We start from the raw sequence: 57500 nt of genomic DNA, 5'->3' as shown, positions 1-57500 counted from the left end.
TCATTTTTAGGAGGAATCAATAGGAATAAACAATGATTATAAAAAGTTAATAGCGTTAAATCTCCACAGTCCTGTGATTTGACATGGATTGCTATGGTGATGATAACAGAAAAACAGTTCATAAATAAAAATATAAAATCTTAAATAATGGTTTGAAGAGTTCATGGGTCACACCCAGGGGACTGGAGGACTGGAGTATATGACTGTCCTGGACATGCTCTTCCTGTTCATCTGCTGTGTCACACCTACACACACTGATGAGATCACCACACACACATCACAGCACACTGAGGCTGAATAATGAGGGACGGCAGTAAGAGTGTGTGTGTGTGTGTGTGTGTGCACAGATGGTCCGGCTCACACACACCTGTCGCTGCAGTTGCTCTGCTGATGCGGGGATGCGCAGACGAGATACACACTGATCCGCTAAGATGATTCTGACAGGTGCGCGCACACACACACACACACACACACACACACCCTACAGTATCAGGACCCTGGAATCATTTTCATTATTTACATTTTTCTCTTAACCCAAAACAAAAGCACTGGTAACACTCTTGAAATGTTTTACCTCATTCGATGTAAATATATATGCCATATTCTGGTTTTAAGCTTATATTCAATTTTCTTGGAAAGAAATTTTCTTTATTTAATTTCCACCCATTACCTGTAGAGAGAGGAGGGGCTGGACTACATCAAGCTCCACCCATTACCTGTAGAGAGAGGAGGGGCTGGACTACATCAAGCTCCACCCATTACCTGTAGAGAGAGGAGGGGCTGGACTACATCAAGCTCCACCCATTACCTGTAGAGAGAGGAGGGGCTGGACTACATCAAGCTCCACCCATTATCTGTAGAGAGAGGAGGGGCTGGACTACATCAAGCTCCACCCATTATCTGTAGAGAGAGGAGGGGCTGGACTACATCAAGCTCCACCCATTATCTGTAGAGAGAGGAGGGGCTGGACTACATCAAGCTCCACCCATTACCTGTAGAGAGAGGAGGGGCTGGACTACATCAAGCTCCACCCATTACCTGTAGAGAGAGGAGGGGCTGGACTACATCAAGCTCCACCTATTACCTGTAGAGAGAGGAGGGGCTGGACTACATCAAGCTCCACCCATTACCTGTAGAGAGAGGAGGGGCTGGACTACATCAAGCTCCACCCATTATCTGTAGAGAGAGGAGGGGCTGGACTACATCAAGCTCCACCCATTACCTGTAGAGAGAGGAGGGGCTGGACTACATCAAGCTCCGCCCATTACCTGTAGAGAGAGGAGGGGCTGGACTACATCAAGCTCCGCCCATTACCTGTAGAGAGAGGAGGTGCTGGACTACATGTAGAGAGAGGAGGGGCTGGACTACATCAAGCTCCGCCCATTACCTGTAGAGAGAGGAGGGGCTGGACTACATCAAGCTCCGCCTATTACCTGTAGAGAGAGGAGGGGCTGGACTACATCAAGCTCCGCCCATTACCTGTAGAGAGAGGAGGGGCTGGACTACATCAAGCTCCGCCCATTACCTGTAGAGAGAGGAGGGGCTGGACTACATCAAGCTCCACCCATTACCTGTAGAGAGAGGAGGGGCTGGACTACATCAAGGTATTTGGCATTTGTTCTGTCACTGCATTTACTCAATTTCTGAAAGATTTAGAAAGTTTTATTAATAGAAAATTGAAGTTTATGATAGAAATATGTGTATTCGATGTCCTCTTTTAAACTCAGAAAGATTCAAGCTGTTCACCTTTTGTAAACGACTTTAAATTATTTCGAAACCTCTTGGAACAAGCAAAAAACAAAAGCGAGATGAAAACATGTAATGCTTTTAAAGCACTGGACTTTATGTCATTTGTGTTTGTGTTTTTGTATTTTATTTTATTTAATTTCCTGTCAGCTAATGTTAATGTGACACTATGAGTATAGCTCTTGTTCTCATGGCATTGAATAATTAAGGCTAATCCTGAGCCAGATGAGATGATATTGATGAACATTACCTGCCCAGGTGTCATGGCAGTGTTCAATCACATCCTCTTTCAGCTCATTGGTAGATTAGCGACAAAAATGAGTCAAAACGATTGACAATAGCATGACTTTAAACTTCTACGGGAGAGGAGGAAATATAATCTCAGACTCTCTCCAGAGCCGATGATAAGTGCAGATAAAGCACTGCATTAGAAGCTTCCTCTAACATCAACACTAATGTTCATGATATACGTGCATTAAGTTTAATGTGTCTACTAGTCTGATTTATTAATAAAGTCTTGTGTGGTTGGGTTATTAGTTTGCATGTAAACTCAGACTGGTTATTTTAAAAAGCTGTTTTTTTTTGAGAGATGGTGAGACTATGCTCAATGCTTAAGGTTCAGATTATGATAATGAGAGCTTGCTTTCTGACCAATCACAGCAGAGACGCTCTCAGAGAGGCGGGGCTTAGAGAGACAGAAGCGTTTGAGGCGCTGAGAGAAGAGCTGAAGCTTGAGCTGAAGCCGCAGTGAGATTAGGGAATAAACTACAGTGTGTTTGAGCTGAAGCCGCAGTGAGATTAGGGAATAAACTACAGTGTGTTTGAGCTGAAGCTGTAGTGAGATTAGGGAATAAACTACAGTGTGTTTGAGCTGAAGCTGTAGTGAGATTAGGGAATAAACTACAGTGTGTTTGAGCTGAAGCCGCAGTGAGATTAGGGAATAAACTACAGTGTGTTTGAGCTGAAGCTGTAGTGAGATTAGGGAATAAACTACAGTGTGTTTGAGCTGAAGCTGCAGTGAGATTAGGGAATAAACTACAGTGTGTTTGAGCTGAAGCCGCAGTGAGATTAGGGAATAAACTACAGTGTGTTTGAGCTGAAGCTGCAGTGAGATTAGGGAATAAACTACAGTGTGTTTGAGCTGAAGCCGCAGTGAGATTAGGGAATAAACTACAGTGTGTTTGAGCTGAAGCTGTAGTGAGATTAGGGAATAAACTACAGTGTGTTTGAGCTGAAGCTGCAGTGAGATTAGGGAATAAACTGCAGTGTGTTTGAGCTGAAGCTGTAGTGAGATTAGGGAATAAACTACAGTGTGTTTGAGCTGAAGCTGCAGTGAGATTAGGGAATAAACTGCAGTGTGTTTGAGCTGAAGCCGCAGTGAGATTAGGGAATAAACTACAGTGTGTTTGAGCTGAAGCCGCAGTGAGATTAGGGAATAAACTACAGTGTGTTTGAGCTGAAGCTGTAGTGAGATTAGGGAATAAACTACAGTGTGTTTGAGCTGAAGCCGCAGTGAGATTAGGGAATAAACTACAGTGTGTTTGAGCTGAAGCTGCAGTGAGATTAGGGAATAAACTACAGTGTGTTTGAGCTGAAGCTGTAGTGAGATTAGGGAATAAACTGCAGTGTGTTTGAGCTGAAGCTGTAGTGAGATTAGGGAATAAACTACAGTGTGTTTGAGCTGAAGCCGCAGTGAGATTAGGGAATAAACTACAGTGTGTTTGAGCTGAAGCCGCAGTGAGAATAGGGAATAAACTACAGTGTGTTTGAGCTGAAGCTGCAGTGAGATTAGGGAATAAACTACAGTGTGTTTGAGCTGAAGCTGCAGTGAGATTAGGGAATAAACTACAGTGTGTTTGAGCTGAAGCTGCAGTGAGATTAGGGAATAAACTACAGTGTGTTTGAGCTGAAGCTGCAGTGAGATTAGGGAATAAACTACAGTGTGTTTGAGCTGAAGCTGCAGTGAGATTAGGGAATAAACTACAGTGTGTTTGAGCTGAAGCCGCAGTGAGAATAGGGAATAAACTGCAGTGTGTTTGAGCTGAAGCTGCAGTGAGATTAGGGAATAAACTGCAGTGTGTTTGAGCTGAAGCCGCAGTGAGATTAGGGAATAAACTGCAGTGTGTTTGAGCTGAAGCTGCAGTGAGATTAGGGAATAAACTGCAGTGTGTTTGAGCTGAAGCCGCAGTGAGAATAGGGAATAAACTACAGTGTGTTTGAGCTGAAGCCGCAGTGAGATTAGGGAATAAACTACAGTGTGTTTGAGCTGAAACTGTAGTGAGATTAGGGAATAAACTGCAGTGTGTTTGAGCTGAAGCTGTAGTGAGATTAGGGAATAAACTACAGTGTGTTTGAGCTGAAGCCGCAGTGAGATTAGGGAATAAACTACAGTGTGTTTGAGCTGAAGCCGCAGTGAGAATAGGGAATAAACTACAGTGTGTTTGAGCTGAAGCTGCAGTGAGATTAGGGAATAAACTACAGTGTGTTTGAGCTGAAGCTGCAGTGAGATTAGGGAATAAACTACAGTGTGTTTGAGATGAAGCCACAGTGAGATTAGGGAATAAACTGCAGTGTGTTTGAGCTGAAGCTGCAGTGAGATTAGGGAATAAACTACAGTGTGTTTGAGCTGAAGCTGCAGTGAGATTAGGGAATAAACTACAGTGTGTTTGAGCTGAAGCTGTAGTGAGATTAGGGAATAAACTACAGTGTGTTTGAGCTGAAGCTGCAGTGAGATTAGGGAATAAACTACAGTGTGTTTGAGCTGAAGCTGCAGTGAGATTAGGGAATAAACTACAGTGTGTTTGAGCTGAAGCCACAGTGAGAATAGGGAATAAACTACAGTGTGTTTGAGCTGAAGCTGTAGTGAGATTAGGGAATAAACTACAGTGTGTTTGAGCTGAAGCCGCAGTGAGATTAGGGAATAAACTACAGTGTGTTTGAGCTGAAGCTGCAGTGAGATTAGGGAATAAACTACAGTGTGTTTGAGCTGAAGCTGCAGTGAGATTAGGGAATAAACTACAGTGTGTTTGAGCTGAAGCTGCAGTGAGATTAGGGAATAAACTACAGTGTGTTTGAGCTGAAGCTGCAGTGAGATTAGGGAATAAACTACAGTGTGTTTGAGCTGAAGCTGCAGTGAGATTAGGGAATAAACTACAGTGTGTTTGAGCTAAAGCCGCAGTGAGAATAGGGAATAAACTACAGTGTGTTTGAGCTGAAGCTGCAGTGAGATTAGGGAATAAACTACAGTGTGTTTGAGCTGAAGCCGCAGTGAGAATAGGGAATAAACTACAGTGTGTTTGAGCTGAAGCCGCAGTGAGAATAGGGAATAAACTGCAGTGTGTTTGAGCTGAAGCTGTAGTGAGATTAGGGAATAAACTACAGTGTGTTTGAGCTGAAGCCGCAGTGAGATTAGGGAATAAACTACAGTGTGTTTGAGCTGAAGCCGCAGTGAGAATAGGGAATAAACTGCAGTGTGTTTGAGCTGAAGCCGCAGTGAGATTAGGGAATAAACTACAGTGTGTTTGAGCTGAAGCTGCAGTGAGATTAGGGAATAAACTGCAGTGTGTTTGAGCTGAAGCCGCAGTGAGATTAGGGAATAAACTACAGTGTGTTTGAGCTGAAGCTGCAGTGAGATTAGGGAATAAACTGCAGTGTGTTTGAGCTGAAGCTGCAGTGAGATTAGGGAATAAACTACAGTGTGTTTGAGCTGAAGCCGCAGTGAGAATAGGGAATAAACTACAGTGTGTTTGAGCTGAAGCCGCAGTGAGAATAGGGAATAAACTGCAGTGTGTTTGAGCTGAAGCTGTAGTGAGATTAGGGAATAAACTACAGTGTGTTTGAGCTGAAGCCGCAGTGAGATTAGGGAATAAACTACAGTGTGTTTGAGCTGAAGCCGCAGTGAGAATAGGGAATAAACTGCAGTGTGTTTGAGCTGAAGCCGCAGTGAGATTAGGGAATAAACTACAGTGTGTTTGAGCTGAAGCTGCAGTGAGATTAGGGAATAAACTGCAGTGTGTTTGAGCTGAAGCTGTAGTGAGATTAGGGAATAAACTGCAGTGTGTTTGAGCTGAAGCTGCAGTGAGATTAGGGAATAAACTGCAGTGTGTTTGAGCTGAAGCTGTAGTGAGATTAGGGAATAAACTACAGTGTGTTTGAGCTGAAGCCGCAGTGAGATTAGGGAATAAACTACAGTGTGTTTGAGCTGAAGCCGCAGTGAGATTAGGGAATAAACTACAGTGTGTTTGAGCTGAAGCCGCAGTGAGATTAGGGAATAAACTACAGTGTGTTTGAGCTGAAGCTGTAGTGAGATTAGGGAATAAACTACAGTGTGTTTGAGCTGAAGCCGCAGTGAGATTAGGGAATAAACTACAGTGTGTTTGAGCTGAAGCCGCAGTGAGATTAGGGAATAAACTACAGTGTGTTTGAGCTGAAGCCGCAGTGAGATTAGGGAATAAACTACAGTGTGTTTGAGCTGAAGCCGCAGTGAGATTAGGGAATAAACTACAGTGTGTTTGAGCTGAAGCCGCAGTGAGATTAGGGAATAAACTACAGTGTGTTTGAGCTGAAGCTGCAGTGAGATTAGGGAATAAACTACAGTGTGTTTGAGCTGAAGCTGCAGTGAGATTAGGGAATAAACTGCAGTGTGTTTGAGCTGAAGCTGCAGTGAGATTAGGGAATAAACTACAGTGTGTTTGAGCTGAAGCTGCAGTGAGATTAGGGAATAAACTGCAGTGTGTTTGAGCTGAAGCTGTAGTGAGATTAGGGAATAAACTACAGTGTGTTTGAGCTGAAGCCGCAGTGAGATTAGGGAATAAACTACAGTGTGTTTGAGCTGAAGCCGCAGTGAGATTAGGGAATAAACTACAGTGTGTTTGAGCTGAAGCCGCAGTGAGATTAGGGAATAAACTACAGTGTGTTTGAGCTGAAGCTGTAGTGAGATTAGGGAATAAACTACAGTGTGTTTGAGCTGAAGCCGCAGTGAGATTAGGGAATAAACTGCAGTGTGTTTGAGCTGAAGCCGCAGTGAGATTAGGGAATAAACTACAGTGTGTTTGAGCTGAAGCCGCAGTGAGATTAGGGAATAAACTACAGTGTGTTTGAGCTGAAGCCGCAGTGAGATTAGGGAATAAACTACAGTGTGTTTGAGCTGAAGCTGTAGTGAGATTAGGGAATAAACTACAGTGTGTTTGAGCTGAAGCTGCAGTGAGATTAGGGAATAAACTACAGTGTGTTTGAGCTGAAGCCGCAGTGAGATTAGGGAATAAACTACAGTGTGTTTGAGCTGAAGCCGCAGTGAATAAACTACAGTGTGTTTGAGCTGAAGCTGCAGTGAGATTAGGGAATAAACTACAGTGTGTTTGAGCTGAAGCCGCAGTGAGATTAGGGAATAAACTACAGTGTGTTTGAGCTGAAGCCGCAGTGAGATTAGGGAATAAACTGCAGTGTGTTTGAGCTGAAGCTGTAGTGAGATTAGGGAATAAACTACAGTGTGTTTGAGCTGAAGCTGCAGTGAGATTAGGGAATAAACTACAGTGTGTTTGAGCTGAAGCCGCAGTGAGATTAGGGAATAAACTGCAGTGTGTTTGAGCTGAAGCTGTAGTGAGATTAGGGAATAAACTACAGTGTGTTTGAGCTGAAGCTGCAGTGAGATTAGGGAATAAACTACAGTGTGTTTGAGCTGAAGCCGCAGTGAGATTAGGGAATAAACTACAGTGTGTTTGAGCTGAAGCCGCAGTGAGATTAGGGAATAAACTGCAGTGTGTTTGAGCTGAAGCTGCAGTGAGATTAGGGAATAAACTACAGTGTGTTTGAGCTGAAGCCGCAGTGAGAATAGGGAATAAACTACAGTGTGTTTGAGCTGAAGCTGCAGTGAGATTAGGGAATAAACTACAGTGTGTTTGAGCTGAAGCTGCAGTGAGATTAGGGAATAAACTACAGTGTGTTTGAGCTGAAGCTGCAGTGAGATTAGGGAATAAACTGCAGTGTGTTTGAGCTGAAGCCGCAGTGAGATTAGGGAATAAACTACAGTGTGTTTGAGCTGAAGCCGCAGTGAGATTAGGGAATAAACTACAGTGTGTTTGAGCTGAAGCCGCAGTGAGATTAGGGAATAAACTACAGTGTGTTTGAGCTGAAGCCGCAGTGAGATTAGGGAATAAACTACAGTGTGTTTGAGCTGAAGCCGCAGTGAGATTAGGGAATAAACTACAGTGTGTTTGAGCTGAAGCCGCAGTGAGATTAGGGAATAAACTACAGTGTGTTTGAGCTGAAGCCGTAGTGAGATTAGGGAATAAACTACAGTGTGTTTGAGCTGAAGCCGCAGTGAGATTAGGGAATAAACTACAGTGTGTTTGAGCTGAAGCCGCAGTGAGATTAGGGAATAAACTACAGTGTGTTTGAGCTGAAGCCGCAGTGAGATTAGGGAATAAACTACAGTGTGTTTGAGCTGAAGCCGCAGTGAGATTAGGGAATAAACTACAGTGTGTTTGAGCTGAAGCTGCAGTGAGATTAGGGAATAAACTACAGTGTGTTTGAGCTGAAGCCGCAGTGAGATTAGGGAATAAACTACAGTGTGTTTGAGCTGAAGCTGCAGTGAGATTAGGGAATAAACTACAGTGTGTTTGAGCTGAAGCTGCAGTGAGATTAGGGAATAAACTACAGTGTGTTTGAGCTGAAGCCGCAGTGAGAATAGGGAATAAACTACAGTGTGTTTGAGCTGAAGCTGCAGTGAGATTAGGGAATAAACTACAGTGTGTTTGAGCTGAAGCTGCAGTGAGATTAGGGAATAAACTACAGTGTGTTTGAGCTGAAGCCGCAGTGAGATTAGGGAATAAACTACAGTGTGTTTGAGCTGAAGCTGCAGTGAGATTAGGGAATAAACTGCAGTGTGTTTGAGCTGAAGCTGCAGTGAGATTAGGGAATAAACTACAGTGTGTTTGAGCTGAAGCCGCAGTGAGAATAGGGAATAAACTGCAGTGTGTTTGAGCTGAAGCTGCAGTGAGAATAGGGAATAAACTACAGTGTGTTTGAGCTGAAGCCGCAGTGAGATTAGGGAATAAACTACAGTGTGTTTGAGCTGAAGCTGCAGTGAGATTAGGGAATAAACTACAGTGTGTTTGAGCTGAAGCTGCAGTGAGATTAGGGAATAAACTACAGTGTGTTTGAGCTGAAGCCGCAGTGAGATTAGGGAATAAACTCCAGTGTGTTTGAGCTGAAGCTGCAGTGAGATTAGGGAATAAACTACAGTGTGTTTGAGCTGAAGCTGCAGTGAGATTAGGGAATAAACTACAGTGTGTTTGAGCTGAAGCTGCAGTGAGATTAGGGAATAAACTACAGTGTGTTTGAGCTGAAGCCGCAGTGAGATTAGGGAATAAACTACAGTGTGTTTGAGCTGAAGCCGCAGTGAGATTAGGGAATAAACTACAGTGTGTTTGAGCTGAAGCCGCAGTGAGATTAGGGAATAAACTACAGTGTGTTTGAGCTGAAGCTGCAGTGAGATTAGGGAATAAACTACAGTGTGTTTGAGCTGAAGCCGCAGTGAGATTAGGGAATAAACTGCAGTGTGTTTGAGCTGAAGCTGCAGTGAGATTAGGGAATAAACTACAGTGTGTTTGAGCTGAAGCTGCAGTGAGATTAGGGAATAAACTACAGTGTGTTTGAGCTGAAGCTGTAGTGAGATTAGGGAATAAACTACAGTGTGTTTGAGCTGAAGCCGCAGTGAGAATAGGGAATAAACTGGAGTGTGTTTGAGCTGAAGCTGCAGTGAGATTAGGGAATAAACTACAGTGTGTTTGAGCTGAAGCTGTAGTGAGATTAGGGAATAAACTACAGTGTGTTTGAGCTGAAGCCGCAGTGAGATTAGGGAATAAACTACAGTGTGTTTGAGCTGAAGCTGCAGTGAGATTAGGGAATAAACTACAGTGTGTTTGAGCTGAAGCCGCAGTGAGAATAGGGAATAAACTACAGTGTGTTTGAGCTGAAGCTGCAGTGAGATTAGGGAATAAACTACAGTGTGTTTGAGCTGAAGCTGCAGTGAGATTAGGGAATAAACTACAGTGTGTTTGAGCTGAAGCTGCAGTGAGATTAGGGAATAAACTACAGTGTGTTTGAGCTGAAGCTGCAGTGAGATTAGGGAATAAACTACAGTGTGTTTGAGCTGAAGCCGCAGTGAGAATAGGGAATAAACTGCAGTGTGTTTGAGCTGAAGCTGCAGTGAGATTAGGGAATAAACTACAGTGTGTTTGAGCTGAAGCTGCAGTGAGATTAGGGAATAAACTACAGTGTGTTTGAGCTGAAGCCGCAGTGAGAATAGGGAATAAACTACAGTGTGTTTGATCTGAAGCTGTAGTGAGATTAGGGAATAAACTACAGTGTGTTTGAGCTGAAGCCGCAGTGAGAATAGGGAATAAACTGCAGTGTGTTTGAGCTGAAGCCGCAGTGAGAATAGGGAATAAACTACAGTGTGTTTGATCTGAAGCTGTAGTGAGATTAGGGAATAAACTACAGTGTGTTTGAGCTGAAGCCGCAGTGAGAATAGGGAATAAACTGCAGTGTGTTTGAGCTGAAGCCGCAGTGAGATTAGGGAATAAACTGCAGTGTGTTTGAGCTGAAGCTGTAGTGAGATTAGGGAATAAACTACAGTGTGTTTGATCTGAAGCTGTAGTGAGATTAGGGAATAAACTACAGTGTGTTTGAGCTGAAGCCGCAGTGAGATTAGGGAATAAACTACAGTGTGTTTGAGCTGAAGCCGCAGTGAGATTAGGGAATAAACTACAGTGTGTTTGAGCTGAAGCCGCAGTGAGATTAGGGAATAAACTACAGTGTGTTTGAGCTGAAGCCGCAGTGAGATTAGGGAATAAACTACAGTGTGTTTGAGCTGAAGCCGCAGTGAGAATAGGGAATAAACTGCAGTGTGTTTGAGCTGAAGCTGCAGTGAGATTAGGGAATAAACTACAGTGTGTTTGAGCTGAAGCTGCAGTGAGATTAGGGAATAAACTACAGTGTGTTTGAGCTGAAGCCGCAGTGAGAATAGGGAATAAACTACAGTGTGTTTGTAATATATATCCTTATTTCATGCAAAACGCTGGCTGGATGCGTTTAAATCTGCCCTGAGTTTGCATTTTTTATCACCTAAGTGTTGGGGAAAGTTACTTTGAAAAGTAATGGGAAAAATATTGTGTTACTCCCTTAATTAAAACGTAACTAATTGCGTTAAAAAAAAGTAATGTGTTACATTATTTTTGTGTTACTTTTTTTTTCCACCTGGGCTGGGCTTGTTTTTTTATATAACAAAAAAGTTATATTTTTGAGCAAATAAAGACTCTTTATCACCAAAAGTAGATAATAATCCTCAGATAATACTTCCCCAATAAAAACCAAATCTAGTCTTTTTTGGTTTAACCGAATCATTAAAGTTCAGCAGCAAGACATCGGTCAATAAAGTGAGATTGAATGCATACAAATATTTGATTTATTGAACATATTTAATTATTGGATGTTTGCACAGCGTTCTGATTTAGCATTTATGTTTATACATGACGACTCCACACTTATGGTTCATCTCCGCATGGGGACAGGAGAGCCGTCAGTCAATAAACACGAAAATAAAGCAACTGGCATTATTTATTTGAAAAAGTAACTCAGATATTTTGTTGTAAATTTTAAAAATAATGCATTACTTTACTAGTTACTTGAAAAAGTAATCTGATTCCATAACTCGAGTTACTTGTAATGCGTTCCTCAATGCTGGCTATCATGAGCTCTTCAGTAAGCCGACAGAAAGCAGGTGAATGCGTTTACATGCCGCGCAAAATCAGGAGAAGACCCTGAGTCGAGCGGTTTATGAGCTTACTCTGGTAAAAGAAAACGGGTTACCGCGGTTACATGACCATGATCAATGTCGGATTATTAGGCATAATCGGCTTAAGAACGAGAATGTAAACACACACACCCTGCGTCGCAATTCACACACCATACTAAATAGTATTCGACAATAGAATTAGTATGTCCCAAATCATAGTATGATGTAAAGACATAACGCGGATGATGGTTTACTATTTCCGGTCAGAATGCGAAGTGCGGATCGACACACACTCTGATATTACCCACAAACCATTGCGAGTTGGACGAGGATTTGATTAGAACTACAAACGCGGATAAAGTGTTAAAAAACTACAAACATGGCGGATGTCAGACGGTTAAGTAGAGAGGTTTAGATAAAGGGGTTTGAGTGACCATCTATCAATATTTAACCTGACGAATATATTTATTCAGTGTTGTCCACATTATATTTCATCTGCAGCAGCATTGAGCACTTTTGTAATGACACGTTTGGCCATTAACTTTTAAATGCATCAATATATGCAAACACATGAGGAGAGTCTCTAAAGACCCACACAGGGCAGATCAACGAGTGAGTGTGTGTGTGTGTGTGTGTGTGTGAGAGAGGCTACATTTCTCTCCGATACGGTAGGAGATTAAACTGAGAGTGGAGGATTTGAGCTGCGCGATGATTGACAGGGCAGTTTAAACGGTTATGGGATGCTCGTAACTAAGCAACAGAGTCCGTTAGAGATGGTGAAGTAGTCCCGAAGCTGGCACACTCTTCTGCCACACACTCAGAAGATCTACTTCTTCTTCACAAAGAGTTCATACTTTTAGGACGTAGTATAAGTAGACGATAGGGATGCAGTGTGTGTGAGGTGTGCATTTGATGGACATTTATCCCATGAGGCCGCTGGAGAATACAGATGAGTGTGTGTGTGTGTGTGTGTGTGTGTGTACACAGACCAGCGGTTTCCCACTCAAACACAACACACAGTAAACAACAACACTGTTTAATTGCAGGACCAAATTTAATCTGAAAATTGTAAAAAATATCAAATTTATACAAATGCTCTTTAACGGAGATGGTGCTAGTTAGGAAATTGTACAAAAATGAGGGGAAACAAAAACAGCTAATATTGACGGTGGTCGTGAAAGTCTTTGAGTATGGTCTGCCAGAGCTGATCTGAGATCAGTCACACACACACACACACACACACACACACACACACACACACACACACACACTCGTACTGCAGTTTAATGTCTTAAAAACCAACGGCTCAAATCCTGAATCACAGACATCCGATTATAAAGGTTAATAACGGCCTCAGCCGCGGTAGGCTGGCCTCCGCTCAATCATTAAAAACACAAACGTCCAGAAGAATTCATTAGAAAAGGCTCCGCAGCGGCTGAACCCTAGCGGCGGCTAATACAGCGGCTCCTCAGGCCCAGAGTTCAGCCAGTCCAGCGTTCATTAGCGCGGCTAGTCCTGCTAGCCTTCCCATCAGCCCCTGCTGTGGCTGCGGCTGCTGTGATTGGCTGCTGCTCCTGTGGTTGGGCTGGAGATGGAGGCCTGCGGAGCTGCTTTATGAGCCCAGCCGAGGCCTCTTGCGTGGGCAGTGCTCCTCCTCTTCCTCCTCCTCTTCCTCCTCCTCATCTTCATCATCTGGGTAATCCACCAGCCCAGTCTGAGGAACACAAGAGAAGCAAACTACTAAACTTCACTCTTCTCTATTGGAAGGAGTAACACTTTACACGGGAGCAAATGCTCTTCTTACTCAGTATTTGTGTCTTGTTTCGAGTTCAAACATCTAAAAATACTTGCATTAAGAAACATTTACTAGACAAGAAAAAATTATTGCCTTGTTTTGGGAAAAAATTACTCAAAACAGAGTTTTTGCTTAAAATATGAAAAATCTTGTTTTCTGTTTGAATTAAGATTATTTTTCTCACCCCATTGGCAGATTATTTATCTTATTTTAAGCAAAAACTCTCTTCATTTTGAGTTATTTTCCCCAAAACAAGACAATTACTTTTGCTTGTCTAGTAAATACTTCTTGTTTTAAGAATGTTTAGATGTTTGAACTCGAAACAAGACAAAAATACTGAGTAAGAAGAGCATTTTTGCAGTGTGACGTTTTTGTGTTGTGAACCTCTTGAATTCAAAGAGAATAAAAGACTGACAACAGTAAGAAAAGAACAAAAGTGCATCTTGTCATGGCATTAGAGTGTACGGTTCTGTTGTGTCTATGAGCAGACCTGTTCCCGGATAATCACTTCACCTCTCCATCAGGGGCGGAGCGGGGGGGGGGCTAATTGGGCTTAAGCCCCGAATGTTTTAGTAAAAAAATAAAAATAAAAATAAAATAAAAAAAGTTTAATTTTGCTTCATTTCCTCTCAGTGTTTCAGACTGGAGCGGCAAAAAATGAAACAAAAGCTCCTTTACCGTGTGTGTGTGGCGGTCGGCAATGCGTCGCTCATCACTCAGCTTGTTTGCCAATGCCAACAGCCAATAAAAACTAACGAAGAAGAATATACATCTTCTTCGTCGTTGTCCTCAGGGATTGGCGGGCTTTTGTATTTCACCGGCGTCGTAGTGAACTCTAGTTAACATGGACACTACACATTTTCTAAAAGGAACAGTGAGCCTCACCGGCCAGAGAGAGATTCTGCGTCAGACGAAAGTGTTGCAGGTTTGTGAATCCGCTGTAGTAACTCTTGAGTTTCATGACTGTATTAGTGGCTAGCTAGAGTTAACGTTAGGTTTTACTTATTAAGGCGAGACACGACAGGTGAAAACATAACGTTAGTCTATTTTGAGATTTTGGGCCAGTTTACTCCCTTAACATGTAAGCTTTCATGTCAAAATAAAAAAGGCAACATTACACATTTAAGGGTGTTATTTCATTATATTTTGTCACCGTGCGCCTTTAGATTTCTACCTGAAATCATCCAAAGTTACTCTAACGCGAGCTTCCGTGCCGTCTCCATTCACAGAAACATGTCATGCCTGGTGTCATTATAAAGCTCTCAGTCTCACACACAGCGCTGTCTAATACAAATATGGCCATTTCCTTTGTAGAACTAATCAACCGCGAAAGTTTGCAGCCGAAAACCACATCTGATTGGTCATGGATTCTGATGTAGCAAATTTGTCAGCTAAGCACAAAGTAAACCAAACTGAACTCTAAAGATTAATAATGATGTTTACACCAAATCCCAATCCCACCTATGCAGGCTAACTTAAACATAGTCAGATAATGGTTGCCTTTTTATTTGCCACGGGTGAAAATGAGTCATCCTTAACATGTTTGGTGTTTTGGCTTCACTACAGCTGGAGAACAGTTCAATACCAGACAGGCTGTGGGCTCTACTGGGAAGTTTTTTTTACTGAGTAACTTATCATTTTCCCAGAGAGTATATAGATTTTTAGGCAGTCTATTCTCTCAAACAGCCTGAAAAACAGTGCATTTAGCTGATGTAAATGGGACACAATCTCCCCGGGGGAGTATGCCCCCAGACCCACTCTAGCCCTGAATGTCTACATCGTCTGGCTCCGCCGCTGCTCTCCATCCTATCGCCGTCTACCGCATGTGAAATGCTCTGAGTAGCCCAAACATCTGGTCATTTAAGAATGTTAAGTTCCACTCCTCTAGTTATTGTGGTGAAAGTAACTATTACTTCAAATGATTACTATTACTTTTAAACTATAACAGGAGTAATGTAACGCATTATAATTCTGAGACAGTAATATTGTAATGTAAAGAATTACTTTAAATTAACAGCAACAAGTAGCCTATAATAGAGTTTGGAAGCAGCTTGCACAGCACTGATCATAACTGAACTCTGACAGGGTATCTGCAGGTATCACCACGTCTAATGTAAGACTTTTAAGACCTTTATAGATTAAACTTAAGCCCGTGGGCGTGGCGCATTAGCGGATGATGAAGAGACTGGAGAAACACCGACATATCTCTCTCTGTTCTAACACATACGGTTTCTGCAGACATGCCTCATGCATGTGTGACAAGTATTCAGCCAGTTCCAGTTCATTATCTGAACACCTTCTGAAGGAACATCTTTGACAGAGAGGCTGCACATCATGTTCCTTTTCTTTATTTTGCACAACATTTCGTTTTTATTATGAGTGTCCACAAACAAAAATAGAAACGTAACAGATTATAATGTATAACACTTGTCTGAATGTTAAAAATCAACAGTTATTTGAGTCTCTTTTTTACCCGCTTGTACCACAGAGGCATAAACCAGATTTATTCCTCAGCTAACAGGTCTTCCAGTTCCGCCATCGTGAAACCGAAGGAGATTCTCTCTCACCATCTCGCATAATGACCCAATTAAAGTATGATAGCGCTAAAGAGTTAATGAAAGGGATGTAAAGCACACACTCCAGTGTCAGACTGCGTGTTTGCTGCTCACACGAGTGTACCGTATGTCTATTACTAGGCTCACTTCTCCTGAACGATCAAATACACACATTATTATGCATATGGCCATATCAGAACTGGAGTAATAAAGTTTGGGATGCGTGTTAGTAAGTATTGGATCTAATATAGCTGCTAGTGTCTGTGTGTTAATGTTAAACACACGACAGCCCAAACAGGGGAAACGCCACTGCTTGCTTCTGCATCTTTATGTTGTATTCATTTCTCCTATTGTCATTTGTTTATATAGATCTTTGAGAGTCAAATACTGACGCGATCCGTGCGAGAGCACAGTCAACGCCCACATCAGGTTAAGAGCATGTACTTCACTTATTCTGTTCATTTCGGTGAATATTAAACGCAAAAAGATTGTTCTTTGGCCTGTTTTGGACAGATTATGAAGCGTTTATTGTAAAATAGCCTAGTGCATCATAAATAAAGCTTTTGTTCGCAAATGTCTGCTCAGATGCTATAAACACAGTACCAGTAAAAGTATTTTGTTTCATCTTGATGTTAAAATATTATATCCTAATGCTATGTTTTACTGTAATATATGTTGATTGTGAGAAGTGAACAGCACGAGTAATAAAGGACACATGATTTGATGTGCAATATATTTTGACCACTTTATTACGTTTTCTAGAAAGCCTTTGTTTAAAGTGAATTTCGTTTTGTATAAATCTTAATTTTAATCTATAGTGAGTATTGTGTAACTCAAAAGTAATCTAAAGTTACAGCGTTCAGAGCAATGGCACCTCTTAACGCCCCTAATGGGCATTTTAAAACTGTCCCTCCATGAGGAATATCTCGTGATCATGTTCATCTCCTGTAAATGATGCTGCGCCGTATTCTACGGCAATGTTCCCTCTAAGCTGCGCGCGTGCGCGGCCGCGCAGGCCAGTCAAAGTAGTCGCGCAATAGATTTTTCAGACCGCGCACATTTTTCAGACCGCACAAAAAAAAAAAATCTTTTTTTTTTTTTTTTTTTTTTTTTTTCAGGGGTTAAACATCTGAGCATCAAAGGCGATGCAGGCTTGGTAATAAACATTTAAAATACTGAGATGTGACAACCAAGCCGGATGTACGTTAGAATGTTTACATACAAGTATCCTAGGTTACTCTTGGCGTGCCCCAGCACTGCAGTTATACAGTAGGCTACCATGGCGAAGAGAAAGGCAGAGCAGGTGCCCCAGAAAAAAGTCTGCCTAACGTTTAAACATGAGTGGCTAGATGAAATAGTCCAAACTGACACAAAAGATGGTCCAGGTAGGATAAAACTGTCAGACATATTTACATATGAAGAAAGGAGTGGCGTGATCTGCAAATTCTGCTCGGAGGCAAAGGTGAAAGGAGAGTTCGCACGGGGGAAACATTGGTCCGAGTGGAAGCTTGATTACCTAAAGCGTCATCTGACACAGAAAGTCCATGTAGACGCATTGAAAACATTAAGACTTAGACATGGGAACTCTATCGATAAAATTCTCACCGAAACTAATGAATCCCGAGAGAGACGAATTCAGAGAGCACGATCCGACCCTGAACAAATAAAAATATTGATCGACAATGTGATGCTAGCAATTAACACCAACATGTCCATGTTATCAGTTCAGGATATACACGATCATATGGCAAAATACGTCGACCTACCTCAGAGTTGGAGAAGCAAAAATTATGCTTTTGAATTTGTGGAATGCATCAACTCAGTTGTGCAGACTGAGATGATAAGCAGCATAAGAAATGCTCGTGTTCACACACTAATTGTGGATGAAAGTACAGATATCTCAGTGCATAAGATGCTTGTGCTTTACATTAAGTTTCGGGAGCAAACTGATTTCAGTTACAAGACAGTTTTTGCTGGAATCATTCAGCTTTCAGGATGCACTGCAGAAAACATCCTTGATGCCATTACCAAGTTCTACTTAGACCATGCGCTAGACATGAACAAAATGGTCATGTTTACTTCAGATGGTGCTTCTGTCATGTTAGGCAGACATAAAGGAGTGGCTGCTTTACTGAAGCGTCAGGTACCGCACCTGACTGAGCAACACTGCGTGGCCCATAGGGAGGACTTAGGAATCGATGACGCATGGAAAGATGTCCCTATAATGAAAGAGGTAGAAACGCTACTCCGGACAGTATACTCCATGTTTTGCAGATCATCTGTAAAGAAAGCCAAATTCACAGAGCTGGCAGAGGTTTTAGAAGTGGATTCGTTGTCTTTTAGACCTTTGAATGAAGTGCGTTGGCTGTCACGCTACCAAGCTGTGCACGCTTTTTTGCGAAATTTCAGCGCGTTGACCGAATACTGTGCAAAAGATGCTGACTCTGACCCCATTGCGAAATACTGTCATAGAAAACTAACCGACACCAAATACAAATTTGCAATCACTGTGCTAGCAGAAGTGCTTGAGGAACTCGCTCAGCTGTGCACCTGCTTACAGCGCAGTAATCTTACGGTCATGGATGGGCACTGCATTGCCAGAGCGAAAATACAGAAACTCCGAGCGCAATATTTAGGAGAGCGAGTTCACTGGGGCAAACGAGCGCTCACAGTTTTGGAAAGTGAGAGTGCAGTGAACACACGGGACATTCTTCTGTTTGTCCATAAAGTTTGTGAGCACTTGGATGCCCGCTTCCCTGAAAATGAGCTCAAAGAGTGGGCTGCGTTTGAGCCGGACACGTTGGATCATGCAGTTGGTGAATTTGATCATGGGCTGAATGACGTGACCAGTCTGGCGAAGAAGTTTGAAGCGCTTATGGATGAAGCAGACGATTCGGTCCCGGGGCGCATTTGTCAACAATACAACGAATTCAAGTTCATGGTTAATGAAAAAAGGAAAATCGGACTGCTCAGATCATTTTCTGAGATTGTAACCTGGTCGCTGAAAAGTGAGCATTTTCCAGATCTGGCAAAACTTCTTGACATTTGTGGCACATTCCAAGCATCCAGCGCCGACTGTGAACGCGGTTTCAGTCTAATGAATGCCATTAAGACAAAATCGCGCAACCGCCTTGAAGTTTTCCACTTGGACCAACTGATGAGAATTAAATCAAGGCAAAAAGAGGGTCCTATAGACCTTGACAAGGTCTACAACCACTGGAAAGGGGACAAAGACAGACGAGAGAAGATTTGAGGTAGAAATTTATTTCCAATATTTTAAATTATAGACCTATTAGGCCTAATATAGATCAAAGTGATCTTGATTACTGCAACAACATTTTGACATAATTATGTTTAGTCATTGAATCATGTAGGTTAATTCTGTTTTAGTATATTTGCAGTTGTTTAATGTAATAATGATTTTGTGTTTTGAAGAGAAATTATGTTTCTCTTTTGGTTAACCTGTTTTTCAGATTTTCTTTGGAGAGATGTGTCTTCCATAGGCCTGCAGACAAGATGAGCCACATAGCCAGATAGGCCTATCATCCTCAATGAAATTCAAATAACATGTTTTGTAACCTAGTTTGTTGCACTAGTTTGTTGCAGTTATTAAATTGTTTATATAGGCTACCTTTAGGAAAATTTACACCATGTCAATTTAATAGGCCTATTATTGTTAAGCACTGCATTAGCATTTTTCTTTCAATGAAGTTCCACTTAAATGTTGTACCTGCTGAGAAATGACTAAACATCTTGGATACTTTTAGTTTTTATATATCATTATCAGTCATAATAACCAGTGAACCAGTCATAATAACCAGTGAACCAGTCATAATAACCTCTCTAAACCTTATTGAAACCTTATCAACCAAAGATCCTTTAAGTTCAACTAAACTGACTGGTAAAACACCATCATTAAAATCTTCCCAAAGTCCAACCATTATAAAGGATATTGAATAAATATCAACCTTGTAAATATATTGATGCATTTGCTGTCATCTCTTTGAATCCCTATGGCTAACGCAGGCTCGTAGTCATTTTCAGAAGGTCGTGTGGTTACGAATTGCTCACAGTACTGAAATGTGCGCTCAGAAAAAAAAGAATTTGCTCAGTGCTGAAAAAAATTAGAGGGAACATTGTTCTACGGTCTGTGCAATTTATGAGCAAGAACACCACGTGATATCTGTATTAGTGCCAGTGTGGATATAGAGCAATCTGTGCACTCATCAGAGGGAGAAAGAGCACAGCAGGAGTGCTGGAGGTGCGATCTGATCTGAACGGGTAACATCTATGCTTCTGGATGCATTAAGAATTAATGTGCTACTCATTTGGTTTCAGTTTCTATTGGTGTCACATCTGACCGCTCTCAAACTGAGGCATGCGAATGTGAGCGCGGGTGGTTAAGAGTGTTCAGATGCAGATGATGTGTAGCAGTGTGTGTGTGTGTGTGTGTGTGTGTGTGTGTGTGTGTGTGTACGCACCCGTGCCGTCTGGCCAGGAGGCGGCGCTGCAGGCTTGGAGCCGCTAGAGGAGGATGAAGGCGGTTTGGAGCCGTTGCTCGCGTTGGCCGCAGAATGAGAGAATGTGAACTTAAAGCTGCCGCTCGTCGAGCGCTTGGGCTGGTTCTCTTTGTCTTGGCTTTCTTTCGCTGAAATGAGGACACACACACACACACACACACACACACACACACACACACACTTAAACTCAATGCAGGGCACACATTAAGCCTGTTCATGTGCTTCTCCTTCAGACAGTAAATCAGTCATTCACTTGCCCGAGTAAAACATTTGCTCGTCCGGAAAAAGTCTAACTTTTGTTTTGTTGTTGTAAATATGCTTTATTCTGAAGCAGTATTCTCACCAGTGTTCAATCAGCTTTGGCATTTTTAAATCTGCATATTTGTGATATTTTACCTTTTAATAATTCCCCCTTATCTTATTAAATATAGGCTATGCTTCATGTTTCATTTTATATTCTTAAATTTGATCTGTATATTAAACTAGAGACACTATAAGGGCTGTAACCAGTCAAATTAAATAAATTTACATTGAAAAATTACAGCTGCATTAAATAATGTTATGAGATTTGTATTTTTGAATAAACAAATAAGAAATGTTGGAAAGTATGTTTAAAGATGACACTAATCCACCAGTAGGTGGCAGCCGGTGAGTCTGAGCGAGTCATTGAGTCGATTCATTCAGACTGAGGCAGTCGTTCTGAACAGGTCAATGAATGTTTGATTCAACCGATTCCTTTAAACACTGAATGATTCAGTAACACACACACACACACACACACACTTGCTGTGAGACGCGTTACGGTTCTGCCGTTATCTATATTCGCTGCTGAAACAGAACAAAAACAGTCAATATTGCATCTCAAATGTAAGTGACTTGATGTTACACTGCAAAAAATGCTCTTCTTACTAAGTATATATTTTCTTATCTTAGTATAATTCTTAGATTAAGAAACATTTATTAGACAAGCAAAAGTTGTGTCTTGTTTTGGGGGAAAATAAGGCAAAATTAAAAGTTTTTGTTTAAAATAAGCTAAATAATCTGCCAATGAAAAATAATCTTGTTTTCTGTTTGAATTCTCTTTAATATTTTAGTTATTTTCCACCAAAACAAGACAAACTTTTGCTTGTCTAGTAAATGTTTCTTAATGTAAGAATTTTTTTAGATATTTGAACTTAAAACAAAACAGAAATACTAAGTAAGAAAAGCATTTTTTGTAGTGTAATCAATAGTTTATGGAGCCGTCATATGAACTCAGTGTCCTTTCAGTCGTGATGGTGTTCAGGAAAACACACTCTTGGTTGTGTGATGTTGTTTAACTGGATCATATGTTATAAATATAAACACGTCACATGTTGAATGTTCAGTGCAGTTCCTCATGTGTTGTGATTCCTCCTGGAGAGGCTGCACGAGCGTCAGTTCATTACTTTTATCCACTATTCATCGCCACTTACACTAAAGCAGTGCATAATCATTTATGGATTAGGTGATTCGCTAGTTATTATTGTTATTACTGGCGCTTTAATCCGCTTGTCCGGTCGGGTTAGTAAAATTCTCTTTCGCTTCCCCTTGGAGAAGCGTTAATGTGGAGCCCTGATTAGTTTCTCCGTGGTAAAGCACTCATACCCTTCTCGCTCTCCATGAACTTCCCGTAGTCGCTGCTCTTGGCCGTGTCGGAGACGTCCTCTTCCTCCTCCTCCTCCTCCTCCTCCTCATTCAGCCACATGTCCTCGTCCTCCTCGAAGGACCGCGCGTCCCTGCGGTACCTGTGGAGGAGCAGCCGCTGTTAGCTCAACTACCCATGGCCATTTCACACAATACTGGATTCCAATATTTGGGCTCATAAAAATCTAATATTCCATTAATTAAATTAGGTATTTTGAGAAAATGAGACGTTTTTAATCAACATGTCACCATTTCTGAACAAGCTTATGATTATTAGTCAATGTACACAACATATCTTAAGATTTTAAATCATGAAACAGTGCGAGCGGGAAAAAACACTAATAAATCAGAGCACGCTGGTTATTGTGCAGACCGTACACACACACACACACACACACACACACACACACACACACACACACAGGTTGGTATATGGTGGTCATGTTTGTATTGTTTCACATTTTCATGTTGAGAGAAACGATATTATTATTCTCGGGTGAGAACACTTGCCCCGCTGACAGACGTTGCGGACACAAAGATAGCGGTGTTGAATAAAGTCTGAGTGAAGCACTTTGTGTTTTCTGTTCTTAACCCCTCGACGAAACTTAAAGCAAGCATTTGTCTCGACATCATTTTGCTATCATAAGTTACGTCTCTCTCACTCGGGGTACAGAAGGGCTTACACACACTTGCTGCAAAAAATGCTCTTAAAAAAAATCTTAAAGCAAGAAGTATTTACTAGACAAGCAAAAGTAATTGTCTTGTTTTGGGAAAAATAACTCAAAATGAAGAGAGTTTTTGCTTAAAATAAGAAAAATAATCTTAATTCAAACAGAAAACAAGATTATTTTTCTCACCCCATTGGCAGATTATTTATCTTATTTTAAGCAAAAACTCTCTTCATTTAGAGTTATTTTCCCCCAAAACAAGACAATTACTTTTGCTTGTCTAGTAAATACTTCTTGTTTTAAGAATGTTTTGATGTTTGGACTAGAAACAAGACAAAAATACTGAGTGAGAAGAGCATTTGTTGCAGAGCTCCTTCCACTGGTGTTTGGATGCGATGCCGTTGTGCTGCTGATATTATGATAACTCAACTTTCATTAATTGATTTTATCAAAAGTGACTTCATTTTGTAAGAACATTTTAAATTTTCATCAAAGTAAATCCAAACATCGCAGGCATTATGAGATTGTTTATTGTTTTATTAGGATCCCCATTAGCTCAAATACACTCAACGCATTACCCCGCTCCACAGCGCCGCCCAGTGGATTGAGTTATAGCTGCGAGATTTATCACACATTCACTGCATTTACAACCAGCAAATCAACACAGTAAAATTCAAATAGTATATTTTGTTTTCGAATATTAAAGGGTTAGTTCAGCCAAAACAGAGATGTTTGTCATTAACTCCTCTCCCTAATGTCGCTCCACACCCGTAAGACCTCCGTTCATCTTCACACACAGTTTAAGATATTTTATATTTAGTCTGAGAGCGTATGCAAGTGTATGCACACTATACTGTCCATGTCCAGAAAGGGAATAAAAACATCATCACAGTAGTCCATATGAGACATCAGTGGGTTAATTAGAGTCTCTTGAAGCATCCAAAATACATTTGGGTCCAAAAATAACAAAAACTACGACTTTATTCAGCATTGGCTTCTCTTCCGCGTTTGTGTTCAATCCTCAAATAAAGATTCAAACGGTTATGAGTCAGTGCAGTAGTCGTAGTTTTTGTTATTTTTGGACCCAAATGTATTTTGGATGCTTCAAGAGACTCTAATTAACCCACTGATGTCTCATATGGACTACTGTGATGATGTTTTTATTCCCTTTCTGGACATGGACAGTATAGTGTGCATACACTTGCATACGCTCTCGGACTAAATATAAAATATCTTAAACTGTGTGTGAAGATGAGCGGAGGTCTTACGGGTGTGGAGCGACATTAGGGAGAGGAGTTAATGACTGACATTTCACTTCTGGCTGAACTAACCCTTTAAAGTGCCAGATGTAATATAGTGTAGGAGTGTGTGTACCTGCTGAGGCCTCGGCTCTGCCGCTCCTTCTCCTGCTCGTATCGGCCCTTCAGGCCCTTGAAGGTCTGCACATACTCGATGGACTCCAGCGCGGTGGAGAAGTTATCCACGATGTGTGCGATGAGGGACCGGATGTCCTCCTGAAGACCAAAGCACAGCGGTCAGGACAGCTGGACCATACGCACAAAACTTGATCTCCATAAAAAATGCTCATATCAGTCGATAATCAATAAATGTCAAATATTCCTTTCAAATTTAAAGGGATAGTTCCCCAGTAATGAGCCTGTCCAATTCTAGGAGAGCAAAACAAACAAACATGCTTAGACAACACACACACACACCCTGCTGCTCATGACCACACACTGATATCTGAAGACACAACGCCATCAGTTTGTGTGAGGAATCGAGCCGTATTCATGTCATTTTTTACCTCGAATACAACGCTATATCCAACACCCCACACGCGCTTCACTTCTGGCGTTGGTGTAAACTAATGAAAATGACATGAATACGGCTCGATTCCTCACACAAACTGATGGCGTTGTGTCTTCAGATATCAGTGTGTGGTCATGAGCAGCAGAGTGTGTGTGTGTGTGTGTGTGTGTGTTGTCTAAGCATGTTTGTTTTGCTCTCCTAGAATTGTTCCCCATTCACATCATTATATGACCGACACACAGCAGCAGTTGAGTTAAATCTTCATTAGTGTTCTCCTGAAGAAACACACACACCTACATGTGGATGCCCTGGGGGTCAGCAGATCAACATCAGGCTCATTTATGGGGGAACTATCCCTTTAAGGGCAGGATTTTGCTCCCAAGTGAAAGTTGTAGAAACCAGGCTACGGGAAACTACCCTTTATTCAGAATATAACACTGTTAATTTAACAAATAATTTGTTTGTTAAAATTGGTATCGGCCCCAAAAAATCATATCGGTGCATCCCTGGTATTAATAATATCACGCTTTGTCTCATAAATGCACATTTGACAGTGAGTTGACAGTAGCTTGAGTTAGGAGGATGCAGATGTAAATGTATGTTTGTTAAAGGAACTGTATGTCAGAAATGTATTTAACACTCTACGGATCTTAGGGACAAAACTGTCCAAAAGCATTTTTTTATTTATTTTTAAAAATACTTCCCTTAATCTGAGTGGTACAAGATTTGGCTACTTTTTCTAAGTTTGTCACCTGAACATAAAAAAAAATACATTGACTTGATTTTACAATGTTAAGTGGTTGAAAAAAAAAAACTCCTTAATTGGGCCTTCGTGGACAAAAATGTCCACCCATAGGAATTAATGGGAATTTAATAGATTTCAGAGCTTTTTCATTTTTATTTGTCCAAAAAAAAAAAAAAAATCCAACACAATGATGATCATACATACACAGAAATGAAGGTGTGAGTCTGTACAACATTCTGAATGTGGCAAACACTCACACATGCATGCACACACACACACACACACACACACGATCTCCTACTTTGTCATTTTCTTATTGCATGGTTAGATTTTTCTAAGCATGTTTTGGCATATTTTTATAGTCTAAAACAACAAAAAAAAAATTTTTTTTTTTAATTTACAATTTTAACTTGTGATAAAATGTAAAATTTAAGAGGTTAAATTCATTAAAACATTGGTTTATAGAGTTCAGCCTTCATGCAGCTATGCATATTGCAGCCATTGGGTACTATTATTGCCATCTAGTGGCTACTGAAAATTATTAATTTTATACCAACATAGGTCACCAGATGTCACCAAAGTCATCACATTTTTAGGGTTTGGCTCTCTGAACATACTGGAATTGTTTGTTTCACTAAAATTAAGTTACTAATAAATATATAAAAATAAATATATAAAATAGATATGTTTTACATAAAAATGGTACTTTTAGTGGTAAATAAATTAAAAAATAAAAAAAAATAAAAAAAACTGCATCAATGGATAGTTTTTATATTATTGAAGATATTGATATATCAATTACTTAAAAACATTTTTTGAGGTCACACCTCAGACCCCCGTGGACAAAAGTGTCCACTAAGGACCAATTAAGGGCAGTTAAGTGAAGGTCTTTTGGCCCTGATACGTCTCTAGATATTAATAAATCATGTTAATTTTAAACTCTTCTATCTCTGCCAGCAGTAGTCCGGCAGGATATTGTCATTATAAAGTTGTTGTTGCAGCTCAGCTGATGTTGATGATGTCATGTTGTGTTTTGGCCTAAAGCTCCGCCCTCCATCTATCAACCAATCAGGAGCCAGTAGTGTTTGGGGTTGCCAGATCTGCAGATCTACAAACGTTCTGCTGATCCTGCAGACAATCTGACAACCTCGAGTCAGGGGGAGGGGGATACACCTGCAGTACCAGTTTTGGCCACAATCTTACACACACTTCCTTTAACAACACACATGGCCATCTGTGAGGCTGTAAGCACGTGTGTGTCTGCTGTCTTACCACTCTGATGAACTCGAAGAGCTCGATGATGGCTGAGTTCAGCAGGTTGTATCTGGTGCCGTTGTCCAGCAGGGCGTTGATGACCGGCTCGAACAGGTTCCCCTTCATGATGTAGCGGTTGTAGTACTCGTCCTTCAGCCCGATGATCCTCCGCATGAAGCGCAGAGCACCTGTCAATCACAGCCCTCATCAGCAACCAGCACCAGCATATAATAATCCAAACGCAGAATAAAGGCCTGTTGAGTTGGTTAGTCGCACTGCAGAAAATGCTCTTCTTACTCACTAAATGTCTTGTTTCTAGTCTAAATATCTAAATATTCTTAAATCAAGATGCATTTTACTTGTTTTCTTAAAAATCGAATCAAAATGAGTTTTGCTTAAAACAGGCAAAATGATCTTCCTGCTTCTGATTGAAATCTTGTTTCTTGTTTCCGTCCCAATCAGAAATAATATTATTTTTTTCTCACCCCATTGGTAGATCATTTTGCCGGTTTTAAGCAAAAATTCACTTCATTTAGATTTTATTCACACAACAAAACAAGAAAAAACATCTTATGTTGTTTAGTTTTCTAGTAAATGCATTTTGATTTAAGAATATTTAGATATTTGGACTGGAAACACAAATAATACTAAATAAGAAGAGCATATTTTGCAGTGTGCCGGTTATGGTGAAGGGGCGGGGCATTTCCCAAACACCAATCACAACACACCGCTCCAGCCGACCAATCAGAGCACAGTGTGTTTTAGAAGGAGGAGCTTCACAGAGACAGGAACTAAACAGAGTTACTGACAGACTGGGAAGAGAGGAGCCGCAACAATGGAGAATATGAGGAATAATCAACATTCAAGCAGGAAACCTGCTCTAGTAGAGCCAGAAAACACAAAATCATGACACGGGCCCTCTCTGGCACACACACACGTTGGTCTATGTGGTTTACAGGGACTCTCCATAGGCGTAATGGTTTTCTATCCTCTTATACTTCCCCTGCCCCTAAACCTACCCATCACACACACACACACACACACACGGGACTCACAGAGGGCCAGGAAGGTGTGTCTGGAGTTCATGAGCGTCAGCACTCTCCTCAGCAGGTCTTTGGTCATGATGTAGTTCTTGATGTGGTACGTGTGGTGCTCAACGCAGAACGTCAGCAGCTCCAGAATCAGGGCCAGAAGCTGCGCCGTCTGGAAGTTATCTGAGACACACACACACACCGTCAGCACAGCACACGCGTGAGGTGTCGTGTGTGAGCTCAGGCTAGGGCTGGGCGGTATATCGTGGATGTACAATATAATATATTTTTTAGAGCCGATACGGAATGAGGCAATGCCGTTTATATCGATATACAGCAGAACGATACGAGCGCATCTGAAGAACAGCGGAGGATGAGCTGATGCTGGGGCAGTGCATGATGCAGCTCATCCTCAACATGACACGCTTTATATTAAGGGCTTCACATTAACCGGATAGGGTAGATATAGCTAACCTGAAGTTTAAAGCAGCTTGCCCTGTCAGACGCTCTGAGATTAGGCTACTTCTGCTGACTGTCGGATTCATATTTGCACTGTTTAATGCATTTGAGATGGGATGCTCCATCTGAAAACATTAGGGAGTCCATGAACATGTCTATTGTACTGTCCGGAGAGGACGAGCCTTCTAGAAGGGAATCTCCGCTAAACTTCAGGCTTCCGTCAACGAGCCAAACAGACGGAGCGAGGCAGAGGAGGGACGCACGTTTCTATAATATATGTTGTTGGACAATAAATGTGCCATATGTGGAATTTTAAACCTATAAGTATATTTTCTGAAAGTAACCATTATAATGGGGTAATTTATATAAATATAGACTAATATTGGACCGACTCTTTCCAACTGCTTTAATTGTCCTAGTTTTTATTTAAATTCTTACACATGGTATTCTTATTTCTTATGCACATGTTATCACTGTTTTAATTAGCTTCTTGGTTAAGCACTTTGACTTGCCATTGTGTACAACATGTGCTATACAGATAAACTTGCCTAATATGCTTTTGTTTTATTTTCATTTTTAGTTTAGTGAATTTAAAAACAAAATCATTCATTTTGTTTTTAGATTATAAACCCCAGTTTGCACATATTGCATAGCCTCCATTACATTCCCTGTATTTGTTTATAGTCTTCAATATCAGCATTGTTTTTAGGACATCACTGGGCAGGATGGGAAATACAATTATAAAATATATATTTTTTTTATACAGATTTTTTCTCTTCTTCATCCAAAAAGAAAAACGTAGAGAATACCAGGATGTATACTGCGCATCGCCATTCAACCCAAAAATACCAAGTTATGATTTTTTGGCCATATGGCCCAGCCCTAGCTGTGGCCGGAGCTGGCATGTACCTGGACACACGGGGTTTCCTCGAGCCGCTCCCTCGCTCGAATCTGTGGAAAACAGACCACATGTGGATATCAGAGGAAGGCCATGCGGTGCGAGTCCTGTAGCTCTGCGGATAATAGCTCAGTGTCTCACCTTGGTCCTCCTCGGCTGTATTGGCCAGCAGCGGAGCGGTCAGCACATGCATGCAGTACTTGTAGAAGAAACTCAGAAACTCGCTCTTCTCCGCTTTCTGCGCACACACACACACACACCAGTGAAGATGTTGGTCTGCTCGTCCGAACACATGAAGAGTGTGAACAAACTCGAGTCACCTTCACTGGTTTCTGGAGTCCCAGAAGCAAAATTGACGACAGTCTTGATTTTACATGCTTAAAACATAAAACAAGTGTTGAAGTGACTCATATTTCTGATACGATGTGATGTAATAACTGGCCTGAGAGCTGCACTCGTTCACACATGATGCTGTGATGATATGAGTTTATCAGGGCTCCGGACTGAGACCAAACGGTGGCATTTTAAGACCTTTTATCCTGCTTTTGTGAGCAAAAACTATTAAAAAAAATTAACAACTTTATGCAACAATTTTATACTGTAGAACCACCACATGGCATTGAGGGAGAAATAGTCGGATATTCACCTCAGGTTTAAACCTTTTAAGAGTGAAACTCAAGCACTTTTATTCTGAAGACACACTATAACCAGTGGATGGCAGCAGAGGAGCGCTTATGGGCTTATGAGCTATTCCCACTCCTTGAACGTGATGACGACTGATTTCTGTTAGATAGAGCCAACGCACTTCACTGCTGTTTATACTTGCTAAATGTCACAGGACACTAATTAAAGAAACGGCGTGTAATGGTGTCCCATTTCTTAGGGGGATATTTTCAGGGGTATAAAATAGAATTGGGATTGGGCCAAAGTCTCATGAAAAACAGAATGTTTTCTTCAGATTGTGGCAGAATGAGCCAGAAAGCGAGAGCAGAGCTGCTGTAATAATCACTGGAGCTGTCATCAGTTCAGTCTGAGACTACAGAAGAACAACGGCACATTAAAAAGAGCAGAAGATTCACATTTTCCATATTAAATTATGTTTTTGCACATTACTGGTGATAATAAAAGAAATTGTTATCTGCATATCAACTCAATCTCAGAGCTTCACTTTTATAAAGGTGTGTCCAATAGCCAGTAAAATGATTAATAACTGCACTTGTCAACAAAACAATCTTTAAATTAGGTTAAGGTCATGATGAATGTTCGCCCGGCACCGCTGCTGTCTAATGTTAAGGCCTTTCACACTGGACGCGACTTCGACACGTGAATAGTTTGCGCGATGGTTTTATGTTTTGATCAGCTGTTTGTGTAATGAGCACTTCCACACCGAACACGAATGTGCTGCGGCGGAAAAAGGACATGTATTTTTTTCGTTCCGATGTCAATTTTTTTTACTCTAGTGGCGACAAAAACAGCTTCAACCAATCACACACAAGGACACAAAGGTGAGGAAATGTCCAGTGATGTCAGAGCTATTCACTGAACATTAGCCTTTGCCAGGTGTGGCGTTTCTCAGGAGATTACAGCTGTAGGTCGAGTTAAAGCTGCAGTGTGTTTACAGACAGCAATAACTTAACCTTTTATAAATCGTTGATTTTTTTCTCTAAATCTTGTGTCCGCTATTAAGGAAAGTGAACGTGTTGCCATCAGTTCATCTGTGGGACTTAAATGTTTACAATGTGACTGAACTGGAAACAGCTACTGTGGATTGATTGGATCCTGAAGTGTGTGTTAGTCTCATCGGCTGCGCTGCCGTCTCTGGAGCAGCTCCTCAAATTGTCCCAGACTTTTGAAAGTAAGTGCAGCAGTGCCATTTTAGCCCAAAACCACCTTTTCAGTCTTTTAAATAAAATGTAAAGCTCTACTTTACTGGATGACGAAGTGTTTTGGAACGTTGGATCTCTGAAACGTCGCAAATTCGTGTCGCGGCTGATGTGAATTCGCTTCGCACGCGTCCGGTGTAAAAAGGCCCTAAGTCTGGAGCCCTGTTTATACATTATGAACATTATTTGGAAATGTTATGCACTCTTTTTAGCAGACAGTCATGATAAACATGAAGTGACGAAGGCTCAGCCAATCAGAATGCATGTTTCGGAGTGTGTGTGTAAGACTTACGCTGGCCGGGGCGAGCATGTTTTCGGGGTCGATGAGGGTCCGCAGAAGCCCCATCAGCTGCACCGCACCACCCAGCTCAGGGTCCGAGTCGCAGATCATCTGCTTAATCACCACGTTAATCAGCAGCACGTCCTGGAGACACACACACACACACACACACACACACACACAGGTCACCACACCTCCATATGGAACCCCTCACCCCCAGTGCCATTCTCTAATGTAAGAGAGTACCGTATATTCCTGAATATAAGACAACCCTCCCCATTTAATGCCTTAATTTTTGGGGAATAAATCTGGTTTTCAACAGAAAATAATTTAAGTAGAATTCTACTGATAATTCATTGTAAAAACATTCTAACACCATGCATTAAATATTTGGATTAATTTGTCACATAATAAAGTGCACTCTTTCAGTTCAGAGATGAATGAATTAGGCCATTTTCACACCTGAAAGTCCGCACCAAGGCAGACGCAAGGGTTCTCCCGACGATCGAGCAAGAAAATGTAATCGAATGCCCATCCCTAATTACTATATCTGCAGCAGCAACTATACTCGAGGCTAGTTCAAATTCACCAAATGAACGTCCTTTGTGCAAACATTTTATCGGCGCCGACAGGAAAGTAGAAGACTATTAGAATACTTTAGCCATTAAACAATGTATTATCTTTTATAGTTATGTTTAAATATTATAATGTTATTATTAAATTTCATATTGGCTTTACTGATTATGAAACGCGCACAGATGTGCAATACATGTCAAAGACATCGGGTCAGAATGATTTTGACCACTTCATTAAGTTTTGTTTTGTAGAAAGCGTTGCAAATTGTATCTTAATTTTAATAAATGTTTCATAATTTGACTAGATTTAATAAATAATATAGCAGACAAACCGTGACGGAGTGATCATTTGCGTTGCACATGACCTGGAGCGGTCTCATTAATAAAGCGAAATATACTCGTCTCACAGACATGAGAGGGATATATAAGCCTGAGACAAGTATATTTGGCTTTATTAATGAGACCGCTCCAGGTCATGTGCAACGCAAATGATCGCTCCGTCCAAACAAGGTAGGTGTGAAAACAACCTTAGTGACAAAAAGGAATGACCTTTTCACAAAAATACAATAATTCTGTAGGCCTATGTATGTATGTAATTGTGGTACTATGAAGATAGACAATAAGCATGTGCTTTTTATCAAACACATCTGACATTAAAGTCTTGAAACAAACCGAACTGTGGAGGAGCAATAAGAACAGTAGTGCAAATGGGCCTTTATGCTGCACACAAACTAATTCCTAGCACTGTCAGTAATTACGCAGGCTGTGGTGTTGGCGCCCTCTCCTGTTTCCTCTGCTTTCTCTCTGGGATATCACAAATATAAGACCACCCCCCATTTTTCAGCCTATTTTTAGCACACAAACCTCATCTTATATTCGGGTATATACAGCATTAGTGACACTTCAGAGATTGAGAACACAATTTCCAACAGATCTCATCACTATTTCATTTATAAAAACATAGCTTTAAGAAATCTTCTTGTGAAAGTGATTCTATGATTAAAATGAGCAAATCTCTGCCGATGTGCTCATAAACATCAGCTTAACTCAGATGAGAGTGATGCTCACAGCCAATGATGATATCTGCTCTGGGTTTGAGCTCAAACTCACTTCATCTGGTCAGTTTCTCAGAACATACCACCAAGGTTATTTTCGTAAACGAAAACTGAAACTAAGACTAAAACTATTGGTCAAAAAACATTTTCGTAAACTGAAATAAAATTTAAAAATCTGAATAAATAAAAAACTAAAACTAAACGAAACTAACTACTCTTACTAAAAAACTAACTGAAATAAAATAATAATTAGCAAAAATAAATATTCGTTTTCGTTGTTAATAAGCTTTCTTTAATGTGGTGGAAAATCTGACTGTGGCGGTTGAGGGAGTGTCTATTGCGCAACTGCGCGTGAGTGAGCTGAGGAGATTAACCGCTGTCCTGTGACGGACGCGTGCAGACAGGCAACACATCGCCAGTCCTAAACGGCAGTTCACAAAGAATCAATGCGTCCGTGGCAGTGAAAGGGGAAATAACACAAGGTAATGAGATGCACGTTGAACTTCTTTTAAGCTCACTGTTTTAGAATGCCGTTTCTTACGTGACGAGAGACGCAGGCGCAAAAGTCAGCAACTATATTAGCAAAAAACGTTACTAGCCTACTGTGCGTTTGAGATTTCATGTTTGCATAATATTGACAGGCTCAAAGGTGTTATCATAATCATTTACTACTAATAATATTATTATCTGTGTGGAGACATTTCCCCACAAAGTAGGGAATGCCAGGACACACACACACACAGGTTTGTTTCAGAATATAAGTGAGGACATTGCGTGGACTTCCATTGATTTTATATCAGGTTAATGATATTTTATATCTCCTAACTCAATTCCTATCCCTAAACCTACCCATCCCAAGAACGTGCAAAACAATAGATTTAAATTAAAACATGTTTTGGCCGATTTATAAGCCTTTTTAACTAGTGAGGAACAGTCAAATGTCCTTACTAGTCAGTTATCATAATATTTTACTAGATAAGTGAGGACATTGGTCCCCTTTACAATTATAGCACAACAAACACACACACACACACACACACACACGCACGCACACACACATGTCTGGTGCGCTATCTTTGTGGGGACTTGCCATATAGACGGTTTTTATACCATACAAACCATATTTTCTATCCCCCTACACTGCCCCTAAACCTACCCATCACAGGAAACTTTCTACATTTTTTTCAAAAGAACTCATTATGTATGATTTATAAGCTTTTGTACCCATGGGGACCTCAATTTAGGTCCCCACGGTGACACGAGTCTGTGTGCATTCAGTTTGAAGTCCTCACCAGGCTAGAAAAACATGTACACACACACACACACACACACACACACACACACAGAGCAAAACAGTGTGTAGACACTGCTAGCCTACATTGTACTACTGAAGAAATTAAAATAAGCTTTTAATTGTTTAACAATATTTCATCTGTTATGAGTGAGTTTGTCTGGAATTTATAATTTTTACTTTTATATTTTACGTTGCATCTATTTTGTTCTTTAAGATAGACCCTGTAAAGGTCATAGTTTGACTCAAGCTTTTTTGCTCAAAGGTGAAGACCCAACTTTATGCATGTTTTGTAAGACTGTCCTGGGTTTAAACAATCATGCTTGTTTATCAAGTTATTTCACTTACGGATGTTTAGTAAGATTAAACTCTAATCTGTTAATTAAACTTTGCTGAAATTAAAAACCTTGATTTGGTCTCTACACTTCATTATGGTAACTCTGCTAAACTATAATTACTAAAACTAAAACTGAAACTAAATAAATAAAAACTAAATAGAAATGTATTTGCAAAATAAAAACTAAACTAAAACTAGCAAAACCATTTGTAAAACTAACTAAAACTAAACTGAAATTTGTAGCAAAATTGAAAACGATAATAAAATAAAAACTAATTTAAAAAAGCAAAACTATAATAACCTTGCATACCACTTCATTCTGCATGTCATTAATCTGCCCAGATTTAGAGATGGTTTGAAATCATAGTGGAAAACAAAACTTTTTTTTACAGTGCATGCAATTTACTTTTGCAATGAATATCTGTCTTTTTGTTTTAAAGTTTGTTTTAATTCTTCTGGCCTCTGCTTTAATGATGAAACGTGACTCTCGTTGATCTTCTGAACACAAATGAAGATATTTGTAATGAAATGGACAGATTTCTGTCCTCCATTGACAGTCTAAGCAACTTCCACTGCCGCTTCAGAAGCTCATAAAGAGAAACTGATCAGTACGGACAAATGAAGACTTTAAGACCTGTGGAAACCCAGCACACACACACATCAGACTGCTTTAATCAGAAGTATTGAAGCTTACTGTGATTATTGGATGGCGGGGGCTGAAATAATGTTTAGTGAAGATTTGCTCAACTGAAAGAATCCGTATGGGTTCATCAAATGTGGATATTTCTGAGCCCTGTATAATAATGGCCCGCGTATGACCCAGATTTGTGAGTCCTGAGCTCTGATTGGTCATACTCACGTCGTCGGCCTGCTGCGGCTCCTGCATGACGAACTCGCGCACCATGGACGGACTGAACTCCACCAGGTAGGAGAAGATATCTGTGGCCGCCGCCTTCACCTGCAGGTCCTCCATGCCCTGCCAAACACACACTCATGATGAGCACACACTCCAGAGGACAACACACTCATGATGAGGACAAGACACTTATGATGATTGATGCTCTATTATGATGATAGATGCACTTTTATGATGATAGATGCACTATTATGATGGACAGATGCACTATTATTATGATAGATGCACTGTTATGATGGACAGATGCACTATTATGATGGACAGATGCACTATTATGATGGACAGATGCACTATTATGATGGACAGATGCACTTTTATGATGATAGATGCACTTTTATGATGATAGATGCACTTTTATGATGATAGATGCACTGTTATGATGGACAGATGCACTATTATGATGGACAGATGCACTATTATGATGATAGATGCACTTTTATGATGGACAGATGCACTATTATGATGGATGGATGCACTTTTATGATGGATGGATGCACTTTTATGATGGATGGATGCACTTTTATGATGGATGGATGCACTTTTATGATGGATGGATGCACTTTTATGATGGATGGATGCACTATTATGATGGATGGATGCACTTTTATGATGGATGGATGCACTTTTATGACTATAGATGCACTTTTATGATGGACAGATGCACTATTATGATGGATGGATGCACTTTTATGATGGATGGATGCACTATTATGATGGACAAATGCACTATTATGATGGATAGATGCACTATTATGATGGATAGAAGCACTATTATGATGGATAGAAGCACTTTTATGATGATAGATGCACTTTTATGATGATAGATGCACTGTTATGATGGACAGATGCACTATTATGATGGATAGATGCACTATTATGATGGACAGATGCACTATTATGATGGACAGATGCACTATTATGATGGATGGATGCACTTTTATGATGGATGGATGCACTTTTATGATGGATAGATGCACTATTATGATGGATGGATGCACTTTTATGATGGATGGATGCACTTTTATGATGGATGGATGCACTTTTATGACTATAGATGCACTTTTATGATGGACAGATGCACTATTATGATGGATGGATGCACTTTTATGATGGATGGATGCACTATTATGATGGACAGATGCACTATTATGATGGACAGATGCACTATTATGATGGATGGATGCATTTTTATGATGATTGATGCACTATTATGATGATAGATGCACTTTTATGATGGATAGATGCACTATTATGATGGATGGATGCACTTTTATGATGGATAGATGCACTTTTATGATTATAGATGCACTTTTATGATGATAGATGCACTATTATGATGATAGATGCACTATTATGATGATAGATGCACTTTTATGATGGACAGATGCACTTTTAAAATGGACAGATGCACTATTATGATGGATAGATTCACTATTATGATGGACAAATGCACTATTATGATGGATAGAAGCACTATTATGATGGACAGATGCACTATTATGATGGATAGATTCACTATTATGATGGACAGATGCACTATTATGATGGATAGATTCACTATTATGATGGACAAATGCACTATTATGATGATAGATGCACTTTTATGATGGACAGATGCACTTTTAAAATGGACAGATGCACTATTATGATGGATAGATTCACTATTATGATGGACAAATGCACTATTATGATGGACAGATGCACTATTATGATGGATAGATTCACTATTATGATGGATAGATACACTTTTATGATGGATAGATGCACTATTATGATGGATAGATGCACTTTTATGATGGACAGATGCACTTTTATGATGATAGATGCACTTTTATGATGGATAGATGCACTTTTATGATGGATAGATGCACTTTTATGATTATAGATGCACTTTTATGATGGATGGATGCACTATTATGATGGACAGATGCACTATTATGATGATAGATGCACTGTTATGATGGATAGATGCACTTTTATGATGGATAGATGCACTTTTATGATTATAGATGCACTTTTATGATGGATAGATGCACTTTTATGATGGATAGATGCACTTTTATGATGGATAGATGCACTATTATGATGGATAGATGCACTATGATGATGATAGATGCACTATTATGATGGATAGATGCACTTTTATGATGGATAGATGCACTATTATGATGATAGATGCACTTTTATGATAGATGCACTATTATGATGGATAGATGCACTATTATGATGGATGGATGCACTTTTATGATGGATGGATGCACTATTATGATGGACAGATGCACTATTATGATGATAGATGCACTATTATGATGATAGGTGCACTTTTATGATGGACAGATGCACTTTTATGATGATAGATGCACTTTTATGATGATAGATGCACTATTATGATGATAGATGCACTTTTATGATGGACAGATGCACTATTATGATGGATGGATGCACTTTTATGATGGATGGATGCACTTTTATGACTATAGATGCACTTTTATGATGGACAGATGCACTATTATGATGGATGGATGCACTTTTATGATGGATGGATGCACTATTATGATGGACGGATGCACTATTATGATGGATGGATGCACTATTATGATGGATGGATGCATTTTTATGATGATTGATGCACTATTATGATGATAGATGCACTTTTATGATGGATAGATGCACTATTATGATGGATGGATGCACTTTTATGATGGATAGATGCACTTTTATGATTATAGATGCACTTTTATGATGATAGATGCACTATTATGATGATAGATGCACTATTATGATGGACAGATGCACTATTATGATGGATAGATGCACTATTATGATGGACAGATGCACTATTATGATGGACAGATGCACTTTTATGATGAGAGATGCACTTTTATGATGGATGGATGCATTTTTATGATGATTGATCCACTATTATGATGATAGATGCACTTTTAAGATGGACAGATGCACTTTTATGATGGATAGATGCACTATTATGATGATAGATGCACTATTATGATGGACAGATGCACTATTATGATGGATAGATGCACTTTTATGATGGACAGATGCACTATTATGATGGACAGATGCACTATTATGGACAGATGCACTATTATGATGGATAGATGCACTTTTATGATGGACAGATGCACTATTATGATGGACAGATGCACTATTATGATGGACAGATGCACTATTATGATGGACAGATGCACTATTATGATGGACAGATGCACTATTATGATGGACAGATGCACTATTATGATGGATAGATGCACTATTATGATGGATAGATGCACTATTATGATGGACAGATGCGCTTTTATGATGGATAGATGCGCTATTATGATGGATAGATGCACTATTATGATGGACAGATGCACTTTTATGATGGATAGATGCACTTTTATGATGGACAGATGCACTTTTATGATGGACAGATGCACTTTTATGATGACAGATGCACTTTTATGATGATAGATGCACTATTATGATGGACAGATGCACTATTATGATGGACATATGCACTTTTATGATGGATAGATGCACTATTATGATGGATAGATGCACTATTATGATGGATAGATGCACTATTATGATGGATAGATGCACTTTTATGATGGATAGATGCACTTTTATGATGACAGATGCACTATTATGATGGACAGATGCACTATTATGATGGACAGATGCACTATTATGATGGACAGATGCACTTTTATGATGACAGATGCACTATTATGATGGATAGATGCACTATTATGATGGACAGATGCACTATTATGATGGACAGATGCGCTTTTATGATGGATAGATGCACTTTTATGATGACAGATGCACTATTATGATGGACAGATGCACTATTATGATGGACAGATGCACTATTATGATGGACAGATGCACTATTATGATGGACAGATGCGCTTTTATGATGGATAGATGCGCTATTATGATGGATAGATGCACTATTATGATGGACAGATGCACTTTTATGATGGATAGATGCACTTTTATGATGGACAGATGCACTTTTATGATGACAGATGCACTTTTATGATGATAGATGCACTATTATGATGGATAGATGCACTATTATGATGGACATATGCACTTTTATGATGGATAGATGCACTATTATGATGGATAGATGCACTATTATGATGATAGATGCACTTTTATGATGGACAGATGCACTTTTATGATGACAGATGCACTTTTATGATGATAGATGCACTATTATGATGGATAGATGCACTATTATGATGGACATATGCACTTTTATGATGGATAGATGCACTTTTATGATGGATAGATGCACTATTATGATGATAGATGCACTTTTATGATGGATAGATGCACTATTATGATGGACAAATGCACTTTTATGATGGATAGATGCACTTTTATGATAATAGATTCACTTTTATGATGGATGGATGCACTTTTATGATGGATAGATGCACTTTTATGACGGACAGATGCACTTTTATGATGGATAGATGCACTATTATGATGGACAGATGCACTTTTATGATGGATAGATGCACTATTATGATGGACAAATGCACTTTTATGATGGATAGATGCACTTTTATGATAATAGATTCACTTTTATGATGGATGGATGCACTTTTATGATGGATAGATGCACTTTTATGATGATAGATGCTCTTTTATGATGATAGATGCACTTTTATGATGGATAGATGCACTTTTATGATGATAGATGCTCTTTTATGATGGATAGATGCACTTTTATGATAATAGATTCACTTTTATGATGGATGGATGCACTTTTATGATGGATAGATGCACTTTTATGATGATAGATGCTCTTTTATGATGATAGATGCACTTTTATGATGGATAGATGCACTTTTATGATGATAGATGCACTTTTATGATGGATGGATGGACTTTTATGATGATAGATTCACTTTTATGATGATCGATGCACTCAGCAGTCACTCACCATCACAATCTCCAGTGCAGGAAGGATGCCCAGATTGGCCAGCGTCTTGAAGAACGCGTCTCTGTTCTGTGGCTGCAGAGTTTGTGAGAAAGCACAGAACTCCTTGAAGAAGTTGACCTGCGGAGGAAGAGGAGACAGGCGTGAAAACCTGTGCGTGCGATTGGCGTGTGTGTGTGTGTGTGTGTGTGTGTGTGTAGTACCAGCTCTCTCCTCTTGTCGTCCTCCGTGGATTCATCTGTCAGCTGAGCGAACACCTCTGTCAGGAACTTCTCATCCTCCTGAAACACACACACACACACACACACACACACACACACGAGAGAACAGAGATCATTCACACACACTCATCTAACGTCTTCAAACTTCTACAGCTGACCTCTCTCTGATGACGTAGGCTAGTCTTATCCAATCATTTAATATTACAACACACCCACATTCAGATCCACCTCCGTCTAAATCAACGGATAAACCCTACATTTAACATCACAATATCAGGGCTCGGCCATTGCACTCGAATTTGCGACTATAAACGACTATAAGTGTGTGTGAAGTGTACAATGTGTTTTGGAGCAAGTGTGAAAATAAACACTCCAGCGGATCAGTTTCTTAAATGTAAGATCATAAGATGTCTTGATAACGAGCGTCTTGATCATTTTAAGGCTCTAATATTAGGGGAGGCACACATCCAAACTATTGTAATTCCTACACTGTTCAGCTGATTTGGATGTAAATGCCAAAAAATTTATTGTTTTCTGGGGAAAAATATCAAAATGAGTTTTTGCTTAAAACAGGCAAAATGATCTGCCAATGGAGTGAGAAAAATAATCTTATTTCTGATTGGGACGGAAACAAGAAACAAGACTTCAATCAGAAATCAGATTATTTTCCTCACTCTATTGGCAGATCATTTTGCCTGATTTAAGCAGAAACTCTCTTCATTATGATTTTATTTTCAACAAAACAAGGAAAAATATCTTGTAGTTTTACTGATCTAGTAAATGCATGAACCTAAAACCGTGATACAACCGAACCGTGAGCAATGTGTCCTCTTACACCCCTAGTGTAATGTCTGCGAGGGGTGCCACAAAATGAAGAACATTTCCAAAGGCTGGGAAGCACTGCAGTAGAGTAATGAGATTTAACACAAGCGCTTTTCATTGGTTAAATATTTGTCAAATCCACTGACAGATGTAAAGGGTGACCAATAGCATTGCTTTATTTTTAACAATTAATAATAATGTTCAGTTATAAGTCACTTATTAGTTAATTATGAACTAATCATTTACAAACCGTGATTATACATTCATACATTATTAATAAGTAATATGCTAAAATGTTCTGCTTATTAAGTCATTTATAAATTGTCCCCTTAAAACAAATCAATTGCTGTTCAGTTTTAGATAAATATTCTGTTTTATCAGAGCTGCATTTGTGTGCTTTTGAACACAGACCAGCTTATGCTGATCATTTACTAATGGCCTGATCATAATTAACCATTGGTTATTGAGATGATACTAAAACAATTTTGACAAAAATACTTCAATGATATATGTTATAAATAAAGTATCATCTAATAACGCATCAAACATGCTTTAATTTATTTAATGATTTAATTATTTTAAGATAACAGCACATTTGTCAAATGTTAAAATGCCATTTATTGATGTTATAAAAAAGTCATGATTTGTTAACGATGAGTTAATCATTAACTAATTACTTATAAGTGACTTATAACATTATTGACAGCAATGAAATTAGGGGCTTTAATATAAATATTTGGCAAGAATAGCAAGAGTATATGCTAGTAGGCTAATCTGAGTTTAACCAGGGTAGATCTCGACACACTGACTAATTGAAAAGTAGATCTTTGTTTAAAAAAAGGTTGGGCACCCCTGCCGTAAACAAAGCTCCTCTCCTCATATTCTCGCGCTTCACGGCAGAGCCCACACGGAAGACAAGAACTTGGTGAATAAAGTCGTATTTGCTTTTTTTTGCACACAAACTATTCTGGCCTCTTCATAAATGATTGTAGAGCCGCTGTTGTGAGATGGTTCAGCTGATTTGGATGTAAATGCCCTCAAATTAAAGCTAAATGTCTGCAGTTACGGCACATCTTGTTCATTTCATTTCAAATCCATTGTGGTGGTGTATAGAGCCAAAAAGATTAGAATTGTGTCAATGTCCCAATATTTATAGACCTTCCTGTATGTCGTTTTATGACACCTCATTATTACGACATAAATGAGTGAAAAAATAAATATGTAGGCCTTGTGGCAGCAATGTGTGTTCAGGCTGAAGGTTTGTTTGCAGATAAAAGGGTGTTATATATATGACTGATGGAAATACACTGCAAAAAATGCTTCTTACTCAGTAATTTTGTCTTGTTTCCAGTCTAAATATCTCACAATTCTTAAATCAAGATGCGTTTACTAGATCAGTAAAATTACATAAGATATTTTTTCTTGTTTTGTTGAAAACAAAATCATAATGAAGAGAGTTTTTGCTTAAAACAGGCAAAATAATCTGCCAATGGGGTGAGGAGAAATAATCTTAATTCAAACAGAAAACAAGATTATTTTTCTCACCCCATTGGCAGATTATTTATCTTATTTTAAGCAAAAACTCTCTTCATTTTGAGTTATTTTCCCAAAACAAGTCAATTAGTTTTGCTCGTCTATTATTTACGTTCTTTGACCAGAAACAAGACAAAAATACTAAGTAAGAAGAGCATTTTTGGCAGTGTAATGCATGGTGATAGAGAGTCGTAAGCGTGACAGGAAGTGACCCGCACCTGCAGCATGCTGACGATCTCCACCTTGTTGAAGAAGATGAAGGAGGAGAGCGTGGACAGGAAGTTCTCCTCGAAGACGGAGGGCGTGGGCAGGATGATGTCCTGGATATACTGCACGCGGTAGGTCTGGTGGATCTTCTGCCGCAGCTCTGAGTCCGTGATGGGGATCACCTCCTTAAACTTGGCTGTTTTGGTGAGGAAGTCCCGGTGGCGTTTGGGCTGGAGGAGCGCGGGGTCGTACTCCAGGCAGCCCACCACGTCCATGATGCAGTCGTCGGAGAACAGCACCTCGAACAGCGAGGCCTTGTTGAGGAAGAGCAGGCCCCGCAGGATCTCGTACAGCTGGAGCAGGCCCTGCCGGTGCTCCGAGGCCTCCAGCGAGCGGAAGAGCGTAAGCAGCTTACGGATGTAGCCTGAGCTCAGCAGGGCCAGGGCCAGCTTCTCCCTGCGGATGGGTGAGGACAGCACGGACGTCACCAGCTCCGCTATCTCCTCCAGACGCTCCGGCTCGCAGGGAGGCAGCTCCACCAGCTGAGCCGACTCAGGCATCTCATCGAAACGCTCCTCCTCAGACTCATCTATGGGGTCCTGTGTGATCTCCACCGACGGGTCTTTGCCCTGCACCTGCACAACACACACACACACACACACACACACATATAAATCAACATACACACATCAACACACAGCAAAAAATGCTCTATTTTTCCTTGTTTCCAGTCCAAATATCTAAAAGTTCTTATGTCAAGATGCATTTACTAGATCAGTAAAACAACATAATTTTTCTTGTTTTCTGGGGAAAAATATCAAAATGAGTTTTTGCTTAAAACAGGCAAAATGATCTGCCAATGGGGTGAGAAAAATAATCTTATTTCTGTTTGGGACGGAAACAAGAAACAAGATTTCAATCAGAAATCAGATTATTTTCCTCACTCTATTGGCAGATCATTTTGCCTGATTTAAGCAGAAACTCTCTTCATTATGATTTTATTTTCAACAAAACAAGGAAAAATATCTTGTAGTTTTACTGATCTAGTAAATGCATGAACCTAAAACCGTGATACAACCGAACCGTGAGCAATGTGTCCTCTTACACCCCTAGTGTAATGTCTGCGAGGGGTGCCACAAAATGAAGAACATTTCCAAAGGCTGGGAAGCACTGCAGTAGAGTAATGAGATTTAACACAAGCGCTTTTCATTGGTTAAATATTTGTCAAATCCACTGACAGATGTAAAGGGTGACCAATAGCATTGCTTTATTTTTAACAATTAATAATAATGTTCAGTTATAAGTCACTTATTAGTTAATTATGAACTAATCATTTACAAACCGTGATTATACATTCATACATTATTAATAAGTAATATGCTAAAATGTTCTGCTTATTAAGTCATTTATAAATTGTCCCCTTAAAACAAATCAATTGCTGTTCAGTTTTAGATAAATATTCTGTTTTATCAGAGCTGCATTTGTGTGCTTTTGAACACAGACCAGCTTATGCTGATCATTTACTAATGGCCTGATCATAATTAACCATTGGTTATTGAGATGATACTAAAACAATTTTGACAAAAATACTTCAATGATATATGTTATAAATAAAGTATCATCTAATAACGCATCAAACATGCTTTAATTTATTTAATGATTTAATTATTTTAAGATAACAGCACATTTGTCAAATGTTAAAATGCCATTTATTGATGTTATAAAAAAGTCATGATTTGTTAACGATGAGTTAATCATTAACTAATTACTTATAAGTGACTTATAACATTATTGACAGCAACGAAATTAGGAGCTTTAATATAAATATTTGGCAAGCATAGCAAGAGTATATGCTAGTAGGCTAATCTGAGTTTAACCAGGGTAGATCTCGACACACTGACTAATTGAAAAGTAGATCTTTGTTTAAAAAAAGGTTGGGCACCCCTGCCGTAAACAAAGCTCCTCTCCTCATATTCTCGCGCTTCACGGCAGAGCCCACACAGAAGACAAGAACTTGGTGAATTAAGTCGTATTTGCTTTTTTTTTGCGCACTAACTCTATTCTGGCCTCTTCATCAATGATTGTAGAGCCGCTGTAGTGAGATGGGCTTTGTAACGACGTCTTTAGTGCCTTTATGGGTCTTGAGAGAGGAAATGACATTGGTGTCAATGAAGGCCTTTCTGAGCCATCGGATTTCAACACTAATATCTTCATCTGTGTGTGAAGATGAGCGGAGGTCTGACGGCTGGCCAACCACAGGAGGAATTAATCACAGAGTTTACATTTAGGGCTGAACTAACGCTTTAAGGCTGTATACTCTTCTGCTTTTCGAATGTAGTCGAAGTCTGCGATTTATCGGTCAGAATAAGCGTGAGGAACGAACCTGACAGATCTTCTCCCAGATTTCATCACAGCCGGCTTTCTCCTGGAAACTCAGAGCCAGGTCATAGTTCTCCGCTTCGGACCAGACGATGAGTGTGTCCTGAGGAGAAAAGCATCACAGGTTTCAAACACACTTAACCTGACACTATAATAGCTGAATAATGACACTGCTGATATCTGATGAAGCTGCTGTACCTGCTGTTTCTGATACGCGGTGCTGGTGTTGATCTTGGACTCCAGGAGCAGTGACCCTACACACACACACACACACACACACACTCATGAGATGAGCAGCTCGGGTCCCGTGCCTCCGTCTCTCGGTACCGGAGCTCTTACCGTCGGACTCCGCGGTGACCGTGAGGGATGTCTCCTTCTCCGCCTCCGTGTCCTCGTAGGAGCAGGACACATGTCCCGTGCCCCGGTCCTCCCACTGCCGGTCCTCATTCAGCGTGTACAGCTTCACACGCCGCCGGGTGTCGCTCATCTTCCCCTCGCTGACCCAAACACGGCTCTCCTTATCCGACACTAGCAGCCCTGGCGCATATTTACCTCAGAAAACCTCGGGGAACTAACACTGTCATACACACCGCCGGGCACCGGTCATCCTACCGCACTAAACTCACTTTTACCTCACTAATCCGCGCTGACCTCTGGAAAACACCGTAACGTTATCTGAGAGTCGCCGAACGGCTATAACAACGTTTATTTAGATCTGACCACTCGGTTTAATCTCTCCGATCGTTCATCTTAAGCTCACAAAATCAGTTTACCTGTAGAATTAGCCAAACCTTTCCCCCTCAGACTCCCGCGTGATCAATTTACCGTCTCGTTTAACTGCGTCCGGCTCTCAGCTGCGACGCCGAATGCGCATTAATCTGCTCGGATCGCTTAAATGTTTACGTGAATGTTCGTCTATCCACCGATCGCCGCCATCTTGTGTGTCTTTCACTTCATCGTCGCTCATCTGATGGCGCGGGGTTTCCGCACACGGGCTACGGAAGCCGCGGCTGGACAGGCTCACGCGCAGCCGTATAGCGGTCGCCATGGTTACCACAGTCCCTCAGCAACCGTTGCGTCCCAAAAAACAGATGTTTTGGGATTCATTTAGGGATTTTCCCCCTCAAAATGATGAGTTTATATGTCGGAGTTCTGTCCTTTTCTCTCAATTCTGGGCTCACAACTCACAACGACGAGCAATACCTGAGTCATTATATTTAGGCATACATTTCAGGTCAGCCAAAAAGTCAGAAAATGTGTATTATTTTTCGATCAATCAACTAGGTGGTTGAATAATATATGCCCTCAATGGGCTAAATGAATTATTTGGCAAGCTTAAGCTCTAATTACTTTTTTTTAAATGTTAATGAAAATCAACATTTGATTAATTATTTTGTCAACTGTGTTATGGACAAATGCTGTGTCATAAATCCACAGTATGGTGAATTTTATGTTATTTACCCTTACCAATATTCTCATCACAATACATATCCATATCTATTTTTCTGGCAGTTTAGTTCACATTTAAAAGATTTATGACATAACCACACATAACACAGTTGACAGACCAAGTAAAATATTGACAGGAGTGACACCAATGACAGAAGGAAAAGAGAAAACTCTCTTAAAAATTATAACTTCCTTTTTTAAATCAACAAAAATAAGTACAAGCAATTAACAAAATTTAAGTTAAATTGTCAACCATGTGAATCCCTGTCAACTGTTACAGTTGATGGGTAACACAGTTGACATTTCAGCCATTTTTGGGTCTTGTGTAAACTGCTAGCCGTGGATTAGTTGGTAATTGACCTGGATGAATTTATGTTTTTATATTCTTTCTCTACATATTTATAAATATAACATGTGACGCAAATTTACCAGAATATGTTGATAACACAGTTGACGGTCAATTAACCTACTCTATGTACCGACAATAATATCATATATCGAAGAGGAGAAGTTATAATTTACCACACTGTCTTCAAATTTACCTCAAAAAAGGAATGACTTCATTTGATGTCGGACATGTGACTTTGGAAAAAACCAAGGGGCTAATCTAGCGCTCAGAAAGCGTTCCACCCCTAGGGGCTGCCATTGCTAACCAAGCCATCACCTGCTGTTAGCATCCCATTGACTCCCATTCATTTTTGAGTCACTTTGACAGTGAATAACTTTACATCTGAGACGTTTAAAGACTCCATTTGTCCATTGTTTATTTCTAAAGAAACACGACAATGCATGAAAGGCTCCGTTACCTTGGATCTTACACTATCGCCCCGCAGAAGCTGTTTTTGTAAAAATAGGCTAACGATTGCGTCATAACCAACGCGACTCTGTCGCACAGTTGAGAAATTACCGTATAGACCTGAGGAGACGCTCGCAGGCAATCTTTACTGTCTATGAGGCCGTCGGGGGGACGTGGAGACATAAAGTCTGATAAAGTCAAGGGAGAAGAATGGGGAGAAGCCCATAGTGAGCCAAAAGCAACGGGAGAAAATATTTAAACAACGGGATTCAGATTTCACTTTCCACATCTACTAGAAGACCTACAGCTGTCAGACAGGAGGCTCACGTCACATCTACGTCCTCAAGCTCAGTCTGAGCCTGCGCAGTTCGCTCCGCCATCAGGAAGTGAGTGCCCCTAGGTTGACTTCATTATTTCGCCGTTGACGTCAATGGGAACGCTCGGTCCATTTCTTTTACTGTCTATGGAAAAAAACATTTCTGATTTATAGGGGGTTTTATCGGGAGTAACACAGTTGACACTGATTTCTCGGACACACACAAAATGGATGATATAATGTAGATGCATGAGCAAAATATTTTTAAAAACACCTCTCTCATATTTTAATGAATATTTTGGTCAAATATTTATAAGAGATATATTCAGAAACATGCATTTTAGTGCTAATCTGAAGATCAAAACCTCACATTTGCCAAATCGGACAGCACAAAAACAGCTAATTCCAGTATAGAATATGGTATTTTTGCAAGACAAAAGATAGGTATCTGTTAAGATTTTTGTATTAAATGAATAATAAATGTCCCCTGATATAAAAGCAATCATTGCTTGTTGTGAAAAGTTAATGAAAAATTGGTAAAATTGATAATTGAGTCCACAGATATGAAATGTGCCCCTAATTATAGAATGACTCACCTCATAATTCTCATGTTCTTCCTCAAACATTTGAATTCCCACCTGAATGTTGAGTTTACATCTCGCTTTTTTTTCTCATCATGCAAAAAAGTCAGACTTCATCTCTTCTCTGATGATGAGGGCGGGGCCACCTGTCACTCACATGAGCTCAGCCAATAGCAGACCACCGCCATCCAATCAGTTCCCCACAGACACAATCAAGCCCCGCCCCTACATTTGCTCTTGTTTGTGAAGCGTTTCACTCAGGTATACAGTATTATGACCATTCTAAAAAACTGTAGTAAAAACACATTCCTTAGTGCATAATAAAACCAACTGAATATCATTTCTTACACTTGATTAACTCTTAATAAATAATAATAATAATATTGAGTGAATAATTAAACATCAATTTTATTTATAACTGAACTATTTGGACATTTAACTAATTTAACACAATTACATTAAAGACGATTGAGAATATATGTACGGTAAGATGGACAGTAACTAAGTAAATTTACTCGAGTCTTACTTCAGTACACATTTCCGAAGATCTGCAGTTTACTGGAGTGTTATTTTTTCTGGAAACTTCTGACTTTAACTTCACTCCATCTGAAAGACAAATATCGTCCTCTTTACTCCACTACATTTCTATCAAGGTCCTCGAAGTGGAAAGTCGTTTCTGTCGCAGCTTTGAAAGTCAGTGATGATTTCTTTCTTCTTTAAAAGGTGTTTGGGTTTTTGCAGAAAGCCTTTCAGGAATCACTCTTGTAGAGTCTCGTGAAGTTCAATGATTTCACAGCATTTATTAAACACTGATTTATAGTTTAGAGCAAAATGGAAGAAGACGGATGTCCAAATGCTCATTTAGTGGAGGATTCACATAAACAAAGTTGATTCTGAAAATAGAAATAAAAAATAAATCCCTATCTGCCTGATTTTAAATTTGGGTAAAAAAATAAAATTATATCTATATACAATAATAATAACCAAAGATAAGAACAAAGGTAAACTAAATCAGTTTTAAAAGAATAAGAGATGATGCACAGATAAGGTGCACTCATACCCCTTTTCCACCAGAATGAACCGAGTGCTAGTTCAGAGCCCGTGCTAATGTGAGTTCTCAGTTGGTTCGACTTGAGAGCCTTTATGAACCGGTTTGGCTTTCCACATGTAAGAGAGCCACCGCAGAGCTAGGTCTTACGTCACTGTATACGTCTCATCTTTCTCGCTAGCGTTTTAGCAATGCTAGCGAGGCAGCGGGAAATACAAACACACCAGGCTTGTTCGAGATGCATCGGCGCTGCGCAGACCGATCCGTGTATGATATTAAAACACCGCGTGAGCGATTCAAAAGCATAAGGAGTCGTTGGCGCTCGCTCTACTTTGATGTCATACGCAATCAGTTTGCACAGCGTGCGCCGATGCATCTCGAACAAGCCTTCCCTCAGTGGCTCATGGCTTTATGATCCTACATCAGCATTAAAACGCCGCAAATCCAACGCATTCGTGCAGCTCTCCATGATTTGTATAGACGGAGATTACAATCCAGCAGCTGTTAGCTTGATTAGCTGCTATTGAAAAAATGGCGGTCACAGGTTTGTGTTCATCTTGTTGATCACGGTAACGCCGCCCCCAGCCGGTGACGCAAGCGGTTCTTACTTCTAGCCCAGCAATGTTTTGGTGTTACTTAAGAACCACTTTTCCTGGCTCGGAGCTGGTGCTTTGGCTGTGGAAACACAAAGAACCGATTTGAAACTAGGCTCTGGCTCCGATTTAGCACCAGCACTGCCTTGGTGGAAAAGGGGTATCAGTGGGCCGTACAGTGCTCAGAGCTCATTCAGTGAATGCTCAGAGAAACAGATGTGTTTGAGTCAGATGTAAATGTGGCTTCTGTTGGAGCACATCTGATCTGATCAGGAAGCTGACAAAGGGGAATATTATTTTGTATTAAAAAATACAACCGTAGATACTTTGCTTACAGATCGCTCACTCAAACCTTCTAGCAAACGTCACCTTTCCACCATAAGTAAAACGACAGTCATTAGACAAGGCTATTCATTTTGTAAAAATATATATAGTTATATTTTTGAGAACTTAAGTATGATGTTTTTGCATGCTTGTATTTCAGAGTACATCACAGTCACTGCGTAACGTTAGCCTACATTGTGACTAACGTTATATAAACATACAATATCGCTGATGAAAAAAGGAGAGTCTTAAATCACTGATTTTCGTTTGAGAAAGATCGGTCGTGCGGTTGCCAGATTTCAGTCATTTAAATCCCCCAAACAGCTTTTCTGTGAAAAGAACACGTATACTATCAGGTGTTTTACGTTAACATGTCCAATCTGGCAACCATGTGAAAGCTCTCTCTCTCTCTCTCTCTCTCTCTCTCTCTCTCTCTCTCTCTCTCAGATGATCTGTAAACACCAATAAATAAGTAAGCTGTATTTTATTAATCTCCATTTGAGATGTTCTGCTTAAAGTGTCGTTCAGTCGGTCTGTGTTCTGTCAGGACTCACGAGCCGCTTCGCTGAACTGCTGTGAGCTGCTGAAATAAGCCAATCAGAGCAGAGCTCCACATTAATATTCATGACTCTTCCAAATAAGGCAAAAACAGAGCATTGCATCCTAGGGACAATTTATAGGGTTGTAAATGGACCTGTAAAACAGTTTCTGGACAATTTCTGACAAAAATTTCTCGTGGTTCCCCCCTCAGCACTTGGTGCCCTACGCACAGCGCGGGATGCTCGTGGTGGGAGCGGCGGCACTGGGAGTGTGTCAAGGGCGCAGGTTGATGTTTTAAGGCGCTGTGCTGTTTCTTCTAAAAATGTACCGTTAATTGCTTTGAAATCAGACATACTAACCTTCTGGGGTTGTGGTCTGATCTGACTGAGCCCAGAGCAACTCATGGATGTGCTGATTACCTCAGGCTTTGGTGGTTGTGGGGCTTAACACTTTTTTGTTGATATCTGGCTCACAGCGATCGAGTGTGATAGTCTAGTTCCAGCATAAACCAGTTCCTCCATTGTCTCTGAGAAGCTCAGAAGTGGGGGTGCTGGAGAGAGGAACAACATGTCTGATGAGGGGGGTTGTTGCTCATCCAGTCCATGTATTGACCTGGACATTTCGTCCAGCTTCATTTTCAGAATGCGGAATAGTTTCCCATTCTCACCCCGAGGATGCCGACTCTTTCCTGCGCCTCCGCAGTCCAGGGTGAGATGTTACGGTTCAGTGCCTCGATCTGTGTCACTGAATCTTGGATCAGTTCTAATCCATCAGTCGATCTGTGATGAGCTCTGTGGGCAGAGCTCAGCTGGGAGTGTGTCCGTGAACAGTGGTTGTTGTGGCTGCGTGGTGTTATCATTGTCCTTGTGGGGTGTGTAAACCGCTTTAAAGAGCTTTGTAACTTTTATACATGTATTTAAATTAGTTTAAATGTTTAGTTCACCCAAAAATGAAGCTGTGATGTTTATCTGCTTACCCCCAGGACATCCAAGATGTAGGTGTTTGTTTCTTCAGTAGAACACAAATGAATTGTGTTCATTTTTAAATCCAACTGTTGCCGTATAATGCATGTCAATGTTTTTTTTTCTATGAGAGCCACTGAGAGTTAAAAACACACCCATACGAATCCATATGAAACCCTGTGGCTTGTGATGATACATTGATGTTTTAAAACACAAAACGATTGGATTCTGCAAAAAACCGAACAGTATTTGTGTTTTTTTTTCCTCATAGCATGCAAATCTCATCTAGTATTTCCAAGTCCATTACGCCGGAGAAGGTCAAAATCCGGCCCAATCATAGATATGTGTACATAGATGCCTCATTAGTGCCTGTGCGGATGGCGCCGATCGGTCGAATGAGGCATCTATGTACCGTGAGTAAAAGTAACAGCACTTCTGGTCAAATATTACTCTGCTACAAGTTGTAAAAACAGATTTTTACTTAAGTAAAAGTACTTGTTTTCAAAAGTACTTCAGTATCAAAAGTAAATGCCCTTCTTTATGTCGCCGCATTATTGTATTATAGTTGTATAAATGCACATTATGCCATCATGGTTTAAGCCAGTCAGTGACGCTCCATCTGACACACTAGCAGACGACTAACTTAAACTCATTTAAATACTTGTAGAAAAGTTACAAAGCTGCTGTCACTTTAAGGCCGAATGCACGGATCCAATACACTGATACACATCTGATATTCTCACACTGTTCACCTTCACTGAAGACAGAATCAACTTTGTTTATGTGAATACTCCACTAAATGAGCATTTGGACATCCGTCTTCTTCCATTTTGCTCTAAACTATAAATCAGTGTTTAATAAATGCTGTGAAATCATTGAACTTCACGAGACTCTACAAGAGTGATTCCTGAAAGGCTTTCTGCAAAAACCCAAACACCTTTTAAAGAAGAAAAAAATCATCCACTGACTTTCAAAGATGCGACAGAAACGACTTTCCACTTTTTTTTATAGTGGAGTAAAAAGTACGATATTTGTCTTTCAGATGGAGTGATGTTAAATTTAAAGTTTCCAGATGTGCCGAGTTACTGTCCAGCTCTGGTGACAGACAATCACAGTGTGTGTGGGTGTGTGTGTGTGTGTGTGATTTGTTTCTTCCTCATCTGAAATAGGTCAGATATGAACACTTTCACATGTGAGTGTATGTGTGTGGATATATTCTGTATGTAAAGCAGAAGCCCAAGCAGTGTTTGTGAGGATAGTCCATGTAATAAGAGTGTTTATTATAAAATATACAGAGTAGAAAAGTGTCCTCTAGGGGTCAGGGATGTTCTGGCCGGAGGCTCCTATAGAGACGCTGTGTCTGTCGTTCAGACTGCGCACCGCAGCGGCAGCTGGAGACTGCAGGACCTTACGAGAGAGCCTCATCCGGCCGTCCGTCGGGTCTCTGCCGAAGAACTTCACCTGCAAGAGCCGACACGTTAATGAAGATCGTTAATGAAGATCATAAATGAAGATCGTTAATGAAGATCGTTAATGAAGATCGTTAATGAAGATCGTTAATGAAGATCGTTAATGAAGATCGTTAATGAAGATCGTTAATGAAGATCGTTAATGAAGATCGTTAATGAAGATCGTTAATGAAGATCGTTAATGAAGATCGTTAATGAGCGATGAATGATTGAGCTCTGGTCATTACCTGGATCTGCTGGCCGACCTCCAGTCCAAGAGCGCTGGGATGCTTGATCTGCAAACAAACAAACAACACACACACACACACACACACACACACACACACACACACACACACACACACACACACGTCCTTCAGAACACTTCCCAGCGGATCATATCGAGCTCTGCATTTACTACATTACAGTAATGCAGCGACTGACTGTATAGTTTACAGCTTTTCCTTGAGGAAACTCAACATGAACCAACCGTACGGATGTGAACCCAATGTGAGTGTGAAAGTGTGTGAATGTTCTGACCCGTTTGTGGTCCAGCTGGGAGTTGTGCAGGAGCACGGCGCTCATGTTGGGATACAGCTTCACCATCACACCAATGTCCCTGAAACACACAATCAGCTTCAACCCAATGAAGAGCCTGAGAGACTGAGAGAGAGGAAGCAGCTCTACCTGATCTCTGTAATGGTGGCGGTGTAAACGGCTCCGAACTCCAGCTGCTGCTCCTGCTACACACACACACAACCAGCGTCAGAGTCTCTCACACACACACACAACCAACGTCAGAGTCTCTCACACACACACACAACCAGCGTCAGAGTCTCTCTCTCTCTCACACACACGTACGTCATCTTTGCAGATGTCACGGATGAACTCCTGGGAGAATATCTCACTCACACACACACACACACATGTACGTCATCTTTGCAGATGTCACGGATGAACTCCTGGGAGAATCTCTCACTCACTCTCACACTCACACACACACACACACACACACACACACACACACACACACACACACACACACACACACACACACACACACACACACACACACACACACGTACGTCATCTTTGCAGATGTCACGGATGAACTCCTGGGCTTCGCTCATGGCACTGGGTGTCGGCGCAAACACTGAGAACGTCTCCTCATCCACCTGACTGATCGTCACACCTGACGGACACAAGAGCACACACACATCAGCTACACACATCAGTCTGACTATGATCCTAGTCCGTGTTGATGAACTGATTTACTTTTAGATTACTTTTGACCTTGCAGGATTACTTTTAGATTACTTTTGACCTTGCAGGATTACTTTTAGATTACTTTTGAAGATAATCTTGTACCTTCTTGATATAACATTACAAAGAAAAAAAAAATGCAGCCATATTCACCATCAAAATCATCATCATCTTCACCATCCCTACCATCACCACCATCATCATCATCATCATCATCATCATCATCATCATCATCATCATCCTCACCTGTCTGAGCCTGCAGTCTGCGCAGATTAAATCCTCCAGGGCCGATGAACCGAGCTCGACTGGATAAAGGCACGCTGACGTTCTCTGAGGACAAGAGGTCACAGAGGGGTCAGAGAAACACAAACCACACTCAGAGGAGGAAGCCATCACTGATCATACCCACGACCGGCCCGTTCTCCTTCCTGGAGCTCCGGGGTTTGGAAATGCACTTATTCATGATGCCTAGAATCTCTCTTTTGGCCACTGGAAGAGAAGGCAGAAACGTCACGTCAAACACTCACTGTGTGTCCCATGATGCTCGTGGAGCGAGGCGTACCTGTGGCCTGCTGTATGGCCTCCATCACGATCTTCAGAGGAAGTCCTGGGATTTTAACATCAGCCTGCGGGACACACAGATGATGATCACTTGATGTCGACATGATCTTGAGTCTCAAGTTAAGACCTAATCAGATCCTTTCAGATTTTTCAAAACTGTATATTACAGAAGCAACTTCTATTAACAGATTCCTACCCGGTCTTGCAAATCAAATTTTATCTGAAGTTAGTAAATCTTAAACTACTCAAGACTATATATGTTGCATACTGTCTATACATACTGTAGAATCAGATTACATTTAGATTACTTTTGACTGAATCGGATTATTTTTAGATTACATTCATATGAATTGAATTACTACCGACTGAATCGATTACTTTTAGATTGCATTCCTACAAATCGGATTACATTACTCTGAATCGGATTACTTTAAGATTACTACATTAATCCAAATTGGATTACTACCGACTGAATCTGATTACTTTTAGATTACATTCCTACGAATCGGATTACATTACTCTGAATCGGATTACTTTAAGATTACTACATTAATCCAAATTGGATTACGACCGACTGAATCGATTACTTTTAGATTGCATTCCTACGAATCGGATTACATTACTCTGAATCAGATTACTTTAAGATTACTACATTAATCCAAATTGGATTACAACCGACTGAATCTGATTACTTTTAGATTACATTCATACGAATTGGATTACTACCAACTGAATCGGATTACTTTTAAACCAAATGGATTACATTACTCTGAATCGGATTACTTTTAGATTACATTAATCCAAATTGGATTACAACCGACTGAATCTGATTACTTTTAGATTACATTCATACGAATAGGATTACTACCAACTGAATCGGATTACTTTTAAACCAACTGGATTACATTACTCAGAATCTGATTACTTTTAGATTACATTAATCCAATTTGGATTACTACCGACTGAATCAGATACATTTTTAGATCACATTCATATGAATAGCATTACTACCAACTGAATCGGATTACATTTAGATTACTTTTGAACGTTATCTAAATGTGAATGTTATCTAAAAATGTATCTGATTCAGTCGGTAGTAATCCAAATTGGATTACATTACTCTGAATTGGATTACTTTTTGATTACATTAATCCAAATTGGATTATTTCTGACTGAATTGGATTACTTTTAGATTACTTTTGAACAAACTGGATAACAGTAACCGTAATTGGACTACTTTTAGATAATATATATATATATTCATCTGAGTCGGATTATGACTGACTGGATCTGATCACTCTTATATTACATTCATCCTGTGAAGTCAACATTAGAGAAAAAATCTGTGCACTTTTACTTTCAGTGCTGCAAAAATATACGTTTTGATAAGCTTGGTAGAAAAGACAGAAAAGATCTTGTGCTCTAGCGTGTGCTGTACCATGTGATCTTGTATGTGCTCTAGCGTGTGCTGTACCATGTGATCTTGTATGTGCTCTAGCGTGTGCTGTACCATGTGATCTTGTATGTGCTCTAGCGTGTGCTGTACCACGTTATCTTGTATGTGCTCTAGCGTGTGCTGTACCATGTGATCTTGTATGTGCTCTAGCGTGTGCTGTACCATGTGATCTTGTGTGTGCTCTAGCGTGTGCTGTACCATGTGATCTTGTATGTGATCTAGTGTGTGCTGTACCATGTGATCTTGTATGTGCTCTAGCGTGTGCTGTACCATGTGATCTTGTATGTGATCTAGCGTGTGTTGTACCATGTGATCTTGTATGTGATCTAGCGTGTGCTGTACCATGTGATCTTGTATGTGCTCTAGCGTGTGCTGTACCATGTGATCTTGTATGTGCTCTAGCGTGTGCTGTACCATGTGATCTTGTATGTGATCTAGCGTGTGCTGTATCATGTGATCTTGTATGTGATCTAGCGTGTGCTGTACCATGTGATCTTGTATGTGCTCTAGCGTGTGCTGTACCATGTGATCTTATATGTGATCTAGCGTGTGCTGTACCATGTGATCTTGTATGTGATCTAGCGTGTGCTGTACCATGTGATCTTGTATGTGCTCTAGCGTGTGCTGTACCATGTGATCTTGTATGTGGTCTAGCGTGTGCTGTACCATGTGATCTTGTATGTGATCTAGCGTGTGTTGTACCATGTGATCTTGTATGTGATCTAGCGTGTGCTGTACCATGTGATCTTGTATGTGCTCT

General features: G+C 40.2%; 2 protein-coding genes across 4 annotated transcripts in view; both read right to left on the bottom strand.

Moving 5' to 3' along the window:
* Window positions 1–12513: 12513 nt before the first annotated feature.
* Window positions 12514–46379, bottom strand: ppp4r3b (protein phosphatase 4, regulatory subunit 3B). Of its 2 annotated transcripts, XM_067422631.1 has the most exons (17): window positions 45743–46379; window positions 45602–45657; window positions 45408–45506; window positions 43036–43659; window positions 40445–40522; window positions 40245–40361; window positions 35222–35338; window positions 31117–31248; window positions 29262–29318; window positions 29083–29179; window positions 28953–28994; window positions 27609–27767; window positions 26572–26741; window positions 24120–24259; window positions 22039–22178; window positions 20374–20540; window positions 12514–13256 (listed from the first exon to the last, which is right to left on the bottom strand). In XM_067422631.1, the coding sequence occupies exons 1-17, from the start codon at window positions 45888–45890 to the stop codon at window positions 13155–13157; spliced, it is 2445 nt and encodes an 814-aa protein (XP_067278732.1). In that variant the 5' UTR covers window positions 45891–46379; the 3' UTR covers window positions 12514–13154. The 2 variants fall into 2 exon arrangements, with proteins under 2 accessions (XP_067278732.1, XP_067278733.1); XM_067422632.1 differs by lacking the exon at window positions 29262–29318 and having other exon boundaries at window positions 12515–13256; window positions 45743–46378.
* Window positions 46380–53258: 6879 nt separating this feature from the next.
* pnpt1 (polyribonucleotide nucleotidyltransferase 1, mitochondrial) overlaps window positions 53259–57500 on the bottom strand; it is a 31370-nt gene continuing 27128 nt past the window's right edge. The window contains exons 21-28 of one of the 2 annotated variants that reach the window (XM_067421431.1): window positions 55286–55349; window positions 55129–55212; window positions 54970–55053; window positions 54546–54652; window positions 54148–54200; window positions 54001–54079; window positions 53709–53756; window positions 53259–53473 (exon numbers count right to left, since the gene is read on the bottom strand). In XM_067421431.1, the coding sequence (XP_067277532.1) occupies window positions 53324–53473; window positions 53709–53756; window positions 54001–54079; window positions 54148–54200; window positions 54546–54652; window positions 54970–55053; window positions 55129–55212; window positions 55286–55349 (669 nt within the window). In that variant the 3' untranslated portion in view covers window positions 53259–53323. Of the gene's footprint in view, window positions 53474–53708; window positions 53757–54000; window positions 54080–54147; window positions 54204–54545; window positions 54653–54969; window positions 55054–55128; window positions 55213–55285; window positions 55350–57500 lie in introns of both variants that reach the window. The other variant, XM_067421430.1, reaches the window with a different exon arrangement.

The sequence above is a fragment of the Pseudorasbora parva genome, chromosome 17 (genome assembly GCF_024679245.1).
Source record: "Pseudorasbora parva isolate DD20220531a chromosome 17, ASM2467924v1, whole genome shotgun sequence".
NCBI classification, from domain to species: Eukaryota; Metazoa; Chordata; class Actinopteri; order Cypriniformes; family Gobionidae; genus Pseudorasbora; species Pseudorasbora parva.
The sequence above is the reverse complement of the archived record's forward strand: the minus strand, read 5'-3'. Positions and strand labels throughout refer to the sequence as shown.

Coding starts and splice junctions, on each gene's coding strand:
- ppp4r3b (XM_067422631.1), bottom strand. CDS start 45,890: ATGAGCGACACCCGGCGGCGTGTGAAGCTGTACACGCTGAATGAGGAC. Junction 26,742..27,608: donor ACACACCTTCCTGGCCCTCT/GTGAGTCCCGTG, acceptor TGTGATTGACAG/GTGCTCTGCGCTTCATGCGG. Junction 20,541..22,038: donor GTTCATGGAGAGCGAGAAGG/GTATGAGTGCTT, acceptor TCCTCATTTCAG/CGAAAGAAAGCCAAGACAAA.